The sequence below is a fragment of the Nilaparvata lugens genome, chromosome 6 (assembly GCF_014356525.2).
Source record: "Nilaparvata lugens isolate BPH chromosome 6, ASM1435652v1, whole genome shotgun sequence".
NCBI lineage: Eukaryota > Metazoa > Arthropoda > Insecta > Hemiptera > Delphacidae > Nilaparvata > Nilaparvata lugens.
In genome coordinates, this window is record NC_052509.1 from 28073796 (window position 1) to 28145884 (window position 72089).

At 35.3% G+C, this 72089-nt stretch overlaps 4 protein-coding genes across 4 annotated transcripts; 1 reads left to right on the top strand and 3 right to left on the bottom strand.

Moving 5' to 3' along the window:
• Positions 1-295: 295 nt before the first annotated feature.
• Positions 296-1947, top strand: LOC120351872. Its single transcript, XM_039430593.1, has 2 exons — positions 296-1060; positions 1815-1947. The coding sequence occupies exon 1, from the start codon at positions 531-533 to the stop codon at positions 993-995; it is 465 nt and encodes a 154-aa protein (XP_039286527.1). The 5' UTR covers positions 296-530; the 3' UTR covers positions 996-1060; positions 1815-1947.
• A 1565-nt stretch (positions 1948-3512) lies between these two features.
• Positions 3513-33623, bottom strand: LOC111051673 (putative uncharacterized protein DDB_G0277255). The gene is made up of 4 exons (XM_022338220.2): positions 33230-33623; positions 12416-13950; positions 10239-11129; positions 3513-4350 (listed from the first exon to the last, which is right to left on the bottom strand). Exons 2-4 carry the CDS (start codon positions 13238-13240, stop codon positions 4192-4194), a joined length of 1875 nt encoding a protein of 624 aa, XP_022193912.2. The 5' UTR covers positions 13241-13950; positions 33230-33623; the 3' UTR covers positions 3513-4191.
• On the bottom strand, positions 31235-31921 carry LOC111053736. Its single transcript, XM_039431416.1, has one exon. It carries the CDS (start codon positions 31919-31921, stop codon positions 31235-31237), a length of 687 nt encoding a protein of 228 aa, XP_039287350.1.
• A 15159-nt stretch (positions 33624-48782) lies between the features above and the next one.
• Positions 48783-52851, bottom strand: LOC120352014. The gene is made up of 4 exons (XM_039431417.1): positions 52753-52851; positions 52198-52214; positions 50740-50869; positions 48783-49738 (listed from the first exon to the last, which is right to left on the bottom strand). Exons 1-4 carry the CDS (start codon positions 52849-52851, stop codon positions 49493-49495), a joined length of 492 nt encoding a protein of 163 aa, XP_039287351.1. The 3' UTR covers positions 48783-49492.
• Positions 52852-72089: the final 19238 nt, after the last annotated feature.

The following is a 72089-nucleotide window of genomic DNA, read 5'->3' on the forward strand; positions in this document are numbered from 1 at the left end:
TATGGAATTGGTGGGGCAGTTTTCAGCACTCTGTCCTCTTACCTTGACAACAGACGTCAGGTGGTAAGTATTGATGGAGCCACCTCAAGCAGTGAATTGGTAGAGTATGGAGTACCTCAGGGATCGGTTCTGGGCCCTCTCCTCTTTATCATTTCAATTAATGACATTGGTCTGAAAATGAACGCTTTGGTATAATATATGCTGACGACACTACACTGATCAATAGAGGACGTGATGTGCAGTTGCTGGGGCAAGCTGCTGATAGTTCTTTGAGGTCTGCTGAGAAATGGTTCAACCAAAACAAGTTGCTGCTGAACAAGGACAAGACACATAAGCTTCTCTGCTCCTTGGGACAGGCTGGTCGAGTGGTTGAAACTGATGTGAAGTTGCTGGGTTTTTCCTTGAATACCAGAATAAGCTGGACAAGTCATATTGTCAATGTTTGCTCAAAGCTGTCCAGTGCGCTCTATCTTCTGCGAAAGTTGAAATCGGAAATTGGTGCCGGATACCTGCTTACTGTCTACTATGCCATGTTTCACAGCCATGTATGTTATGGACTTCACCTGTGGGGTCACTCTGGACGACTTGGTGATGTGCTGCTTCTGCAGAAAAAGGCTGTGCGAGTGCTGACGGGCAGTGACTACATGGCTCACTGCAGACCACTCTTCAAGAGGCTAAAAATGCTTACTGTTGTAAATCAGTACATTCTTGAATGTCTGGTTCGCATCAGAGACAGAGCTAGGAGTGCTGATACTCGTGGTGGGATACATGGCTATGGAACCCGTCAGACTCACCTCATCAACATGCCAAGATGCCGTTTAGCAAGGACTCAGAGGAGTTATCCTTTCATTGCCTTCAAGATGTTTAATAAGCTGCCAGAGTGGGTCAAGGATAGTGGAAGTGATAGACAGTTCCGAGCAGTTTTGAGATCACTCTTGGTGGAGCATCCATTCTATAGCCTGAGTGAATTTCTCGATAGTGAGATGACATTTTGAAATTTTTTTTGTGATATGTTTTTAAACCCTGACACAGTCTATCCAGCAGTGCTGGTCAATGACCTAGAATTCAATTCAATCAATTTCAATTTCAATTTCAGTTTATTTCCAAAAACATATTACACGAATAAGAAATACAATATACAACATATTTTGGAATCCCCCTACTAGACTATCCATCTGTGTGTAGGGGGGAGTTCCACTTTATACATAATAAGCTTAATCTGCTCATAGAAGTAAATAATAGAGAATACACTTATATTATGGATGTATTATTAATATTCTGATTATAAAATAGATAATATATGTGCTGATGTATATTTAAGAATGAGTATGTAGGAATATGTATGTAGGAATAAGTATACTTAATACCTTGATTGATAAAAGAATAAATAAAGAAGAAATAACAATATTTTTTTGAAGACCGCAGTGGCAGGGATTCCAGAAATTCTCAGAAGAGAGAATGAAAAAAAGCATAAACCAGAAAGGCAAAACAGTCAAATCGGTTATATCAATGATAAAATAAATACCAATCAATTGTCTGGAAACCTTGAACTCGTGTTGGTCACCAAGCATAACGAGATTGGAGTAGTTCTTCTGAAGCTTCCCAACCAATCTGGTACAGCCACCTGTCCACCCTCTTCCTAAACACTACCAAACTAAATGCCTCTGCTTCCCTAATCACCCCTGGCACATTTCTGTACAAGACATGGCCAGGTATGAAGGATTTGTCATTCAGAGCCGTGAGTCAGCTGAGGTATCTCAAAGCTGTAATTGGATCTGTGGCGAGTTGAGTAGCTATGGTTAACTGTTTCTCCCAGAATAAAACTAAAACTAAAACTAATGATATCTAGATATGTTTCGTACCCAAGAACAATGCCCTAGAATACTGGTAGGGAGTTTGGAAACACCATGTATATTAAGATTGTTGGTTGGAATGAAAGGAAGTACCTATATCTCTTCATTTATGATCACAAATTTCTGTGAAATATAAAGGATTGTGAAAGAAATATTAAGAATTTGTGATTGCCAATACCTCGATGAATTTTAATTATTGAACTTTCATATGGCATGATATTATTATTATTATTATTATAATAAATTGAAGCTAGAATACGTTCAAGTGGATTGTACCTTCATAAAGTGAAGTAATCATGTGAAAACCATGAATACTTTAAAAATACTAAATTTTAAAAATGATTTTTTTTTATCATGTGAAAAATGTGCGTAATATTATTTGAAATGAATGATTACTGCAAAATTGTAAGCTGAACCGGTATTTGAGCCCGTGACAGTAACAGAGTATTACTTATTGGTTGGGAGCTTGGGAGACCATCAAAGCACCACCCTGCGATACTCAACATTCTTTCATTTTACATTAAATAGGTACATTATATAGTTTGAATTATATTTCAGAAAAAATCATTTGTCTATTTATTTATTCTTCAAATATTACAATATAGAGAAATCAAACCATATTATTTTTTGTTGAAGGAAACATACAATAATAATTCTCAATATTTATCAATATTTATCAAAAAATTAATTTCATTTCAACATATTTTCAGAGTTGATTTTATTATAATTTTTTTTCGTAGGTGAACAAAGGGAAAAACGTTTGAGATTTGAAAACCTTCAATAATATACACTTAGTTTTGAGTATAACAAAATAAATGCGGTTAATTTGAAAATACAATGAAAATACAGTGATTTGATAAGGATATGATGAGAAATCATCTCATCAACATCGCTAATTTTTGGAAACCAAAATTAATTATAAATAGAAAGATTTTTATATTGAAGTAAGAATTACTGCAAAAGTTCTCAACTTATTGTATGATTCAGAAAAACATATATGTTATCTCTATGATAACACATACAATTTTGAATTTCAATAGCAACATTACAAATTTATAACGATCCTATTCCTAGCAAATTATTGATTTAATCTGTGCAGCAATATTTCCATCTGTTGACAGATTTTTCTATAAGAAATCATTTTATGACAATTAATGAATATAATAGCTAACATTCCAAATAAATGATACCCAACACCAAAGAAAATGTATTCACTTCTGAGAGAAAGAATGGTAATTTTATAAGGAAGTTGATAATCAAAAAATTTGAAGCTATCACTTCTATCAGAAGAAACAAATTGATGTTAGTTTAGCTTAACTGAATTAATAAACTTATTATAATTTTGTGCAAAAAGAGCACAAAGTCCGAAGCTTCATTGATTTCAAGTCGATAAATAATAATAGATATTTCATACATATAACATTTTTTGACTAAAATTGAAAATAAGCTTCAAATTCGAGAAAATGTGATTATTCAATTGCAAATTATTGTTGATTCTATTAAATCATTCACTATAAAGAGATAGCAGACCTCATGTGTCTCCAGCGTTATTGCCCTGTCACCAGCTGGCTCAAATCTTTGAATAAGTAGACTTGAGATGCGTGGGAACACTAGCGTCAGGTGATCAAATTTCATAACGGCGAGGAAAGTTGTGTGAGTGCGCCACACCAGATTTTTTAAATAAATATTATATAGCCAATAATAATCTAACATAAAGGGATTGTGCGTTTGGTAATTATTCACGTCGGCAGTAAAATGCTATTTTGTAGGTAACCATATGATATACAAACAAAATAAATTAATTATGAAGTAAATGATATTCTATTCAGGTGTATCTACTTCTTTTATTGAACGATTTAGAGTTTTTGATGAGACAACATATAAAATAACATTAATACTGCGAGCGCGAATAAGGAACACTCTTTTTAGAGCTGAGTTAGACTCAAACCGACACCTCTTAATAATTACTCACAAATCTCACATTTACTTACATATCAGCTACGAATTATTTGAAGCTTACGTCATCAGCTCAATTCCAATATTTATTAAATTGGGCTACAAAAATATTTTTGGATGATATTTCCTTTATTTCAAACATCATCATTTGGAAAATTGTTTCTCCTGAAAACTCATTAAACGAGAAAATGACTGGCATTTTCTCGCTACTTTTTCAAAATTGGAGATTTAACCATAAAAATATGGTTATCATATACTAATATTATCTCTACTTATGACACAAATTAAGTAAACAGAGATTATCACAAAAAATCAATGGATAATAATGAAAATAAAGTAACATACCCAAAGAAGATAATATTATACTTGAATGATTTGGAGACTATAACTTGTCACTGCCACTCCTCTTGTTTCCAGTATCTACTTTGAGGTTTTCGATGTAATCGCATAATCTATCCATACCTTGCTTCATCTGTTTCAGATATTCACTCGCCTCACTCAAACAATCCAGGCGGTTGACATTCACTGAATCTTCAGGCTCCTGTAAAAACAAGGAGTTGTATTATAAACCATCTAAATTCAAAATTTATAGTTTTAATGTTTATTTTGGACTAAAATTTCATAAAAATTGTACACGTGAAATTCTAACCTTATCTTGGACTTTGTCACTTACAAATTTGGAAGAAAAATAGCACAAGGACTACCTTATTATTTCATCTTTCAATGTTATTACATTAGTGTCATTTGCATTGTAAATAAATAAAATAAATAATAAATAAATAGAAACAATATTATTTTTATAGATTTTATTGGTAAATCTCTAACGGAAGTTTCTCCTCACCTGATGAATGCATTCCAGCCGATAATTGACCCCTCGACTGTTATATTTCAGCCGAAAGCGCCACGAATTGTATTGTATATGTTTTATTAGAAACTATCCATCTCACAAAATGTATCTATACTTATTACTTTCAATTTGATGAAAATTCAAACACGTGCCATTAATAGGAAGAATACAGTTTTAGTCCATATAGTCCGGGCGCAAATGTCATTCCGTGGTCATTTTTGAGTAACAGCCGTGGAAGATGTCTCAATTTCTTCGTTAGGCCTAGCATAATAAGGATCGTGATGATAAGTCGAAATCACAGGCAAAACACCTCGGATAGCCGCCAAAATTTTCAGGGTTTTGCTATATCGCTTGTATATTTCAATAATCGTTCAAGACAATCAACCGTTTTTTTTAGACGAAAATATTATGAAAATCTTCCTCTACCATTTTTGTTTTATAAAATTTTCCTCTAAAACGCATATTTTCTAGTTATCACCTTCAAAAGCCCAAAAAATATTTTTTCTAAATTTGTTCAAATTTATAAACTTTATTAACTTTTTTGTGGAAGACATAGAGAAATTCTAAATCTATGAAATTTAGAGCTTTTTTCAACTTTGATACGATATATCTTCATGCGCTGTACGTCGAAAAATGAGTTCTCCAGCGCCCTCCGAAGAAAACCCTGCATGATTTCTGGTGCGTTTTTCCATACGCATGAGGTAACAAGCTAAAACTATAAAATCGATTTTTTCATGACTACTTTAAGATAGAGACTTGCAAATGGTCTCAATCTCTTCGTTACAACAAGACGAATAAGAATATTGATTATGGAAACAACGAAAATATTAGACATCATTGAAAAATACAAGATGGCGGTCATTATTGACAGAAATGTTTATATCGCTTGTTATTCAGTTATTGTGACAGATATCGGATTGGTTTTACCACCAAAGTGTTTAGAATTAACCAAACAATGATGTTTGAGAGAATAATCTCATTTCGACCACTCTTTCCATTATTTATTCAACTTCAAAAACTCGAAACATACATTTTTCGGGGACAATATTTCAGTTTCCACCCTTTATATGCATTCGCAGTGAACAAACACTAGTATTATTGGCATATTGTTGTAGAATATTTCAAAAGCTTCAAAATTACATCTGGTTGAAGGCTGTAAGTTCTTTTTTTATGGCTGGAGCATCATCGGAAAAAGAGTAAAACGTACTGTTTGCAGCGGAAAACATGCTTATTCCACCAAATGCCAATCCCAACAATTAGAAAACCGTGTAACTCATGACTCCTTGAAGGTACAAACTTGGGAATGGTATCAATCTCTTAATAATGATGTGTAGAAGGAAATTATCCATGATGACAATCTCAAAAATGTTTGTCGTATGAAAAAAACAAGATGGCGGCAAAAATATGTCGATTTTCAAGAAATCGTCTGTAATTTTAATAATGTCGAGGATATCTGATCAATTCAGCCATCTGGAAGCTCCAAAATAATTTGAAAACGAATGAAGTATTATGATTATGGTTATGTAGGAGAGTAGGGATGTGAAGAAGGGCAGTCAAGGTGGAATATTATTAGTGTTATACTTTATCATCACACGATCCTTCTTTTCTCAAAATTGCAACTTAAGCTGGTCGATGACTGGAACTATATCTATTCATTTATTCAAGCACATGGGAATCTTCTGAAGGTTCATTTGAAATTTTGAAATTCATATTTTTATGATGAGGAGAGAGGCTCACTGTCCAAAAACTACTGCTCTCTCAAATTTCTAAGAGTAATAGATGAAACACTCGTATGAATCTACAAGATGCTATTTTAATTTTTTTGTCTTCCGACTGTCATTTTAATTTCCCTTATCCCCAACCAATTATTCGATGCTTTTTCGTTTATTAACTTCATAGGAATAAATTTCCTATGAAATTATATATTTACAATTCTATAAACAACAGTGGACTCTCCGACAACAGTGGAGACTCTCAGTGACAACAGTGAACTTGGACAACAGTGGAGACTCTCAGTGACAACAGTCAACTCGGACAACAGTGGAGACTCTCAGTGACAACAGTCAACTCCGACAACAGTGGAGACTCTCAGTGACAACAGTCAACTCCGACAACAGTGGAGACTCTCAGTGACAACAGTCAACTCCAACAACAGTGGAGACTCTCAGTGACAACAGTCAACTCCGACAACAGTGGAGACTCTCAGTGACAACAGTCAACTCCGACAACAGTGGAGACTCTCAGTGACAACAGTCAACTCGGACAACAGTGGAGACTCTCAGTGACAACAGTCAACTCCGACAACAGTGGAGACTCTCAGTGACAACAGTCAACTCCGACAACAGTGGAGACTCTCAGTGACAACAGTCAACTCGGACAACAGTGGAGACTCTCAGTGACAACAGTCAACTCCGACAACAGTGGAGATTCTCAGTGACAACAGTCAACTCCGACAACAGTGGAGACTCTCAGTGACAACAGTCAACTCCGACAACAGTGGAGAAAACATGTTGAGAGAATGGAAAACGAAAGAATCCCCCCAAAGCTGTCATTGCTTACTAGCCAGAAGGGAGGAGAAGTATTGGCAGCCCAAGAAAAAGGTGGGAGGATGTTTGAAGGCGGAACAGGTATTAATGCCTACCCCTGTAACAAGATGACGACGACAACAATTATATAGATGATAATTGTAATAATTAAATTATAATTATACAAATAAATGATAAATAATAAATTTTACATTACAAATAAATCATCGAATTCGGGATACTTTCTCGAAATTTTCAAATTTTGAAAAACTTTTGGCTTTTTGGTCATGAAAATGTTGAAATTTATTTCCATGCAAATTTCGTGGTTCAAGCAACCTCATTTTGAATCTTTAAGAAGTTGAGCTCTGTGATATTCATACTTAGAAACTTGAAAAGATTGTAGGAACTCTGAAAGACATGTATTTCTCTTCTAACCTACGGTATTATATTTTGGAGGAACTCGTGTCAAATGATCGATTCATTCCGAATCCAGAAGTGGGCGATACGACTGATTGTTGGAGAATCCATACGTTCAAGCCGACCGTTCTTCAAAGAGATGAAAATTCTCTCTCTTCTTCTAAGCTTGTATATCCTGGAAGCCGTATGTTCCATAGACCAGAACAAGAATAAATTCAGAACTGCCGCACATTTCCACAATTATGGAACGAGGCATTGCGAAGAGTTGCAAGATGATACACACAGGCCCGCTATGTATGTGAGTAGTAGAGTGCTGAAATTCGACTGTACAATAAATTACCGGCTATCGTAACAGAAAATACAGAACGTGAATTTAGAGTATTGATGAAGGAGCAGCTTTTAAGCATTTGTGCATACTCAATTGATGAGTTTGAAGTACATTACGACATGAGCTAGGTTGCTCAGCACTATTATGTATAGATTTCATGTATTTTTGCTATCAAAAATAATTGAAATAGGACTTGATTTGAATAAATTATGGACATATCCAAATACCCCTTCCGTTGGTGGTGAATTGGACAAATAATAATAAAAAGATGAAAATAAAAATTGAGTAATTAAATTACAAAAGAGCCAGGAAAAGCATGTTGGTTTTTCAATAAGAGAGCAATTGGTATTTGATGTGCATGCTCTTACAAAACCAAGCATTCTGAAAGATCAAACCATCCAAAAGTATTGAAACTCTAGAAGAATTGAAGATAGATATTGAATGAATCGTAGGAGATGTCGAAGGGACTCGCCAGCCTAGGAAAATCAAATCAAAAAACTTAAAAAAAAGTCATAACAGCTCATTCATCTAAGGTTTCCGTTTATATGAAGAAAATAAAAATAACCCATAAATAGTGCGGGCGCAAATGTCATTCCTTGGTCATTTTTGGGTAACAGCCGTGTAAGATGTCTTAATTTCTTCATCAGGTCTAGCATAATGAGAAACGCGATGATAAGTCGAAATCACAGGTAAACACCTCAAAAGCAAGATGGCCGCCAAAATGTCAAGAGTTTTGCTAAATCGCTTGTATTTTAATAAACATTCAATATACCAACAGTTTTTTGGAAAAACGCACCAGAAATCATGCTGGGTTTTTTTTGGAATGCGCTGGAGTGACTTTTTCATGACATATGCGCCCGGACTAAAAGGAATATCAGTAGAAATAATAAAAACTTTCATTATAAAATTCAAACATATTTATGGGAATCTTAGGTGGCGACGGGGAGAAAATAGTTTTAATTGCCAAACTGACTTTATATCATACTGTACTAGGACCTAGAGAATGGAGAAAATTATATAACTATTCCGCTTCTTATAGTACCGTAATTCAGTTTCAAGTTTAATAAATGCAAATTATGAACAAGGAGAAAACGATCAAATATTTGATAATCTGGGAAAGGGTTGTTTTATTTACTTATTGAATCATTTGTTGATCATTTCAAGTCTGTTAATTATACACTGTACCGATCCAATTAGCTATTTGAAAAAACAACAATCTCTATTATATCTTCCAATTCCAAGAGGTCAATAGTGAACTCTTATCTCTTTGTAAATTTGCCAACTGATAGTGAGTAAGAATAAACATCTCTTATTATAGATGGATTCTACACTTTCAAGATGAAATAATAATGTGACAATAATGTAAAATATAATGGGAAAACTTTACATTGAGCTTAGTGAACAATCACTCTCTGTTCAAATTAATTTTTCATTGAATCCCAAAAACATATCTATTTATGTTGTAGTATATAGGGGGGAGGAGGAGGAATTGACATCAATATAGAGATTTTTATAACCCACTTCTCCTTCACCAATATTATGTTGATATGATAATTATAAAACTGGAAAATTATTTTTGTTTTGTTTCAATGCTGAGCTTCAATTTAAAGAAAATTAGACTTTTAGAATTGTGCTGCCAAAAATTTCAATTCTTCAAATAAGTAGAAAGTGGATAATTATGATACTGTAAATGGATATTGCAATTTTTTGAAGTAGTAAGAGTCTTGGCCCCGTCTGTCTAAAACCATTTTTCAATAAAACATTATACGAATAATGCTCATAAAAGCGCACAAGATTTTGATTTTTCTGGTGAAACCTTAAATATTATTTTATAAAATATAATTTATGCAGTATAATATATAAAAATAACGTATAAGACTGGTAGTGTTTTAATTTTAACATAAAAAAATCGTTCAAAGTATTCCAAAAGTGTTAGTAAGGTTCTACTACAGCTTGATACAATTAATGATTGTAGAGTGAAAACTGTAGACCATACAAAATTACTTTTGACTTGGAGGAATATGCAGCGCAGAGAAATGGTGGGAGATCAGCCAATTACAGTGATGAATAGAATCATAGGTAGAAGCGCAGTTGCCAATTTGATGATTAGAGTCAGTCGTCTGAGTGCTTTCAGACAGGAAACTTCGTAAGTGTAGCATGAGCACAAGAACAGTCACTAGAAGTTAGAGAACGCTGGCCGGTTCAGGAAGGTAACATCGCGCTTCTGTATCCCTACCGCTGTATGCTTTCTCTGATGCGCATGTCCCTCCCAAGTCAAAAGTAATTTTGTACGGACTATAAAAAGAACTCACCACCAACTGCTTCTGTTCAGACACTTGCACGCCGACATCTCGATTTGGCTTCGACTTCAATATGTCCGTGTAGATCTTCAATTTCTTATGAAATTCAGATTTCTGATTTGACGATGGAGTGGTGCGACATTTGAGACCAACATCCTCTTGACTTGGGGTCTTCTTAACAGGCACACGACGATTCTTCGGAGAGTAACACACACGATCAGGCGTTCCCTTCTTGCGCTTGGGAATAGTTGATGTCTGATAGGATTGTCGTTTCTCCCAAACGATCGATTTCACGCTTTTAGTGTGAGAAACGGTTTTCCAATCGGTTTCTGATCTGCTGGTCTGATTCTTATGTGGCGGATGGTATCCTTCATCTTTGGGCAAGGAAAATATAGACGAAGATATACTAGAGCTGTCATCAGACAGATGCTTTTCAAATTCCATATTATGCCCGAAACCATCAACGTCATCAGAGAAGTTTTCATCAAGGGATGAATGACTATCAAACGTGTCACCGCGAGCAAGAAGGTTGCGACTACATTTTTTGCCAGGTTTCTCAGAGCCTCTCAACTGAAAAGCGTATGTTTCCATACTTCTCTTTCTATTCAAATCAAACAATGTATGAGGTGTTGGACTGCCACCATTACTATACAGCAAAACTCGACCGCTGCTACTTCTCACATTCTGATTTGACAGTTCAGTGAATATTTTGTGATTGCTAAGATTCTGCTCACTTTTGCTCCGATTTGTTGTTGTTCGACTTGCATCACGGTTGGACAGTTTACTTTGGTTTGTAGTGTAGTTTTTGGATCTATTTTTATCGGTGTAGGCTTCATGCGTTGACTCGTCACTGGACGTGTTACCTTTCGAATCTATCTTTGTCGGCAGAGAATCCTCTCTCATCTGCAAAAGCACATTCACATATCAATACACAATTGGAAATATACTATCAATGGAGATAATTGAAACATTCACATTTAGAGAATAAGCCAACATTAATTATTTATTAGATAACAAGCAATCAAATAATTTAAATACTGGAATCTCAAAGATTACTGTAAAAGTGAATTGGATGAGCAAAATATGAAAACAGTACACATTTTGAAATATTGATAATTGATATTGTACCACTCTCGAAAGGGTACAATGAATATTTCACTAATAAGAGATAAGCTAACTTATTATGCATAAATATAGAAGTTGAAAGAGACTATCCCAAAAATGTTTAAAAAATGAATTGCAAATGGTGTTTAGATTGATTAATACTGAGTTTGTAAATTTGAAGCCTAATGAAATCAAACTTCCTTAGAAATAGATTACAACATGTATAAAAAATGAGTAAAAACCCATTGACAGAATTCCAGCAATACACAATAAATTTGCCTTTACAACAAGAAATAAAAAATTCTACATGAAACCAACAGCAACCAATATTAATGTACAGTTTTGTATTAATTCTGAAAACGGGGTTTCGTCCACATAGAAAATAATTTGATGGAAAAATGTATAAGCATGTGTGGCATTGAAAAAACTGCTCCAATCATGAAAAAATTTAGTCTCAACTATCACATGCTGATGAGGTATAATAGCTTATAGCATATTATAGCTAATGAGAAATAATATAACTGTGATATAACCTTAGCATATTCATGTGAAAACTATGGTATTGGACATAACTTGAATGTTACACATTTGATTTAAATTCTATTAACAGTTTCATTAATTATTGTAGCTCAAACAATCAATATTATCTTGCACCTAAACTTTTGAATGAAATTGACCATTATTGGATGATATACGTGCTATGCATCACATTACTTATAATCAACAAATAAAATAACAATCCAATGTGATGAATAATATAATCCTATCCAAATATGGATAAGAAAAAATAAATCAATGTTACCTAGGCCTACCAAATTTTCGAGTGAATAAAGGAAGATCAGCTAAAATTTTGTATCGGTTAAAAGATAGGCAAGAAAAACTCGACCAGTTTGCAGTATCAAAAATATTCATTACAAGTTCAATCCGAATTAATGAAACTTGTATATTGTAACAGTAAAGTAAGACGTTTTTAGCTGTTCCAATGCAAATGTATAATTAAGACGAGGTCTATTGAATTTGTAAATAGATTCGCAGAATTGTAACGTTAATAATCTGTATAATTTAATTTATGAATGTTTGCCTACCTTTTTGAAGTTTTCCAGATATGAATGAACTCGTTCAAATGGACTCACTTTAGAGATGTTACGCATTCTATAGCTCCGTAATGGTGAGTGATCAGTCGTAGAAAGCAAGGCATTTTTGTGGCTTTCACTTGCAGAATGTTGAGGCGACAATTCACTGTTTGCCATCTTCGACGAAGGAAGCGGCACATTTTGTTTCTTACCCAACCTCGACGAACTACTATAGTATTTGCTTATAGGTCCTAAAGTAGTCTTTGTTCTTTGAGGATTACTCACAATAGTTGAAGAGCTGGATGACTGAGGTCGTTCTTCTTTCGTTGGCAACTGAGTAGAATCTTGTTTGGTATTGAATATTTTGTAGTCTAGAGACTCAGATTTTTGCATTCTAGCCACTTCAGGACGATGTTCATGAACTTTATTATTATTACTCAGCGATGAAAATCTATTTGGTAAGCTTGTAGTAGAATCTTCAGTCTGACATCGATTGATATTATTAGAATGACAAGTTGGAAACAAATTCTTGGAGTAGTTTAAATTGTTGTCGGTAAGGTCTTCGTTGCTTACAGATAAATCCGAACGATAGGAGTTATTCAAAGAGTTGCGGAGTCTCATGAAATCAATCTGATTTACAGCTTCAGCATATTTTTTTAGTAACGAGTTATAATTTTCTTGCAGCTGCTTCAAAGTGCTATCTTTCTCTTTGAGTTCATTTTTTAAAACGGAAACTAGATCACTATCATTATCAATGGTTTCAGTGATTGAATTAATAGAACAGGTTGTATCACTTTTCTTCTGATTAATCAAAGGGGGATCCTTACATAGACTCATTACTGATTGTTTTCGTTTCTTTCTAGATTCTTCCGAATTTTTAATATCTCTTATATACTGCTTGACTTTACTTTGAACATGATCGTAGCTCCGATTGCCACTGTTCAAACTCAAGCAGCTAGCTGATCTTGGAAGCCTGAGTCTTTGGATTTTGATGTTGACGACAAGGACTGACTAGGTATTGTTTCTGAAGAAAAACCATTGTTTGTTTTTGGTAGCAGCGGAAATGTCTCTATGGATGACATATCTTGTAATGACAAGGACACTTTTTTACCCCTTAAAGCCAAGGGGGAACTGGTATAGACAAATGGACCAAAATCCTCGGGCTTGTCCATATTATTTAGTGATTTATCCTTTTCTATACTAGAATTCATACAATCCAACGCATTCACCGAACTCTTGTTTTGGACATAAACGTAATCTTGCATGTCTTCTGGTTCTGAGTTGTAGTTTGAACCAGAGCAAAACTCTTGAACAGCATTGTCGATATCATGACCGTTAGATTCGGATGCTCCTCTACAGTGAATTCTGATGGAACTTCTGAAGCTGCAAACCGAATCTGACAAATCTAGACTGGGTGACAAAGGTGATTTTGTGTTAAAAATCGTGTCATCATTTTCCTGCGGCAAGATGCTTGTTGGATTCAACGAGAATCTTCGATAAAATCGACTCTTCTCCATTTTAAGCAGGATGTACTACTTTCAAACCACCTGAAAAGTCACAAAACAATAGTCTTGAGATAAGACAATAAAACACGTATAACTTAATTTATAACTTACAGTACACAAAATAAATATATTGTTTTTGTCAATCAATCAATCAATCAAGTTTTATTGAACAAAATATTTACATTGGAGGTCCCACTAAACCCAAAGGTTTTTCAGTAGGTGCCTATATAAGTATACATAGTAAATTATAGAATCGTACATTACAAAGAAACAAAATTAACAAATTTGATAAAAGGAAGAGAAAAAAAATTTTTTTGCATGCAAAGGAAGTTGGGAAGTAAGAAGAGGATGTAAAGGAAGGATGGTGGTGAGGATAGAAAAATAAGGATAGAACTAGAATAATAAAATTTAAGAAAATAAATTAGATAAACTACTCAAGTAAAAGAAAAATATCAATCAAATCAAATCATAAATCATGAAAAATGAGTATTCACTAAAACAAAAATTATAATAAACATACATGGGGGAAAAAATTGAGAAATGAACGTTGAATTTCAAGATATAATTATAAGTGGTTGCTCTGGCTGGCGGCAGTGACTCAATAAAATTGATGTACCAGCAAAATCTCTGCTAGCTGTTTCTTCATATGAGGTAATTGTTATTTATTAGATAGCTAAGAAAATCACTTTTTGAATAATCTCGAATACTCAGAGGCAATTTATTAAATAATTTAGGAAGTATGTAGAGGAGTGATCTTTTTCCATATATATTTCTTAATCGAGGTAACTGATATATAACTGGTAATCTTGAATTGTAAGTAGATGATGGAGCAAAGGATCTGTATTGAATATTATTTTTGAGAAATATTATAATTTTGTAAATATAGAAGTTCTTTGGAGTTAGGATATGGTGAAAAAACTGTACATTAGAAAGGTTATTTAAGTTGATAAGAGGCAATCGAGATGTTATGCACTTCAGGGTTCTTAATTGAATTCTTTCTACTCTGTGCAACAAATAGTCAGCTGCACAGCCCCATGAATCTATACCATACCTAATGATAGACTCTACGAGAGATTTATAAATTAGGTGAAGACAGTCGACCGGAATAGTTTTATGCATGTAAAATATTTTTGCGCTTAACGCTTGAAGTTTTTTCGAGAAGTAGTTGATGTGTAGATGCCATCTCATTCATCTGTCAACTATCACAATTAGGTATCGGGTATCGTCAACTTGGGTTAGTGATGGGCAACTACAAGTTTTCTGGTATTTCAACTTTATTAGTATTCGTATTATAATAAATCCATCTGTCTTCTAATCTCTCTTCTCTCGGGCGGCATTGACATGTATAAAAGAAGTAACCTACAATTGAGTATCGAGAAATTGAACTTAATTCAACCACATGCACCCGCAGAACAGCTGTTTGAAACGGTAGCGGTGAAAGTACAGTTAAAACAGATGAACCTAATCGTTATTGGCACCTACCGGTCTCCATATCCTAGGACAGAGGATGATTTCCATTACATTGTCATTATTATTATTTTGTATAACCTATGTACGGTATTGTAAATTGAAATTGAACTTATTTAAGGACTGTGTCCAAGAACATAAAATTAAAATAAAATCAGCATATTACTAAATTAAATATGTTCTTATTTTTACTATCAATTCCATTAGGTTATCATTTTCATAATAAAATTTTAAAACTCCCTTAGGCTCTATGTAAGGAACTGTTTTGTTTTGGATTATGCTTCTGACAGTGGTAAAAATTAAAGAATTTTATTTGAATTTTCATATTTAATAAAAATATTAAAAAAGATGGGTGTGGCAACAGGTGTTACTTTCGATATTTTAATTGGATCAGGGAACTGGCCTTGGTCAAAAGATTTGTTTATCGAAGTTGATAGGTGTCCGGCTATTGAGTCTACACATACCTGCATAAAACTACAAGCGATATCATCCACACTAGACTTGGCTCTTATTTGATTGACAATTTACAAATCCTTGATCTCTTTTGTGGTAGTTGGCCAGAGCTGGAAGTCACTATCTGATATTTCATGGGCTGTATCAATGTTGGGTTCAATTGTGGTGCCAGTTAACTTCTGAATTTCGGATATGAAGTAGTTATTGAAAATATTTGCCACCAAACCAGTATCGGTTGAAGCCTTCTCATCTTGTTTCAACATATATTGAGTGGATTCTTATATCATCATTTGTGAAGCTTTTAACAACATTCCATGAAGCCTTACTTACATTTTTTGATTTCTCTATTTTGTTTTTGTAGAATTTCCTTTTGGTTGTTTTACACAGGTAGGAGTATTACTTCTTAGCTTCTTTGTACTCATTTTATAGATTTTGTCCTATATATGTGGGAAATTGTTGTAGAAGAGCTTAAAGCTTTTGCTTGCATCGTAGATATGGCAAGAATTCCAATCCTGGTTTGAGACCAATGATTTAAACTGGTCCTGATACGGTTTGGTAAAACTTCTTTTTCGGTTCTTCTGTTCAAGATACTATGAGACTTTAGTATTATAATACTTGGATTAATTTACAAGAGTCATGGATTGAGTGTCAAATAGTAACTCAAATCAAAATCAAATCAAACTCCACCCCCGGTTTTGTTTTCTCTATGAAAATTAGCAGCAATAGTATAGTTCTCAATTTTTACAGACTTGTATTTCAACTTATTGAGCCAAGTCTCAGCTAAACAAACAATGGTACATCCATTGTCATACGAAACAGATTCCAGCAATTTAATTTTACCCGTCAATGATCTTATATTCATAGACATGATCCTAGTATTTTCACTATTGTTGTTGTATTGTGTTTTGTTTTTAATGTTATTGCTTTTTCCTATTTCATGGTCATTTCTGATTTGCGCAGGAAGTGATGGTTGCTATGAGATGCACTCAGTAGGGGCTCCAAGATTCTTCTCCCTTTCAGCTCGTATCATACTACAAATGCCAGCCTTCAATATGTTAGCTCTCTCTTTATTGAGATGCACACCATCCCATTCAAGGTGTTGCCTTTTCAGTTCATAAGTGGTAGTCCAAGAAGCTATTTTTCAGCTGATGAAGTGCCATGTACATACCACTCGGTGTCCGGAAATTTCCTCTGGTTTGCTTCTCATGGTGAGCCACAATGGTCTCATGACATGGTTAGGTGTTCGCGCAGTTCTCATATTATTTGTACCGATATTCATAATTACCTTGTCTGGCAGGACAGTCTGTTTTTTGAGGTATCTACTCACGTCCTGTATTCTACCGCCAGGGATTATCTCGATTGCAGTCTTACATTCCTCATCCGTGCTCAGTGCCAGATTCACGTCCCTCAACAAAGAGTCTCCAGTCTCCAGAGAATGGTCTGCCAGTCTCATTGAGGAGGCCAAGCTATGGTTTCTTGCAAACAAACTGAAGTTCAATGAGGATAAAACCAGCATCCTAGTCTGCTCTTTGAAGATTCAAGCAGCTGCAGAAGAACCAGTGAAGCTGCTGGGTTTCTAGATGGACAATGAAAGGAGAATGGAAGAAGAATGGAGAATCTGGAAGGAGAATGAGCTGGAATCATCATGTTCAACAGGTGTGCAGGAATATTATACCTCATACAGGAATATTATATGTCAAGAATATTATACCTCCTGAGAAAACTGAGACACCTGGGTTGACCACAACAGCCTTATAATGGCGTACCACTCACTTTTCCAGAGTTACATTAACTATGGGCTGCTGCTGTGGGGTCATTCACCAGCCGTCCATGATGCTCTGCTCCTGTAGAAAAAAGCCATCAGGATAATGACCTCCGATTTCAGGGAACATTGCCACCTCTCTTCAGGAGTCTTGGAATCCTCACTATGTACAGCCAGTATGTACTGCGCTCAGTGATTTACATAAAGGAAAACCGGGATCTGATGTACAGAAGAGGTGATATACATCAATACAATACCAGACATACTGCCTCATTGGAGATACCTCGCAGCAGACTGGCTGGAACTTGCAACAGCTTCCCAACACAAGCTATAAAATTTTTCAACAGTATTCCCAAGGAGATTCAGGGCAAACCAAACTCCAGGTTTTATGCGATTGTGAAGAGCAAACTTATTGATAGACTACTCTACTCGTTGGGGGAATTGAGGGAGGAGTCCCTTTTTGCAGATCCAGCACCTCCACAACATGAATAGCCATGCTCTTTTTATTATTGTATGTGACAGAAGTTTTTTTGACACTGCCTATCTAGAGACCCCAGTCTCTGGCAATGACTCAAGTATTCTCAGTATTACAATTTAATCGGTCTCTAAATTTAGTGAATTGGTAATGCTGTCATGGAAAAGTCAGATGCAAGTGATATGTTTGAATCCTTACTCAATACAGTTTTACATTATTTCAATCTAACTATCCCTAGAAATACCTGTAGTAAAAATTTTCCAAAGTTGAAAGAATAGAAGGAATTTCAAATGTAAGGCTGACTCTTACACAACTGAACTTAGTAAGATTCTACTTACTCTCTTACATGAAAACTTCAAAAAACCTAACATTCGAAAATACTTTTTGATGTAGAGCACTGTACAGAAATTCATTAGATGAGGCCAAGAGGGATTCTATCGCATAAATCATTGAATCTTCTGATAACAAATGTAAGAAAGCATGGCAAATTATCAAAACTACATCCTCCAACAAGAATGTTGTAAACTTATCTACTTGTGATCTAAACAAACTGAATAATTATTTCATCCAATCAGTAGATGATGGGCACGAGAAGATAGACAAGCCATCAATTACAGCCAGTGCATTGCTCAATGATAATGTCAATAAGTGCAAAATAGCTTTATTCTTTTCTCATGAGGTGATTCAAGAGATGATTTTTAAGTGGTTCATAATCTTAAAGTTTCGAAGAGTGAAGATTTCTATGGTTTATCAGGCTCCTCGAAAATATTGCTTACTCTGTAGTGCCAATACTGACCATTTGTATAAACAGGTGTATTAGGCAGGGTGTTTTCCTCAATGTATTGACTCCAAAGTTGTTCCTGTTCATAAGAAGGGCACGAAAGAGGAATCTCCCAGTTATAGACCCATCCAAATAGTACCTGTTTTCTCCAAGGTTCTAGAGATTGTCATGTATACACAGGTGTATGAATAGTTAATAAAATTTGGGGTACTGTCGGAGCATCAATTTGGTTTTGTGAAGGGAAGATCCACTACTGATGCCTTTGATGCACTAATAAAATTTGTTATTGAGTCTTTTGAAAACAGGTGCTTTGCTCAGGCCGCCTTCTGTGATCTGAGCAAGGCATTTGACTGCGTAAAACATGATATTTTGCTCCAAAATTAACTTTTCATGGAGTCAGTGGAAAGAGTATCAGTCTTATTAGATCATACTTTGGCGATCGCTAGCAAGTTGTTTCTGTAGGAAATAATTGATCCGATCTTGCTAAAGTAAAGTACAGCGTCCCCCAAGGATCAATATTGGGACCACTCCTCTTTGTATTGATGATAAATGATCTTCCTCTCACAATCAACGGCAAGACTGTGTTGTATGCTTATGACACCACTTTTCTTAATTCTCATTCAGATGCACGTACTTTACATAATAATATCGGGTGACCGAGCTTTGCTCTGGAGTGTAAAAGCATAGAAAATTTGTAACGAAAGATCAAATTTATAGTTTATATTTATTTATACATTTTCTCAGTCGTTTAATTATTTTTACAGTTATATGAGGAGGCACAACAGGCTTATGCTCAAAACTGTCCCTTTTCAAATTTATACTACAGTCCAAATCAAAATGTAGGTTAAGCCATTATCACTTATCAAAATAACAATTTTTTCCCTCTTCGAAAAACAAGCACATCATCAATTACAAATAGATATACTATGAATTCGATTTAGAATCATATATACTATGTTTGCTACAATATTTATTAGTATACTATGTACTATTCTGTACTAACAGCATCTAGTTTTTTAGACTTTCTGAAGTAAACATGCTCTCTAAAAAAGAGAAATAAACGAAAATAAGTTTTTCTTGCTGAATTTTTCTTCTCGTGAGATCAGCTGAATGATCCCACACATGCACTCGTTCACTCACTTTCATTACGGTATAGACAGACGACAAAATTTCCAGCTGTTTTTCCAAAGACGTATTTATCCTTTTAATGTCCTTCAGCGAGTTATACCAGGGTTGAGACCTAGTGCAATCGAATTTTCATATCATAAACCTACTATGTTCCAAATTTCGTGAGAATCGTTAGAGCCGTTTTCGAGATCCGGTCACATACAAATATATATATATATATATATATATATATATATATATATTATATATATATATATATATATATATATATATTATATATATATATATATATATATTATATATAAACATAATTTAAAACATATAAACATAAATTAGTCGTTTAATAGTATAGGATGATAGCTGATACCTTGGCGGAAGCTTTCAAGTGGTTCAGAGCAAATTGCTTTAAATTAAACAAGGATGAAACTCAGCTTATGACATTTAGTCTCAGGGATTACACACATAACAATAACAATAGATTAAAGTTCTTGTGAAAGAATCTTGGAGCCCCTACTGAGTGCATCTCATAGCAACCATCACTTCCTGCGCAAATCAGAAATGACCATGAAATAGGAAAAAGCAATAACATTAAAAACAAAACACAATACAACAACAATAGTGAAAATACTAGGATCATGTCTATGAATATAAGATCATTGACGGGTAAAAATAAATTGCTGGAATCTGTTTCGTATGACAATGGATGTACCATTGTTTGTTTAGCTGAGACTTGGCTCAATAAGTTGAAATACAAGTCTGTAAAAATTGAGAACTATACTATTGCTGCTAATTTTCATAGAGAAAACAAAACCGGGGGTGGAGTTTGATTTGATTTTGATTTGAGTTACTATTTGACACTCAATCCATGACTCTTGTAAATTAATCCAAGTATTATAATACTAAAGTCTCATAGTATCTTGAACAGAAGAACCGAAAAAGAAGTTTTACCAAACCGTATCAGGACCAGTTTAAATCATTGGTCTCAAACCAGGATTGGAATTCTTGCCATATCTACGATGCAAGCAAAAGCTTTAAGCTCTTCTACAACAATTTCCCACATATATTTGAAGTCTGCTTCCCTAAGATGATTTACAGAGAAAGGAAGGACTCACTCAATGTTGGATTGATGAAGAGTGAAATTGTTGAAGCAAGAGATGAGTTGAAAGAATTATACTGGCGTAAACACAAGTATGGAGGACAAAATCTATAAAATGAGTACAAAGAAGCTAAGAAGTAATACTCCTACCTGTGTAAAACAACCAAAAGGAAATTCTACAAAAACAAAATAGAGAAATCAAAAAATGTAAGTAAGGCTTCATGGAATGTTGTTAAAAGCTTCACAAATGATGATATAAGAATCCACTCAATATATGCTTGAAACAAGATGAGAAGGCTACAACCGATACTGGTTTGGTGGCAAATATTTTCAATAACTACTTCATATCCGAAATTCAGAAGTTAACTGGCACCACAATTGAACCCAACATTGATACAGCCCATGAAATATCAGATAGTGACTTCCAGCTCTGGCCAACTACCACAAAAGAGATCAAGGATCTGTAAATTGTCAATCAAATAAGAGCCAAGTCTAGTGTGGATGATATCGCTTGTAGTTTTATGCAGGTATGTGTAGACTCAATAGCCGGACACCTATCAACTTCGATAAACAAATCTTTTGACCAAGGCCAGTTCCCTGATCCAATTAAAATATCGAAAGTAACACCTGTTGCCACACCCATCTTTTTTAATATTTTTATTAAATATGAAAATTCAAATAAAATTCTTTAATTTTTACCACTGTCAGAAGCATAATCCAAAACAAAACAGTTCCTTACATAGAGCCTAAGGGAGTTTTAAAATTTTATTATGAAAATGATAACCTAATGGAATTGATAGTAAAAATAAGAACATATTTAATTTAGTAATATGCTGATTTTATTTTAATTTTATGTTCTTGGACACAGTCCTTAAATAAGTTCAATTTCAATTTACAATACCGTACATAGGTTATACAAAATAATAATAATGACAATGTAATGACTCACCCTTTTTAGAAAACATACAATTAATAGAAGTTAATAATTCAAATACATTTTATGCCAGTTTTCTGTCAATTCATAATAACTAGTAGTTCTGCGAACAGTAGACCTCGCTCATGAATACAACTTTCAATCTAATGAGAAGGGCCAGTACAGTAAGTACAGTATATTGTGAAGATTTAGCCATGATTGTCATCTATTATTTTCTCAATTGAAAGTGCTAGAGATACTGTTTCCAGGGACACCGGACTCATCAAGGAGGTACCTTTATATCAAATTAAATGACCTATTAAATGAAAAAGACTAAGAAATTGTCAAAAAACCACAGTTTATTGATACTCAGAAAGACCGGTTTTGGTCTTTATCAGAGTTTATCAAAGATTGACAATGGTGTAATAACTAGGGATGGGTATCGATACATCGATGTTTACTGTTTGATGTTTTTCACTTATCGATGGTTTCACCTAGACATCGGTCATCCGATGTTTTTCCCAACTAAAAAGTAGAAGCAATTCTAATTTAATAATTTGATACAAGTTTTTTTTTTTTTTTTTTGTTTGAAGATGATTATCTTGAGAGCAATAAGCAATAGTAACAGAATTACAATCATTATCTCTATCATATTTAGTGTAGTATTCTGTTTAGCGTTTTTTGTGAATATAGATCACTCTTGTGAAAAATCTCGCATAAGTTTTGATTTCCTGCAGATTGCTATTTTTATTTTTCAATCAGGCTCTCTGTATTTTTATGTGAGACTGTTGGATACTCTTGAGGATTTACATTACTTCTGTGGCCCGTGTCAAGGTTAGATAGTTAGTTATTTAGAATTGAATAAGAGGTCTGATTCTTTCGTTTCTTAGAAAGAAAGAATTTTTCTTACTACAATTATTTCCTCAACATGTGTTTAACACTAATGAATCTAGCTCTGGAAAAGAGGTCCTCGTATTGTAAGGAGTGCAGATATCCATATAAAAAAACTTAATCCATTTTCATTTCCTAAAAAAACTATCAGGTATTGAATGAATACGATGAGTATCAATGATTGCTAAAGTTAGCTTAGGGTGAAATTTCAAGACCGAATCCTCAAGGATATCCCGAGAGGTTTCAGACTAAACCATGAAGATGACAAATCTTGTGAACTAGAGTTGATGTATCTTTCTAGTCACAACCTGACTTCAATTATTCGAAAGACTGTTACTTGAATACCACAAGTCCAAAATTGCTGTGATTCCAGTTAGTAACTGTTGAAATATTGGAACAATAGTTCCAGATAAAATTGTAGTCACTTTAGAAGCTCTTTTTGTGCTCTACAATCTGAGATCAGGTATAGCGATCTATCTCATATTCCAAGTACACCTGACAAAAATGCTCCTTGTATTGTGAAAAAACCTCATTTTCAGCTTCAAGCATCATCACCAACTAACTGCATTGTCCTCAGATTGATATTTCGCACAACGACACTGGTTCTTGAGATTATGTTCTATGAGAATCACCCGTGAGATACACTTTATTTCAGTATTTCCTAGTGGAGAGGCGCGCTTAAGGACACCTCAAGGATCAAAATTTCAAACACATAACTTTTGACACAATGCTCAGATTTCATTGTACTACACTTCATCCTTCTCGGTTCGTCACGGCGGTTCAAAATCATGCATAATAAGTCAAATTCGGTCGAAAAATGGAAAATTTATTGTTGAGTGTACTTAAGCCCATATTCCAATACACAGAAAATGACCAATTTTCTATATTCAAAGTTGCATGTTTTGTGAAATACTTCTGATAAAATTTCCAAATCTAGTGAGAATGTGAAAATTGTACCCCTCTACCCTCTCCAATAAATAATACTTTCGATTCCAAAACAATTTGGAAGCTAAGATTTTAAAAATGGCGATTTCAGTTTTTACATTTTTTTCGTAATTTTACTGTTGATCAAGAGTTTCTAAAACGAGTCTGATGACCAATTTTCTATATTCAAAGTTGCATGTTTTGTGAAATACTTCTGATAAAATTTCCAAATCTAGTGAGAATGTGAAAATTGTACCCCTCTACCCTCTCCAATAAATAATACTTTCGATTCCAAAACAATTTGGAAGCTAGGATTTTAAAAATGGCGATTTCAGTTTTTACATTTTTTTCGTAATTTTACTGTTGATCAAGAGTTTCTAAAACGAGTCTGATACATCATAGAAGCTTACGATTGATTACAAATTGTAGATAAATTCATCCTCTACGAACTCAGTTGCCTAAAATCCATCTTGAATCACTTTTCGCTATTATAGAACTGCCAAAACCGTTAATATGAGAAAAATATCTACAATTTCCGGATTTTTTTCAACAATCAAATCTCACTTTACAAACATATTTTTCATGAATTGTTCACAGCAGCTGAAATAGAAAATTCTATTGTACATTTCAAGATCATGTAATAATTTTTATAATAAGGGGTTACCGAGATACATAGCTTTGAATATAGAAATTGGCCATTTCTTATGTATTGAATATGAATAAGTACCTACACTCAACAATAAATTTTCTATTTTTTGACCGAATTTGACTGTTGATGCATGATTTTGAACCGCCTTGTCGAGCCGAGAAGAATGAAGTGTAGTACAATGAAATCTGAGCATTGATGTGTCAAAAGTAAATTAGAAGTGTTTGAAATTTTGATCCTTGAGGTGTCCTTAAGCGTGCCTCTACTAGGAAATACTGAAATTAAGTGCATCTAATGGGTGATTCTTACCCACGAACTCATGTCATTGTGCGAAATATCAATGTGAGTACAAAGTAGATAGTGATGATGGTTGAAGCTGAAAATTAGGTGTTTTCCACAATACAAGGAGCATTGTTGTCAGGTGTACCTGGAAATCTATATGACATAGAGCGCTCTAGCTGATCTCAGATTGTATAGCACAAAAATACGCCTAGAGGGATTTTGAAATATACATCTAAATTGTGACAATCGGAAGATATTGTTGATTAAAAACTAAAATTCATCAAAATTGATTTTTTCTTCAAATTTTACTCATTTTTGAAAAATCATAACAAAGTACTCATTGGAGATAGAGAGTTCCGAGTGATCTCATTTTTTTCAGAATTATATAATCTGGGAGAGATTTGGCAGAAATAGCTGAAAACTGGAAAATTAGCCGAAAATATGAGGTTTTTGGGCTATCTTGTATCTAGCACAAGGAAATCTTGCATGAAGAAATTGGTTCTGGACTTCTCTTATGTACCCAAATAATATATTAAAAAATCAGAACTACAATATAAATTGCAAGCACACCCCCCTTTTTATGTCTATATTGACTGGACTAATAGTATCATCCATAAAAACGTAGGGCGATAAATGATGTTTAAAAACATCAATGTTTACTGTTTGATGTTTTTCACTTATCGATGTTAGGATGAAAAAAACATCGATGTTCAAAACATCGATGTTTTGTCTTTCGATACCCATCCCTAGTAATTACCGAAACCGGCATTTCTAAGTATCAATAAATCTGTTTTTTCTTTTACAATTTCTTTAATTTAATCGTTTAGTCTTTTTAATTTAATGTGAATAATTACCACAATATCAACTTCTCAACTACACAAAAAGGAAAAAAATTACCTTTAAACCTTTACATACAAATTTTTCTCTACAACTGCAGTATTCGACTCCAATACAATGAAGATTTTTTTAAATAATTTATCCAATAATTAATTTGATAAATCAATTTAATAATAATAATAATAATAAGATTCAATTTAATTATTCTATCTAATCATAATAATTTATTTTATAATGATATATTATTAGAATAAGATAAAACAATATTAGTATTATCTGCAAAAAAAAAACGAGGTAGGAACTGGTAGGAACGAGAATTGAACCTGGGTCCCACAGTGTGAGAGACAATGGTCTAACCAACTCGACCACCATATGCTCGTAACAATAGATGCGAAAAAGTATGGGAATGAATTGCTGTATCTTTAAAGACACATCCTTTCTGGATTGAGGTTAGTTTGAGGTTAGTTTAAATATTACAAAAAAACCAGAGGTTTTATCAAAAATCATTACACATACGTTTCTGCACCCTGTTTCAAAGAACTTGCATACCAAATTTCATCCAAATCGGACAATAACTGCGACTGTAACTATGGTATAAACAAACAGACAAAAGCCGATTGAGTCGAAACTAAGACCTCAGCTTTGCTTCGGTCAAAAATAATAATACTGATGTAGGCAAGGCCTGCATGGACACTAATCATATTGACCCGGTTGCCAGGGTGATTGTTTTTGGTAACGAACTGTTTATGAGAAAATAGCTAGTTGAGTTTTAAGTTGGATTTTGATGAGAGATGTTCAAATATGTTTTATTTTATTTTGATCTTGCTTAATATGTAAACTTTCAATAAATAAAGTGACAATTAAAAAGCACATCTACAACATTAGTGTCAGAAGTGAGATTGAATCCTTAAAAAAAAGAATATTGTGCATGAAGTTTTGGAAGATCGAAAATGGAGATAGAAGCATTTAACGAGATGGTAAATTCACTTAAGGAAGGTATGCTAGAATCTATATCTGATATGGGACAAAACTTGAAACAGGGATTTGAAAAAGGCAGATTTAGATTTAGTAAGGAAAGATATGAATGCTGTGAACAGTAAAATAGAAGACTTGAGTAATAATTCAATTACACAAAGGCAGCAAATTGAAAATGAATTAGAAGTTGTAAGGGGAGATATGAATCTTTTAAATAATACAATTGAGGTCTTGTCTAATAATACAAATGAACATATTGCTAAAATGAACAATACAGTCGAGGTCTTGTCTAATAAGACAAATGAACAAATTTTAACAATCAATGCAAAATTAGGTAGGTTGGTGAATGAGATTAATGTTGATGGACATATATTCAATGATGGCATCAACAATGAGGAAACTTACAATATAAATGATGAGAGTAACCTACCAACATTAGCTGCTGACGATATGCTAACAATATAAGCATAATCCAAAACAAAACAGTTCCTTACATAAAGCCTAAGGGATTTTTAAATTTTATTATGAAAATGATAACCTAATGGAATTGATAGTAAAAATAATAACATATTTAATTTTATTTCAATTTTATGTTCTTGGACACAGTCCTTAAAAATAAGTTCAATTTCAATTTACAATACCGTACATAGGTTATACAAAATAATAATAATGACAATGATAATGACTCACCCTTCTTAGAAAACATACAATTAATGATAGAAGTTAATAATTTAAATACACTCTATGTCATTTTTCTTCCAATTCATAATAAAAAGAATAATAGCCTACTATCCCACAAAGTGTGTCAAGTTTGATTTCCACTTTAATAACATTTAACCATTTCAAAACTACATTTCATCTCCACATTAATTACCACATTTTCTCTTTTCAGTTATATCACTTTACATTTCAATTCATGATAAACCTTTAATAATAAAACTGCACTAGCTAAGTCTTTTTACACACAACAAAGACATTGGTTGTATGTCTACCATAACGAAAAGTACAAAACAGAACAAGACTTTGCTTCTTTCCTTCCAGTTTTTAACTACCATAACCTCTTAAGGTGCGTACAGACTTTCACTCTGCTCCGCAACCGAACGTCACTCCAGCAGAGTGATTGATGGTCGACCGGGGAGCAACAGTGGTTCGACCGGGGAACACAAGAAGATCTAACATCTTCCATAACGTTCATGATGGGTGCGTGGGCGGTGCGACTGTGGTTCGATGGTGGTACGAGGGCGGTACGAGGGAGGAGCATGCTCGGTGCTGGTTGGGAGCGCGAATATGTGTACGCAACTTTATACCACTCTCCCCTCCAAATATTAGAGTAATTCTTTTTGTTATTTATTTACTGTTCAAATTTAATAAAAATGCTATTTATTTGATTTAAATTTATATTTGGCTTTTTGTTTATTGTTTTATTGAAATCCTATAAATGATAAAATTATGTGAAATTTGTGTTAATGTAATTGGTACAGTTCTTTTGATTTATTTAGTAAAATTATCAATTATTTTATCTTTTAAAGTGTTTTATTTTAAAATTTTAGTATTGGAAACTTTATATTTAATAACTTTGTTGTGTTGGCATCTAACCTACCAACATTATTTTGAAATTATCAACGATATATCGACAAATGAACTTTTGACTATTAATATTTATATATTTGATTATACTGTATCAATGTTTTGTTCAGCACTAAATTCAAATTATTTATATTTTTAAAAAGTAACATTATACTGTACATAAAAAAATGAGAAAGACCAAGTGGGCAATCATCGACCCATTGCAGTTCAAAGTGTTTTTTCTAAAATATAAGAAATTGCTTTTCTTAGGAGACTTATACCCTACCTAGAAAAAATAAAATTGTTCAATGAATACCAATACGGCTTTAGAAAAAACAGGAGCACAACCGATGCCATCTTCAATATGATAACTGAAATATATGAGAATCTTGATGAAATTGGAGAACAAATTTATATATTTTATATGACGAAATCCTTTGACCTTCTCTCTCATAACATACTCCTGCATAAATTGTCAAACCTAGGAATAAAGAATAAACCATGAAGATGAATTGCCACCTACCTGAAGAACAGAACCCATACTGTAAATGTAAGCATAGAGAAACAATAGCGTAAGTAGATATCCCATGTTATAGGACATTTGTCACAACTTTTACTGTTATCTCAAGCCAATTACTGTCGAATATTGTCGATTTTTACTATTTTGACCGGGTAAGAGTGTATGAACGGCACAATATGAGAGACTACCAGCTTCATAAAGCTTCACAGGAAAGAACTATGTGAACTATAGGCTTGAGATAACAGTAAAAGTTGTGACATGAATGCCATATACCATGGGATATCTACTTATGCTATTGTTCCTCTATGATATAAGACACTCAGTACAAGATGGAATGAATAAATGCTATAAATCATCCGTTTCACCGCCAATACACACTGGAGTCACTCAAGGTTCAAATTTGGGCCTGGTATTGTTCTTACTTTATATAAACGACATGCCTGATGATATATCAATGGGAAAAGTGTGGCTGTTCGCAGATGACATCAGTCACCTAATACAGGAAGACAATATGAAAAGCCTCCATATCAGAGCTCAGGAAGGATTAAAAAATTTGAGTGATTGGTGCCATGCTAATAGTCTAAACAAAGTGAAAACTGGAGTTATGCAGTTCTATAACCGAAATAAGCATGATTCAACACCTCTTCTCAGATTTGAGGGATCTAGTGTAAAGGTCAATAAAAATATAAAATATATAGGAGTTACTATCAGCAACAGATTTAAGTGGCAGACTCACATTGACCTTATTTCAAAGAAACTTACTGCAGTTTGTTACATGATGTGCCGATTACGAACCTTACTCCACACTGAAATACTAATGAAGGTGTAATAATATGGCTGCTTCCAGAGCATAATGAATTATGGCATAACATTCTGGGGGAGCAGTCATAGCGCAATACGTGTGCTTCTTCTGCAGAAAAGGATTGTTAGAATTATATGCAATGAAAACTTCCTGGCACATTGCAAACCTTTGTTTATTGAGACTGGAATACTAACACTCCCAGCCCTCCTTATCTTTGAATCAGCTCTGGTGGTTGAAAGAAGACCAGACTATTTCCAACGGAGCCAACATATACATGGATACAACACAAGACAACATAATGACACCCATATACTGGCAGTGAGAACTGGACTGGCACAAAAGGGGCCCAGATACTTTATGCAGCAGGATTTACAACCAACTCCCAGAAGAAATAAAAAATATTGAATGCATAGGCGCCTTCAAGGACCTAATGAAGAGACACCTACAACAAAGCCATTCTATAGCCTGCAGGAATTCTATGATGACTGTGTGTTCTGCAAGGCCAACCAATGACGACCACGGCGCTGTCACGCTACTAGTGGGATATCTACAAGTACCAAGTACCTTTATACCTTTATACCTAAATCTGCATCCTTTACCTATAATATGGGATCGATGGCATCAAAAACATAAAATACAATACACAAAACAAAAACATACAAAAGGCATGTTTAGCAAGACAGCATTTCCGACAAATCATCACTCATATATTCACTAACACTGTAGTACGCCTTGCTTTTCAAGTGCTTGGATACAACTCTCTCGAACGCTCTTAATTCCAACTGTTTTACTCCTGTAGGCAGCCTATTGAAGTATCACAATGCCGAACTCCTGTAGCACACCTGTGATCTCTGAAGGCGTACTCTGGGAATATCAATTAGCTCTCGATGTCTGGTGTTATGTTCATGCACATCAGTCTGAGTCAACATGTACTGCTGGATCTTCTTGACATACATTAGACAGAGAAGTAGGTAGTGGCAGACCACTGTTAGAATACCAAGTCTAACAAAAAGGGGCTTGCAGTGTGCACGATAATCGCTTGGGGTGATGATTCAGCCCATTTTTCCAGCTTCAGTATGTCCACAACCTTTACTGAATGACCCCACATGAGTAGGCCATAGGAAACGTGACAGTGGAAGAGCGTGTGATACACCATGACTAAATAGGCCTCAGTCACATGACCCCTCAGCTTCAGCAGCAGAAAACAAATTCTGGACAGTCTTGTGGTCACATGCTGAATATGGCTGGCCCAGTTGAGTTCATTGTTTAGAACAAAACCCAGCAGCTTGACAGGGTCTTGATCACCAGAAAGGTTTCTTGACAAGCTGCAGATGACATGCTGGGTCTTGTTTGCATTCAACTGGAATCGGTTTGCCAGGAACCATGAAGTTGAACAACGCAGATGTTCAGCTGACATCTCCAACACCTGCTGAAGGTCATGGCCAGATGACATCAATGGTGTATCATCCACAAACAAGAGCATTGAACCATCACTGTCGAGGTAGTTTATCATTATTATAAATAGGATTAGTCCCAGGATTGATCCCTGAGGTACACCGTGGCTCACAGGGAGTGGACAGGAAGAAGCTCCACCCAGAGACACCACCTGCCAGATAGGACTCCAGAATGGATAGTGCTGAGTCCACTACACCATAGTAGCACAGTTTCTCAATCAGGATGCAATGGTCAACACAATCAAAGACTCTGCTCAGGTCGCACAAGGTCAGCTCCAGAGACTCTCCATTCTCAAACACCTGTCCAATACATTCAGCCACTTTATTTACTGCATCCACAGTAGATCTCCCTCATCAAAAACCGAACTGCATACTTGAAAGAAGGTTTTGTCTTTCAAAGAAGTTCTCAAGCTGGGGCTTGATGACTGCTTCAACCACCTTTCCAAACACTGGAGTCACTGAAATTGGCCTGAAGTTGTTAAGGCTCTGGTGGTCCCCCTTCTTGTAGACAGAAACGGTTTCTGAGGTCTTCAGGAAATCTGGAAAAACACCAGTTGTCAGGCAGTCATTGACAGCTGCTGCCAGGGGATCTGAAATAGAATCAATCACCTCCCGAAGCATATAAACAGACATGCCGAAGATATCAGGACTCCTGGATGGTTTAAAAGTCCGGATTATCCTCCTAAGGGCCATTGGAGTGACTGGACAGAAGACAGAAAGACGAGCGTGCGTGGGTGGTAATTGTGCAGCCAAAAGCTCAACTGGATCCTCAGGGACAACAGGCAATGCACTCACTGACTCTATAAAGAAACTGTTGAAAGAGTCAGGACTTGCAAAGTCAAGTTGTCTCCTCGGCATTGATCTATGTGAGTTTATCACATCCCATGCAGCCTTGCAGCGATTTGGTGCACTCTCAATTTTAGTTGCTGTTGCCAACTTTCTAGCTTGCTCAATACTTTTTTTGTAGATGGATTTGGCCCGACGGTATCTTTCTCTGTCATCGCCGTTGCCACGCTCACATCTATCTTTTAGGACAAGCATGATTCCCTTGAGTCTGGTAAGATCATCAGTGTACCACTCAAGATGACTTTTCACACGGCCTGGGCTTTTTTAGTACCACTCAAGTAATATTGACCTTCCTCAACACCACCTCATAAAGACTGCAAAATCAGTCAATTTCTATAGAAAAGTAAAGTCCCAGTTTAGGCTAGTGATTTAGCAGTCTTTATGAGGTGGTGTTGAGGAAGGTCAATATTACTTGATACTTGTAGATATCCCACTAGTAGCGCGTAGTTTTTTATTTTTTCTGGGAGTTGGTTGTAAATCCTGTGACTTCTTCGGTCCTCCCAACGGTCCTATGTCCGAGGAGTCGTCATAAATAGTATTTTGGATTAGTCCAGGTGTCCTGTTGTATGTTCTTCAACATACTCCGCTATTGTGTAGTATATACTACCAGTATATATTGCGGCAATATATCAAAACCACAGCTACTACAAGGAAATTCCCGAAAAACCTAAAGACATACCTCATGGCAAGACCCTACTACACAATAGCGGAGTATGTTGAAGAAAATACAACAGGACACCTGGACTAATCCAAAATACTATTTATGACGACTCCTCGGACATAGGACCGTTGGGAGGACCAAAGAAGTAAAGTAAATATTTCACAATAGTAGGGAAAACTAATCAATTTTTTATAAAATAACAACCTCTCAAAAAGAGACTACAAATATGGAGAATATTCCAATAGGTTAGACTTCAACAGTCATGTATAGCAATTTGGAGCCGAAATTATATAGCCTAAGAATACGATTTTTTGAAATGTCTAGTAAATAGCTGTAAGCTGTTTATTTACATAAAACACCGCAAGGATAATTAAAAGAAAAACAGGGGTGATCAGTATGTATAGTCAGACATAAATAATTAACTAAAAACTATTTAAAAAATGAAATAAAAATTGAGTCTACATTAAAATACATCATTCTCAAATCTAGCCCAATTTCTATAGAATGCATAGATCTCACTAAGGTAAAAAAACTAGGTATTAAAAAAAAATAAAAGAAAATTGAGTTACGAATCTTTATTACCGTACCATAGTCATAGGCTACATCATTCTCAACTCTAGCCCAAATTCTACAGAATGCATAGATCTCATTACGAAGTATGAAGTAAGTATGGAGTACGGTACTATAGCCATATATTACGGCTAAAGAAGCACAAATAAAGTATATCTAATATGGTAATCTATTAGACTTGGTGAGGAATTAATTTGAAACCCCCCGAAAGACATACAGTAGGCTAGATACTAACATAACCAATTGAAATGCATCAAGTGATCATAGTGTACCTTTTGTGTCTTTGTACCTTGAATCAGTTTGCTCATTGGCTTATTCAAGATAATTTCAAACTCTAAAAATTAATCTGCAATAGTATTTTTTACAGTTTTACACATTTCTATGCAACAAAACTTTCTTGAACAAAACACTCCACACTCTTCTACACTCGATGTCATAACCTTTCTTCGTCATCACTAGTACAAGCCTATTCAATGCTTTCATAACATTGAAAAATTCAAGCTTAAATTGGGCGTGCACTGTCTTGCTTTCAATTAATAGGTGATTCTACAGATAACTTGTCAACCACTCAAAAATCTGTAAAAACCTCTGCAGGTCCTGAATGTTTTGATTAAATCAAATTTTGATCTTTGGTTATACCGACACCGAGACGGAATTGCCGATGCCGAATCAAAGTATACATACAGTATGGAAACTTGGCTAGTACCCTCACGCCAAAATCCGCCATCTTGTTAGAAAGCGCCGCATTGTAATGATGGTAGGTTCGGATCACTTTAATGATCCGGATCAATTGATCTCATTCACGGCCACGAGCCAATCAGAAGATCAGGATTGAAACTTCCCAAGGTCACGTGACGTGTCTAGTATTTGCGTCATGTAAAAAGCATTGGTTAGATTACAAGTTTCCATTCTGTACCTATTCTGATCTTTGATCTTCTAGCAGCTTCTCTTTGTCTCAGAAACAGAGTAACGGCCAGCAACAGTCACAGTTATAACATAGTTATTCAAAAGTATTCTTTGAGTATCTATAGTGAGGTCCACGTTATAATGGTAGTGTACGATTTGCAATGGTGTTGCTATCCTTGTCTATCGTTCAACAAATGTGAAAGAGTTTGGGGTTACGTTTTATTATTTAATAATGTTTTTTTAGGATAGGTTAGTTTTTTGCTTTAAAATTGCAACATGCTAGAAGGGGCTAGGGTCTAGGTAGAGTTATGTTTTTTGATGTTTCAAAGGTAAAAGGATAGGTTAGGGGGTTAGGATTTTGCTTTGAACCACATGTTTGTGAACATTTTCATGAAATGAACCACATGTTTGTGAACATGTTCATGAAATGAACCACATGTTTGTGAACATGTTCATGAAATGAGCCACATGTTTGTGAACATGTTCATGAAATGAACCACATGTTTGTGAACATGTTCATGAAATGAACCACATGTTTATGAACATGTTCATGAAATGAACCAAATGTTAATGTTTTGCTCTGAAGATGATGAATAAATGTGAAAGGGTTAGAGGTTAGGTTAAATTTAGGTTACATTTAATAAAGTGTTATTAGGATAGGTTAGGTTTTTGCTTTGAAATTGCAATATGCTAGAAGGGGCTAGGGTGCAGTTGGAGTTATGTTTTTTGATGTTTCAAATGTGAAAGGATAGGTTAGGGGGTTAGGATTTTGCTTTGAAATCTAAATTATTGAATGTGAAGGGATAAGGGGTTAGTGGTTAGGTTTTTTTTGGATTATATTCAATAATGCTTCATAAGGTTAGGTTAGGTTTTTGCTTTAAAATTGCAATATGCTAGAAAGGGCTAGGGTCCAGGTAGAATTATGCTTTTTGATTTTCAAAGGTGGAAAGATAGGTTAGGATTTTGCTTTGAAATTGCAATATGCTGGAAGGGATTGGAGGTTTTTCAAATAGTTATGTTTATTGATGTTTTAAATGTGAAAGGGGAGGTTGAGGGTTCGGTTTTTGTTTTGAAATGACAATATTTATGCTGACTTAGTTAGGGTATAGTGTTTTTTAACATCAGTTAAATAACAACTGTTATATTTTATTAATTATATTTTTCAAAGATATTCTTTCTTTTATAAAATAAAATGATAATATATTAATTATTATATTGAATTTAATGATAAATGATCATTGGATAATAATATCTTCATCAAATAGAATGACGATTGGCTCCAGTTACAGTGCTCGGTAACCATCATCACAAAGAACGTTACATTCGAAGAACTGACTGAATGGAATTGGAAAAACCCGTTGCTAACGCATGCGCGATACGGTGCTGTCTGAGACAGAGAGTGGTTTGTTGATCTTCTATTTTGATCTTTTGTTATACCGAAACGGAATTTCCGATGCCGAATCACAGTATACATACAGTTTGTGTCCATACTGTATTGTATGTATACTGTGATTCGGCCGCAGGATAGGTACAGAATGGAAACTTGTAGTCAAACGCCTATCTAACCAATGCTTTTTACATGACGCCAATACTAAACACGTCACGTGACCTTGAGAAGTTCCAATCCTGGTCTTCTGATTGGCTTGTGGCAGTGAATGAGATCAATCGATCCGGATCATTTAAGTGATCCGAACCTAACATCAATACTATAGTGAGGTCCACGTTATAATGGCAGTGAAGAAAGATAGGAGAAAAACGTTGCCAATTCTCTCCATTTTGCCACTGACTGTACACAGCTGTTAATAATCAATCAATTCATCCTATTAAATTCAATCCGATAATAATTATCATTTCCTCGATGAAATAATTGATTTAATGTCGAATTGATCAAGAAAATAATTTTATTAAAAATTTGCTTTCATAACTGAGATTAGATTTTTATTTTTATACAAACCTGAAATGGCGGCTAATTTTAAAAGCTGCAATACACCGATCTGAATTTCAAAACAACAGAAATTGAGTTATTTGGTAGGTATCATATTCCAATTTATTTTTAAAATAATGGAAAAATAGAAATCCTATTCAAAAATAAGTAATTTCAATGGATCAATTCTGAAATAACTTTTCAATATTATTTAATATACTGGTAGGAGTAGTTCTAACCTATACAGGTAGGCAAACTGAAGCATGGATGAAGTCTAGGATCTTAGTTATCAACTTATAAAATGTCATTTCAAGTATTTTAATTTGTGTTTCTCATACGGTAATGTTTAAAGATTATTTCATTGTTTCAAAAATACATTTAAAATCAATTATACAACTTGTGTACTTAAGTATTTTGATAGAATGAAGAAAAAGTGGCTGAGAATTTTTTGTTTAGTTTTGTAGTCACTGTCAAAAGTAAATATAAAATATTCTGGCAAATAGACAACATTGCAAAGGGAGAGAGAGATAGTGCTATCTGTTTTGTTGAATGATAGAAAAGGACAGCAACAGTATTGTCAATTGTAGACTGCCATTATAATGTGGACCTCACTATATTACAATACGGCGCTTCCTAACAAGATGGCGGATTTTAGCGTCAGGGTAATAGCAAAGTTTCCATACTGTATGTATACTGTTGTATGGAAACTTGGCTATAGTGAGGTCCACGTTATAATGACAGTATTTGATCAACTTTGGTTTTGATATCCTTGTCTATCATTCGACAAAACCGGTGGTACTATCCATTTCTAGGTCCACAACGATGCCAATTATGTTTTTGACAGTGTAGAAATATAATTAATTAATTCAGAGAATCGGCATCACTTTTTTTCTATCTCTATCCACTGCCATTATAACGAGGACCACACCATATGCCATTAATAAATGTCCTGCTTATGGTAAGTTTTGTTTTTCTTGTAACAAGAAAAATCATTTCTCATCTATGTGCAAGTTGAAAAAATCAACTCACAACTTTACACCCACACCTGACACCATGTTTATCTAATGTGTAGGCCATGAGTAATCAAATTGACGAGATTTATAATTATAACTTCAATTTATTAGAACAATATTTACAAGCTCCAAACTGTGGAAACATTCCAAGACCAACAAGTTACCGTGCTACCAATTTCTTCTAAATAGGTTGGATAGCATTTCTCACCTATAAACCTAAAGGAAGTTATCGGCTCCAAAATGGTAGATTCTTGATAAATTATGAATGGATCTATTGCTTATGAATGAGAAATCCAGTTTTCAGAGCAAATCAACTTATAATCTTCATAAGAATTTTGGCAATATACAACCCAAATCCACAAAACAATACCTTACACACTTAAACATCTAGCATCATTACAAGCTGAAATACTTATCCAGTTATATAGTTGAAAACAATGGCTATAGGCTTGTAGACACACAAATCAAATTATACAAACTTAGAACACCATACAACTGTTCAAATCTCAAATTAAAACATTAAAAATTTCACTTGAACAGAAAAATATTCAGAGAGCACAAAACACCTTCATAGCCAGCCATCATTTTTTAGAGAGAACCTAACAAGTCCAGAGCAAAGCCACACCTCAAACCAGTGACGATGTTATGAACATGTCACCAATATTAAATTCCAAAAAATTAAAAATTACAAGTTTAGAATTTACATTTTACATTTGTTCTCAATAAAACTTTATTTCGAAACTGTTATTTTAAATTTATATATCCTCTATATTTATAATGATCTGTTAATTATGTTAACTCTGTTTCGGTGATACCATGGAATGTGCAACACAATTATTTACGATGAATTCTCAGTTAAAAGTTTCCCGCATATCAATTACTCTGATATTTACTATCAAGTTTTATAGATCTCGAATTGAAGATTTGATTTTAATCAAGAAAAAATGTAATATTACAAAGTACAATGAGCATACGAGCATAGAGGTTATTTAACAATGTTGTAGTAGCACACTAGAGTGCTCTCATCAACAACTCCAGGGTCTATTTGAGTCCTGGACTATGTTAATGCTCTGACTCGGAAAGCCAATTTTCTGACTCCAGAGTTTAAAGCCGATTAAAGTCTAGAACTTAGCTAAATCCCGAGCTCGGGAACCGGCCCTTAGTATTCAAAACATTAAACATTGTGACAGAATCCAAATTTAGGGCAGTGGACTGTGAATGATAGTTGGTATTAATACCTACAAATAAATCTTTGAATTCTGTGCATAAAAATACTGATAGCTTGAAGTGTGGTAAGTACGCCAATAAAAGACCAAATGAGTCAACAAGATAAGATTTAATAATAATAAAATAATAATAGGCAGATGGCCACATACAAAAACAATTGTAAGTAGATTGAGTCAAAAATCTTGGGATAATTACAACATGTGATATAAAATGTTAGAGAAATACAAAATTTAAATGAAATTAGGTCAATGACATTAATGACCATTGAAGCCTGACAATAATCGAAAAGGTAATATTAATGATACCTGAATTGCGAATATAAATTGAGTGCTATAATGAAAAGTTATTGCTGCAAAGTTCAATCTTAATGATTTACAAAAGGAATAATAATAAATGACAATAAGCTGTAGATAGTGCTCAACAAATAGAATACATTAAAATATTGGCGGCATAGGCCTTCAGTAAATTAAATGTCAAGTTAGACATCAATTGACAAAAGGAATAATAATAAATGACAATAAGCTGTAGATAGTGCTCAACAAATAGAATACCTTAAAATATACGCGGCATAGGCCTTCAGTAAATTAAATGTCAAGTTAGACATCAATTGACAAAAGGAATAATAATAAATGACAATAAGCTGTAGATAGTGCTCAACAAATAGAGTACATTAAAATATAGGCGGCATAGGCCTTCAGTAAATTAAATGTCAAGTTGGACATCAATTGAACAATTAATAGGCGTCGGTGGCCTCAGTGAATTGAATGTCAAGATAGACATCAATAGAACAATTAATAGGCGTCAGTGGCCTCAGTGAATTGAATGTCAAGATAGACATCAATAGATCAATTAATAGGCGTCGGTGGCCTCAGTGAATTGAATGTCAAGATAGACAACAATAGATAATTAATAGGCGTCAGTGGCCTTAAAATATCACTTGTAAAGCCAAGGGTAGCTGTCAAATCCAATGAAAATAGTTGTTAATATTGAGTACAATTATATAGGCGGCATAGGCCTTCAGTGATTTGAATGTCAAGATAGACATCAATAGAATGATTAATAGGCGTCGGTGACCTCAGTGAATTGAATGTCAAGATAGACATCAATAGAATAATTAATAGGCATCGGTGGCCTTAGTGAATTGAATCTCAAGATAGACATCAATAAAACAATTAATAGGCGTCGGTGGCCTCAATGAATTGAATGTCAAGATAGACATCAATAAAACAATTATGTAATACATACATAAATGAAAATTGAATAGAACGATTTACGTAACCTGAATAAAATTTTGAAGAGGAGATGCAGCCAGGCAGACAGGCAATGAATCCGCAATACCCAAAGGAACAGGACATCAGCAAGCGACGATGTGATCTGGCCATGCGATGACAAGAATGGAAGCGTCCATCACAGCAGGCAAATCCCCCAGTGGAAATGTAAGCAGGAGCATGTAGAATTCCAAACGAATAATCCGACCTTCAAGTTGTGGAATTTTTAGATTGATTTCCAAACGGTAGAGATGATGAACTTGAAAGTTTGAGTTTCAAGAGGTGAAGCCAATCGCTAGAAGAATGGCAATTGACGCCCACACGAGGTTGTGAACTTGACAAAGTTTATCAGCGTAAATATGCGAAGAAATCGATGAATAATTGAATCACAATTGAAGAATAGAATAAATGAATTAATTTGGAAGAATAATTCACTTTTAAAAACGTTCCGTAGATCAGATGAATAGCGAAAAACGCCCACACGAGGTTGCAATTTTGACAAAGTTTATCAGAGTAAATAAGTGAAGAAATCGATGAATAATTGAATCACAATTGAAGAATAGAGTGAACGAATTAATTTGGAAGAATAATTCACACTTTAAAAAACATTCCGTAGATCAGATAAATAGCGATAAACGCCCACACAAGGTTCCAATTTTGACAAAGTTTATCAGAGTAAATAAGTGAAGAAATCGATGAATAATTGAATCACAATTGAAGAATAGAATAAACGAATTAATTTGGAAGAATAATTCACTTTTAAAAATGTTCCGTAGATCAGATGAATAGCGAAAAACGCCCACATGAGGTTGCAATTTTGACAAAGTTTATCAGACTAAATAAGTGAAGAAATCGATGAATAATTGAATCACAATTGAAGAATAGAATGAACGAATTAATTTGAAGGAATAATTCACACTTTAAAAATGTTGCGTAGATCAGATGAATTTGGATGAAAAGTTTAGACCGGGCGCGAGATGTGCACACACCGACTAGACTCCATTGAAAGACAAGGAAACAGCTAATGCTCGGTTGGAAAAAGGGACATGCCGGATGTGTTAGAAACGTAAGTAACACGTTTACAAACATTTGGTGAAAAAGTAACAAATATCTAGAAAGTAAGATGCCTAAAGACAAAATAAATTCCAAAAAATCGAATAGTACAAATATTAAAATTGAAACGACAAATAACACGACAAATAATACGAATAATATAGGAAACCAACTTGATTAGAGCAGTGCCATAGAACCATGACTGTGACGTCACCGGACAGCGCAGACGGAAAATGATGACATGATGTCTACGTAGTAACGGAATGAGTAACAAGTGGAACCGTTCCAATAAATGTTTTGTCAGATTTTACATAATAGATTACATAATCAGATTACATAATCTTCATAAGAATTTTGGCAATATACAACACAAATCCACAAAACAATACCTTACACACTTAAACATCTAGCATCATTACAAGCTGAAATACTTATCCAGTTATATAGTTGAAAACAATGGCTATAGGCTTGTAGACACACAAATCAAATTATACAAACTTAGAACACCATACAACTGTTCAAATCTCAAATTAAAACATTAAAAATTTCACTTAAACAGAAAAATATTCAGAGAGCACAAAACACCTTCATAGCCAGCCATCATTTTTTAAAGAGAACCTAACAAGTCCAGAGCAAAGCCACACCTCAAACCAGTGACGATGTTATGAACATGTCACCAATATTAAATTCCAAAAAATTAAAAATTACAAGTTTAGAATTTACATTTTACATTTGTTCTCAATAAAACTTTATTTCGAAACTGTTATTTTAAATTTATATATCCTCTATATTTATAATGATCTGTTAATTATGTTAACTCTGTTTCGGTGATACCATTGAATGTGCAACACAATTATTTATGATGAATTCTCAGTTAAAAGTTTCCCGCATATCAATTACTCTGATATTTACTATCAAGTTTTATAGATCTCGAATTGAAGATTTGATTTTAATCAAGAAAAAATGTAATATTACAAAGTACAATGAGCATACGAGCATAGAGGTTATTTAACAATGTTGTAGTAGCACACTAGAGTGCACTCATCAACAACTCCAGGGTCTATTTGAGTCCTGGACTATGTTAACACTCTGACTCGGAAAGCCAATTTTCTGACTCCAGAGTTTAAAGCCGATTAAAGTCTAGAACTTAGCTAAATCCCGAGCTCGGGAACCGGCCCTTAGTATTCAAAACATTAAACATTGAGAACCTTATATTATGTTTTTATAATCAACAAATTGATAGACATTGTTTTAATAATCTTGAATTAGTCAATATTGAATCTAATTCATTTTATTCTGCCATACCATAATACAGATTAATAAAATAAATATTCTAACTTACATAATGGCACTACCGGCAAAGAAAACTTGTGTGCCGGTAGTGAGTTGGAACAACTCAGTACTGCAAGCAAGTCAATAGAAAGAAAATAGAACTTATTCAAAACACTAAAATAAATGAAACAATGGAGACTAGGTCACGTCTCAATCTTTACAAACGTCAAGACAAAGTAACAAAATTACAAGAAAATGATGAATTCAAAAAGACAAGTACAAGGAAGATATGACATCTTATATTACGATGTTTATTTATTTTGAATTTGTACCTGAAGATGGGACAGAAAAAAGTCCCGAAATGTATAGTGCTTTAAATGATCAATTGTTCTATATACAGTAGCCTCTCTCTTATCCGGACTCATCGGGACCGAGGCCAGTCCGGATAATGTTTTTTCCGGTTAAACCGACGTTCCCTAAAAGTCGTTAAATTGGTACACATATTTTGTAGTTTATAAGCCAATAATGACTTTTACGTAAAAATAATAAAACTAGACGCTTTATTATGATATCTGTGAACACAAAACACAAGAAAAGTTGTAACAGCAGTTTCCATTTCCTGCCAATCCAGTCCGGTTGAACCGATGTGCTGATAATTATTTTCCGGTTAAAGAGATGTCACTTCTGTGGAGTGTAGTCCGGTTAAACCGATGTCCGGTTAAAAGGTGTCCGGTTAAGAGAGAGGCTACTGTATTCAAAAAACTATATTGTTTGTTTGAAAAATGGTACAGTACTATTCCAATTCTATATCTATTAATTTATATATATATAGGTCTATATATATATATATATATATATATATATATAATATATATATATATATATATATATATATATATATTATATATATATATATATATATATATATAGATATATATATATATATATATATATATATATATATTATATATATATATATATATATAAATTAAAACAGGAGACACAATATAAATAGATTGATAACACTTAAAAACTTACATTAGAAATAGGGTGAAATTTTCGGAGACTGAGTCTCCTTCCTCAACCAAGCAGACTACAGTTTTGAATCCAATGGTCGACCACAGAGTACACACAGAGACTCAATTGTAGCAGCAGAGACCACAGATTACACGGTGCAGATGGATGGAGAGAAAAAGGGTACAGATTCAGGGGATATTATAGGGTATTTAGGGGACGGTTACAAACAAGATATTTAAGATTTGAGTGAGTTATGAATGAGGAATGGTGTAGCTTATGAATTGATAGAAAAGAGAAGATTTAAAATTAGAAATCAAAAAAGGATTAGACCAAAATTGGAGAAAGGAATTGTAGAATTGAACTTGAATGAAATTCATTTTTCATTTTTATTGAACATTTAAAATATATATATATATATATATTTGATAGCTGTGAAATATATTATGATATGATGAAATTTATTTCAATTCAATTAAACAGTTGGTAGCTATGGTACTATTGCTGTCTGTTGAGACCAGGACTGAAAGCAGCTCCAAGCACCCAAATAAAAGCCAATTCTCTCATCTTGACATCTATGGAAGGTGCTGTGGGAGGGAGAGTGGCAAGGACTTTGACTTTGAAGCATTGGTCAAAGTTCTTGTTGACAACCTTTCAGGATGGTACTACTTAAAGGTTGTCAACAAGAACTTTGACAAATGCTTCAAAGTCAAAGTCCTTGCCACTCTCCCTCCCACAGCCCCCTCCATAGATGTCAAGACAAAAGAATTGGCTTTTATCTGGGTGCTTGGAGCTGCTTCCAGTCCTGGTCTCAACAGACAGCAATAGTACCATAGCTACCAACTGTTTAGTTAAATATTATATAGGCATTAAAATGCTGTATTTAGACAAGGTAAGCTCTGGTAATGAGTGCTGTGAAAAAAAACAACAAAATTTGTTGGCGCATGCACAAACAAAAGTAGTGTACATTTGAGAGTTCTGCAAAAGACCAATTGGAGACAAGGGGCATGGCCTAAAAGAACAAGAGGTGATTTACCTACTCGCTGTATACATTTCAGATAGAGTTTTTGTTTGTTGAAATCATCAAGTGTTTGCACATTCAAAACACTTAGAAATTTCTCAGGTAAGTAAACTTCACAATAATAGTCACCATTGCTGTCAAGATTGTATAACCTCATGATGATACGTTGTCCTTGTTGTGTTCTCACCAATCTAGCGTGTACAACATGGTACCATGAATCATGCACAAGATCTTTGAGTGAGACCATCAGATATTCCATTTTTGAAATATAATTGAAAGATTTCATACTGAAATGTCAATCATTTCCACTGATATTCTGCTGTTGATAATCCATGATTCTCGTTGCGTGCTTGTGACTGAACTAAGCTGTTGTCGGTTAAAGACTGAGTGTTCAACCAACAGCTGCTGCTTCGCCTACCCCCCTCTGCTGCTCCCCCTTCCATGTTCACCGCTCTACCTGCTCCTCATTTACACATTCCTGTAACCTTTTCAAAAACTGTGATTTTTCTCTTCCCTTTGTATAGATTGTGAAATAATTCTGCAAGTATGATGCTAACAGTTCATCAGAATAAGTCAAATCACCTTGATCCCATCTAATTTTATGTTAATTATGTTCCAGCCAACAGACATCATGATACATTTTTCTACTCAGTAATTTTTTTGCAAATGGTGATTTAAAGTGTAGAACAATATGGCGTAGATTGTGATCGATTATGGCTACCTCTTTAATAATGATAAAGTTATCATCACTTTTGAAAAAATGTAACTCGACTACAGCAAAAGAAGAATCAGTTTTCTGTTCAAGCCAATTCTTCTCCATTCCCGCCGCTGCCGCCTCTTCTTCTTCTTTATCCATGTCGCATTGTATTCCAATTTCTCGAAGCTCTGTCGAATTGCTGCTGCTGCTCCCTTCTTCATCCATCTTCTGTTGCCCATCGCCAGCACACATTCTATGTACAAATGCATCAAATTTTGCTCTTGACAATAATGATGATGATGATAACGATGGCAGTTGAGGAATATCTAAGCTACTCATCTCAACTGAACACTGATGTAATTACTGTTCAAACACACACTTATATATATGCCCCTCCTCCTCCTCCTCTTCTGTTCATAAAACACACTCTTGCATTAAATTACTGAACTTTGTGAACTAATGTGCTTAATGGTTTATATTCCACTAATGTGTCACTTATTAAAATACAATATGCAGACGTTAAATTTGGTACATTTTCTGCAAACTCCATTTCCAATCAAATGTCTGTTGACGATGTTAAATGACCAGCTTGATGTGAACAATTGAGTACAACTATTGCACAGTTATAAGTAGAAGTTTTATAATATACATCTGTACCATGCTCGGTATGAATTCCTAAATTATAACAGCTAGGAGCAAAATCTAAAAACATTTTATACAAAAGTTGTTTGTTTCCATTTACACAATCATACAGTAAATATTCACTATTTAAGAAAAGTTTAACATCATGCAATTTGCACAAATCAAAATTGGACATTGTCTTTGACATTACATTTTTCCTGTTGGTCTGAAATGCTAATATTACAAATTGTGGTGTGTCAGCCTTTGATGGCATCTTTATCGTCCAAACAGTGGAAGTTGAACTGGGTAATTGCAGGTATTCATGAATATCCCATTTTCTGAATGCAATTTTCAACGGTCTATCCTGATTGACAGTTTTTAGAAATTTCAATCTTAAATGATCATCTACATGAATATAAGGTACTTTCCAAAGCAGTTTTGCCATTTCTAATCACATTGTTGTAGCATTAGAAGATTTAATACAATTAACATCTGTTGCCGATCTCAATAGTACAAGCTCTTGTCTCATATTCAAAATCACGTGTTGAAAATCCTCAAAAAATGGTAGAAGTAATTTTAATGGCACACAAAATGCAAAGCTATTATTACTAAGTTTTAATCCTTCCTTATTGAAACCTGCTAGCTCATATGTATTTTTATCAATTTGTTTTTTCACTTAATATGCTTTTATGGAATACCCACTAGCCGACTCTTTGCAACAACTGTACCTGCCAATTCAAAACGTATCCCATCATATGTGCCTCTGCATTTGAGTTGAGCATATATTGTGCATCAACAAGTGGGTCTTCTTTTTCTTCACCCAGCTTTTTACATGTAATGTTTCCTTCAACAATAAGAAAAGATTTTGCAACTAAGGAAATAAGATCATGTGATGATTTTGATAAGCATATCTCATCATTGTTATGAAATTTCAAATAACCATATGGAGCATGAGTGTGATAATCAAATTTTGTTATATCTGAATAATAGTATATATCTTGTTCAACATGTATTATGTCGCTAATTGTGGCTGCATGTGTTAATGACATATTTCCAATTTACTTTAAAACCAAGCTTTTCTAAAAACCTTGCTCGATTATGTGTTTTCAGTTTCACGGACTGATAAGTACTAAGTGGCGGACAACTAGCAGACCTACTTGCACCTGGCACCAGGTTATAAATAACGAAACCCATTCTTTCACAGCACTCCTCTCTCTTGCTTGTGTTGTTCACACACAACTAATGCACACACACACATCGTTCTAACACACCTAGCATTCATCTTTCCTCTCTCTCTCACTTCTTCTGTCTAATGTGAACTCTTATTGTTATACTATTGCTGCGGAAATCAACTAGTTTACCATTCTGATCAACTACTTGAATTACAATAGATTGAATTCTATGTGTGTTCGATGGAAAGTAAATAATTGGATTTGGCGATTCATTTATTAGAAAACCAGGTGCAACCTTTGGAAGAAATTCAAAAATTGTATGAACCTCTTCTCCATTTTGATAACTACCACATGCTAGATTACAACTAATCTGGAAAAATGTTATATTTGTGATGCACACTAATCGTTTAGAATAATGCCATTTATTTGCTACTAGAATTTCTCTATCAAAACCAAGTATATCAGCTACTGAAGTGCTCATTGTTAAATCAACATCTTTATCCGCTTTTAATTCACATAGCATTGTTGTATTATTCCCCTGTAGAATGAGATTTGAACTATCAACATTCAATTTTCTCTTTATTTCACTCATTTTACGATCAATTTCATAGAAACCTGTATCCAAATCAATCAATTTATCACCATACTTAAAAGATGAGTTGACATTTTTGATTATATTCGGTACACTATTGTATGTCCATAAATTAATCAAACCAATTCCATATTCATAGCGTGTATCAAGCTCTAATACAGTGGGTAGTACTTCTATTAAACAGCTACTACTGTTTGATAATGTTATTACAACCATTGTGTGTGTGTGTTACCACCACCACCTTCTCTAACACACTTCTACAACTGACCAAACTTATAACACATCTGCAAGAGATAAAAGACAAAAATGACCGCATACATTACTATTTAGTTTTTTTAATTGATCATAATTGAAATAAATTTCCACATTTGGCTGTTGTTTGAAATAGTCTATTAATTGAAAAGGTGGCTGTAAATTACCAATTGGATCAAAATAATTAACTCTATGTGCATGTTTTTTATAAGCCACCCAATGTGTTCCACTTTTCATAATTGAGTCCAAGTTTATAATTGCTTTTTCACTGAAATTAATTCTTTTTGGCAGTGTATCAATCATATAAATTCCACGTAATTTAATATCTAAAATATCAGCCCAATCTTGTAGATCATAATTTGACAGTGGTCCTTGTATCTTCATGTTTTCTTCCTTGTTGTCCTCTTCTTCTTTGTTGCAGTTTTTCTCCTCCTCCTCCTCCTCCTCCTCCTCCTCCTCTCACCTGCAATCTTTTGTCTGCTTGGACTTGGGATGATTCTACCACCAGAACCACCACCATCACCACCACTCAAGGGTGGATATGGTCTTGAATAAAAACCTTGACCAGATATGTGTTTACTTAATTGTTTGATTGCTTTTTGTCATAAATGTGCACTTCTTTGCTCTTGTAGTGATGAATTATTTTTCCAACCTAATGTTTTTCTTTTCTGTTGTCCTTTGACACCATGGCTGCCACCACCAAATGCAGCTTTTGCTTTAATCAAATTTGTAACTAGATATGCAGCTGCCTTTTCAGATAAACCAGTGTTTGGATTTTTGAAAACAGCCCATGCAGTGTCAGCCAAATGGTGATCAGCCTCTGCTTGTGACTTGTTATCACTATGCTGTGCGTACACTACCTATATCATGCACTTTACATGCTTCATCTATTGAATTAATTCCTTTATCCCCCCTCTTTAATCTTTTATCTAACTTTGTGCCCCTGCCACAAAAGCGATAGTTGGGGGGGGGGGGGGTATGCAATTCAATTGGTAAGTTGTCAACTATTTTATTAAGGGCGGTTGAGGTGAATCCACTAAGTTTTGATAAAATACCAGCTCCACATCGACAACGTCGATGCATTGATTTTTTTTTTGCTACCATCCTTTCAATAGCAATGTTGAATCAATACTGAATAGGAAATTTAGTTAACCGCCACCCACCTCAAATATATTACAAAGTTGTAATGTTGTTATTAGCAGAAAATTTGATATACTATCACCTGACAATGGGTTTATGTTTATACAATTGTTCAATGATGTATAATTGTTAAAAAAATCACATATTACCTTTCATTGATCATTCATATAAGCATACCACCTGTCTAGTTCATCATCAAATAATTTTGTTGTTTTATAATTCATTTTAGATTGAACACATAGTCTTATATAAGATGATATATATGTGCTCTATAAACGGTTAAATTGGCAGTACTGCTGCTGCTGCTGCTGCTGCTGCTGCTGCTGCTGTCTTTTACTGTTTGGTTTGAAAACACATTTTCAACTCTGTGCAATGTACAAGTACTACTCAGTGTAAAAAGTAATAGCATACTAATTGCATATATTATGAATGTAACAATAATTATTTTCATTTCGTAACCTGTCTTCATTGTGTCTGCTGCAACTGCTACTGTCAAACCAAGTTTGCATGTGTGCACATTCACTGTGTGTGACTGAGGTCATTAACCTTTGACTGTAAATAGACAAGTAAAACAATGATTGTACATCAGTTGTTGTTGTTGGCAGACATGCATGCAAGGTAAGATAACAACAATGTTCAACATTTATATTTTATTTACAAAATTTTTTAAATTTACAATATTTACAAATATTTTAAAAATTTTCAAAATTTACAAATATTTTTAAAATTTAAAAAATGACACTCTGATGTTAGATTGTTACAGCTCACACTGTAACAAATTAACTACAGAGTGTCGTCCTGCATAATGTTTTACCATCATTATTGAATTGAAACACGAATTATTAAATGAATCAATATTTGCACGCATAATTGCTGCTGCATATTTCCGTGGCAGGAAGGTTTCAATTTCGTCATCCTCATTTCCCCATTGACCGACATTGACAACTCTTATAATTATGCAATCCTGATTATAGGAGCACACAATTCGTGCACCTATAACAGGATATTGTAGGGTTTATGAGAAATCTTTAACCGCAACTGTGCAACGATGGGGTTGGTTACACAACCTATCTAATGTTGCAAAATTGAACTCTTCCTGTCGTGCAAATGCAGCAGCAGCAACTACGCATGCATATGGTTGATAGCGGTGTCTGCTGGTTGATGGTGTGGCAGTGGGGGGAGGCAGCACTGGTCGGCCTGGTTGGTATGCTGGCAATTGTGGATGGGGTGGGGCTGGGCGGACTGCCCCTGGGCGGGCTGGGGCTGGATGGGCTGGGGCTGACGATGGACGGGCTGGGGCTGTCAATGTTCAGGCGATGGCAGGGGGGAATGCGGGCTGGGGGGAGACTGGTGGTATCACTAATCATGGTGAGGGCGGGACGAATGATGTGGCAGGCAGTAAGTCTGTTGATGATGATGATGATGATGATGGGATGGGCTGACCTAGTTGATGATGATGATTGAATGCATCCTCACTGATATACAGTGAAATTGAATCATCATCATCATCAAATAGGTCAGGCGAAGCTGTTGAAGCGATTGACTGGAGCTCTTGCTCCAGCATTGCCATTGCACCATCCTCAGTCCATATTTCTTGTGCCGGATCAGTCTGAAAAACAAACAAAACTGTTATTAATCACATAATAATATTTTCTTTTTTTTCTTTTTCAGTTGCTGACTAAAAATGTTGCTGCAAGCAAGAAAGCATTGTATTCATTTTCATACAATGATGATACAGACAAGAAAAAAGCGGTAAACTACTTTGAAGAAATAGATAGGCTTGATTCATTTTTTTATGGTAATAAAACGATATGGCCACACCAGTATCCGAAACCAAATCATCTAGCAGAAGCAGGTTTCTATTTTTTAAAAGTGCACAATAGAACAAAATGTGTTTTTTGCAATGTAGTTTTGGGAAATTGGGAAGACACTGATTATGCTATTTTTGAACACAAAAAATGGTTGTCCAAATGCGGTTTCATAAATAATTTTCTTGTCGGCAATATTAGAACAACATCAACTTTTCAGAAAAGAAACAGATTATGAAGTGCAATATGAATGTGAAAATTCATTTATGAAAATGGATTGTTTGCCGAAAAATTTCAAACAGCTTGCAACTAACGGTTTTTACTATGGAATTGATTTTTCAAATTCGAATGGATTTGGTCTTATTTGCAGTGCATGTCATATGTGGGCAGACATATCGATCAATCAATACCAATTGTTTGATCTACATATACAATCATCGCCAAATTGTGACGAAGAAGAAGAAGAAGAAGAAGAAGAGGAAGAAGAAGAAGAAGGAGAAGAAGCAGCAGCAACAAAGTGTTTTAGTAAGTAATTTATATATAACAGTGGAGTTTAGTTTGTAGAAGAAGAAGAAGAAGAAGAAGACTGTTGACAGTGCTAGCAAAGAAAACAACCGTCAAAAAATAATTTATTATCAGCTTGTTCTGAACAAAGCTCAGGCTAGATCTACCAGAGGACTGTAATTTACTATTTAAATTATCAAATACAAACAAGGGGCAAAATTTAATCTTCAATTTGAGCCAGGTTATTTGTACAGTTAAACTCTGCATCAATGAACAATAAAAAAGAGCAAAAACTCACCGAATTTATTCCAATCTCGACTACTTGCCCTTTGAAGCCTTTATTGGGTGTTTTGGTCAGGTTCAGGGTGGGACGAAATCTGGGAATAGACAGGTTCTTGCTTACGGGCTGCCTTTTTACTTTCCTTGCCCTACTACCATAGGTAAGGAAAGTATTGCTTTCCAAAAAAAAATTAAGGTACCCCAATTTCAAGTTTTCTGTACGTTTCAAGGTCCCCTGAGTCCAAAAACATGATTTTTGGGTATTGGTCTGTGTGTGTGTATGTGTGTGTGTGTGTGTGTGTGTGTGTGTGTGTATGTGTGTATGTCTGTGAACACGATAACTCCATTCCTAATTAACCGATTGACTTGAAATTTTAAACTTAAGGTCCTTATACCATGAGGACCCGACAATAAGAAATTCAATAAAATTCAATTCAATATGGCGGAAAAAATGGTGGATAATTACTAAAAACCATGTTTTTCACGTTTTTCTCGAAAATGGCTCTAACGATTTTCTTCAAATTTATACCATGGATAGCTATTTATAAGCCCTATCAACTGAAATGAGTCTCATTCCAGGGAAAATTTCAGGAGCTCCGTAATATTATTGAGAAAAATGGCGGATAATGACTAAAAAGCCATGTTTTTCACGGTTTTTTCGAAAACGGCTCTAACGATTTTCTTCAAATTTATACCATGGATAGCTATTTATAAGCCCTATCAACTGACATGAGTCTCATTTTTGTGAAAATTGCAGGAGCTCCGTAATATTCTTGAGAAAAATGACAGTTACTAAAAAACCATGTATTTCACGATTTTCTCAAAAACGGCTCTAACGATTTTTTACAAATCCTTACCCTGTATAGTTATTTATTAGCTCTATCAACTGACATGAGTCTTTTTCCTGGGGTACTAATGGGGGGTCCACCCAATCCTTGAGAAATGGACTTTGTAACCTCCTTCTCGTGCATGAGGTAGGTAGGAACATGGTTTTTACTTTTTCTTCTTCCATATACCGTGGGTAGGTAGAGCAGATTATAAAAAGAACACAGTCATAGTCAAGATATTTCATCTGTAGAACAGCTGTTTTGACGAATTTAAAAAAAAACATCGAATTTCACAATATTTACATAAAGGAAAAAGTACTCTGAAAACAATTGTATATACACATATACAGTAGTCTGATCGTAGTTGCAAATATGTTGCCGTCAATTGTCATTATGTTTTTCTCCTAAATTATTCTCGTTTGATATTGAGGCTTAGGTCTATTTAGCAAACTATATTGGAAATTTTAAGGTAGGGTTATAAAAAGGGCACTTTGTTCCGTGGATGTTTTTTTACAAGAGAAATATTTGATCAAAATAAGGGGAAAGGTTTTTAAGCGAAAATAGATGTAAAATTTTAAATAGTTCAATGAGCAAGGAAAGTTGTGTGAGTGTACCACACCAGATTTTTGTTGATTCTGCATTCAACTTACAGGTTATGCACTGTGATCTGAACAAAGCTCAAACTGGATTCTTTATAAATTCAAATCCGATTTAAATTAATTCTATTCAATACCATTTATGCTGTTATATTTCATAATTCACACACATGACACTCAAACAATTTACAAGAAATTTCTGATCGAAAATTACATGACAGACAAACATAAATTTGTTCTTGCAAAACAATGGGCCGACGAGACAAGACAGAGAAGATTTACAAAAACATCCACAATGCCGAGCAGCAGGACGGTCTGCGCCGGCGCAAACACAAGCCTGCTATTGGCAGAACTACAGTCTGGCATTCTGGCGCTACAATTAGAGTTCTCTGGCCAGACCATACCCCCGCCTCTGAAAAACTATTTTCGAGTTACAAAACTGAAAAAAACCAAGGAAAGGAAAAATCCAGACATGCCAAAAAAACAAAACACCAACACCAAAAAACAACAAAAGAAAAAATGCAACAATCACAACAACTATTGAGTTGGGAGAGGATATAATTTTGTTACTGGTCTTTTATAAATAGCAGTTTTTAGGCGAACACTTGCCACTCGAACCTCGCCGTCACTTCCCGGAATCACTTGTTCGATGACACCCAGTGGCCACTGCAATGGAGGTGTGTTTGGCTGGTCAACTACCACAACCATTCCCACACCGATAGAAGTGGGTGATTTCAACCATTTTTTATGACTTTGAAGTTCGTGCAGGTACTCTCTTCTCCATCGGTTCCAGAACGATTGAACAAGTTGACTGACCAATTCATACCTGGTGAGACAATTCACAGGGACACTGTCCACCACATCCCGCATGGGAAATGATTTAAACGGTGTTAGAGTCAAAAAGTGTGCTGGTGTTAAAGCCAGCGGTTCATGTGGATCCTCACTCAGTACACACAGCGGGCGGGAATTCAGGACACCTTCAATCTGCACCAATACAGTGTTCAGTTCCTCATAGGTGAGAAGTTGATTGCCAATTACTCGGAACAGATGCAACTTTACAGATTTGACATTTGCCTCCCACAGACCTCCAAAATGCGGCGAACCAGGGGGAATGAATTTCCAATCAATTTTGTGTTCGGCAAGTTGACTAGTCAATGTGGTTTGAAACTCTGACGAGTTCAAAAGTTGAGATATTTTTCACAACTGTTACTTGGCACCTACAAAATTAGTACCACAATCAGAATACATCACACAACAGGGTCCACGACGTGACAAAAAATGACAAAATGCAGCTAAAAACATGGGCGTTGATAGATCCAATACCAACTCAATATGTACCGCCTTTGTTGCCATACACACAAACAGACAAATGTAGGCTTTCAAAACACAAGGATTACGACGTCTCATCATAGTAATACACAGAGGACCAGTGTAATCCACACCACAATTTTCAAATGGTTTGCATTTTGACACTCAACAAGCAGGCAGGTCACCCATTTTCGGAATAATTGCATTATTACTAGGTCGAATATGGAAACAACGATTACACTTAAAGAGACAAATATGAATAATAGAGCGAGCAGACAGTATCCAGAATTTCTGTCTGATCAAGGACAACAATAACGAAGGTCCAGCATGACAATTCTTCTTGTGATGATGATCAATTAACATCGATACGAAAGCATCAGATTTTGGTAAGATCATCTGATGACAAGTCTCAAATTCAAGTCCAGCATGAGAAAACGACCGCCGACGCGAATCACACCTTTATCAATGAATGGAGACAGGCGATGTAAGCGCATAGAACAATCTTCTCCCTTCTCTAATTGCACAAATTCAGATGAAAAGTGTATCTTCTGTACCACTTTACATAGATACCCATCAGCAACATCAAAATCTGATTCTTCTGATTGGGGTAAGATTCGTAAGAATTTGAGAACAAGAATTACAATTCTCAAAAGACGACCATAATCCAAACAACGACCAATCAATGAATATATTGCATTGCTGTTACAATCAGGAGATTTTGTGACTGTCAACACTGACAGTTTTTTCGCCTCCGGTGGATCCACTATCTCTTCCATTTGAGTTTGAACGGGCCAATTGCATTCGTCCTCTGCTATCCATGATGGACCTGAGAGCCACAACGGAAAGTTCACAAGCTCAACTGGTGATAAACCTCTAGACAAACAGTCAGCGGGATTTTCAATTCCGGCAACATGCATCCACCCCTGTATACAAGAATCCTGTATTTTTGCGACACAATTACCAACAAAAGTTTGCCATTTCGCAGATGGAGCATTAATCCAACACAAGGTGACTGTAGAATCAGAGAGTGCGACAATACGAGACACATGACAACATTCACTAATAATAGTGACTACTGAATTCATGAGTTCTGCTAACAAGAGTGCCATACACAACTCCAAACAAGGTATTGAAACAACTTTAGATGGTGCTAACTTGGACTTTGAACATAATAATACAACTCTTGGCTCCTCGCTCTCATTCTGCGACTTCACATAGATAACTGCACCAAAACCAGACAATGATGCGTCACAAAAACCAATCAAACTGATGTGAGAATCCTGAAACAAACCAACGTGACGTGGAACAGCAAATTTCAACAATAGAGGCAACTATTTTTGACAATTCTCCCAAAGACTGCATATAGACTCAGGCAGCTTCTCGTCCCAATCCACTCCTAATTTCCACAGTTTCTGGACAAGACACTTTAGAAATAATGTAAACGGTGACAAGAGACCAAGTGGATCATAGATACGAGCCATCACTGACAGAATAGAACGCTTAGTAGTGACAACCTCACCACTCTTCACTGAAAACTGGAACAGATCAGTACTAGGTTGTCAATTCAATCCCAAGATAGCCAAGGAGTTGTCTGCTTTGAAATCCTTGTACGAAAACGATTTCTCTTTCTCCGAGAATTTCTCCAACATTGATGGTGAATATGAAGTCCACTTTGTGAGCGAGAAACCTCCTCCCTCAAACAGCTGCTTGGACTGACGATACAGCTCCGCGGCCTCTGACTCGGTGGCGACAGATGTGACTAAGTTGTCCATGAACATGTCTCTTGGTATTCTCGCCTTGGCTGCTGGAAAACGATTTCCATCCTCCTCTACAAGCTGGTGGACAGTGCAAAGCGCAAAATATGGAGAGCTTGAAACACCAAAAACAACACAATTGAGCTGTTGAATTTCGATTGGATCCTCTGGCGAAAATCTCCACAATACACGCTGATAATGATGGCAGGAATCCTCCACTAATATCTGTTGATACATTTGTTTAATGTTGGCAGTTAGTGCGATTGGGAACAAACAAAAATTAACTAACAAAACAAAAATGTCAGTCTGCAATTTGGTACCAGCATGAAGAACCTGGTTCAATGACAAACCAGATGATGTTCTGAAACCAGCATCAAATACAATTCGGATGGGCGTGGTAGTGCTGCTTGCTTTCACGATGGCATGATGCGGTATGTAGTAACCACCTTGGTCTGTCTGATCTGCTACAAACGACATGTGGCCCTGACTTAGGTAATCGATCAATATTTCATGATATGAAATACGAATATTGCTGTCAAGCTCTAGTCGTCTCTCCAAAGTCATCAGTCTGCGTTTGGCGACAGCATACCAATCTCCCAAGCTGCTGGGCGGCTCCGCAAATGACAAGGCAACAACAAAATGACCAGAATTCACACGATGTACAGACTTCCGAAAATTTACCTCACACTCCAACTCTTCCGGTTTCAGTTGACAGCTTGGTGCAGGGCACAATTCCAACTCCCAAAAACGTTCCACAAAACTATCCAACGATGGACTACTAACGAATGGACTACAGATTGCTGTAAAACAATTTGACACATTTGTTGTTGAAGTGAGAATCGGTGCTCTCCCCATCAGAATGTGACCAAAGACACTATTAACAGTCATCAATTCGTGTGATTCACCTGTACTAGGACTCCCACGTAGCAAGTGAGGAACTAACTCTGCACCAATGATGCCATCTATTCTACTAGGAAGGTAGAATTTGTCTTCAGCCAGTGTGAGATTTTCAAGATGATGAATTTTGGATCTGTCAATTTCACAAGAAGGCAACTTGTCGATGATTTTATCTACCACTGTGGCATCCATCGAAAACTTGACGGTAGGATCCAACTTCGACTGAATCAACACACAAGTACGACCTCAAACTTCACTAGTACCACCACTGAATCCACGAACAATGGTTTTCATGGGCTGGAATGGTAGTCTCAAACGCCGACACAATTTGGATGTAATATCTATTCTGATAATATTATTATTTTAGTAGTATAATCTTTCATTAGGTATATATATATATATAATATATATATATATATATATATATATATATATATATATATATATATATATATATACAGTAAATCATACTCATGGAGGGACTCTGGTCTTGTGAGTATGAAATCAATAAATACATTTAATTTAATTTTTCTCGCTACCCTCTTCTGAAAGAGAAGTGTGGCCATCTATGTACTACACTAGAGCTCTCTTTTCTTCCATTCTTACCTTACCCAACCCGTGCAAGTCGGTATACCAACAACATGGTGTGCTGTTCAGCACGGCATAGCTATACTTGTAATGCTAGCTATACATTATTTGATGATTGAGAAATGACTGCTAAAATTACATGAAATAACAAAATTAACTAAAAAATCCCAAAGCATCAAGAAAAAATAGATTATGGAGGGTATTCTGGTTATATTTTTTCAGTTATCTGGATTGATCTCAAAGCCTGCCAAGGACCGAGTGTCTCGACTGATCAAGAAAAATGTAGCAGATGGAGTCCTCATAGGTGAAGAGATGTATTTGATGAAACTCCCAAACCAAGATTACCACAAACATCACTTACAAGAATCCAATGCTGCTGCAGTGGAACCAGTTGATCAACGAGTGAGAGATCATATTGAAAAATTGGTTTGTCGAGGAGAGAGAAATCCAATTGTAGTTTCAAAGCTACTAGGAATATTCGTAGAGCAGGAACTACAAGAAAGTGATCATCAAAGACGACGATTCTACCCAGACCTTAAGCTGTTATCAAACATTCCAGTAGAAGTTTTGTTGAGACTGGTTAAAAAATTGTCTATTGCTGATTCACGAGTTTCAGTTATTCTAGTAAGGATTTTTAAAGTATGCCTAAACTCATTCATACTTCATTTATCAAATCCGATTCCTTTTTGCCATCCCTCAAAACATCCACATTGAAATTTCCTCCTATTACAACATTCTGATTACTTTTACTAATTATTCCTACCTACTTAAAATTTATTCAATATTTACCTGAAAAAGTATCAAGGTAATTTTACATTATCTGAAGGAGTTCTAAGAAATGGGTTACAATGTATTTTTTGCCTATTTTTATTTCTATATTACACGTCTCATAAATTTCATCTTCATTAATAGCATTTATTGCCTTTACCATAATGTTTTCACATTCAGATGCTTCTCAGTTTCTCAGATGCCAATATTGAAATGCCTTCCCCTTTGAACGACTCTTCATAGCCACCTCTAATACAGGAGTATTAAAGGTGGCTATATTTTACATGCCAACTCACAAGAATATCCTGGTATTTTGATAATTTGAATTTCATTTTCGTCTGATTGCTGTTCAGTTTCAATTGCAATATCCTGCAGTTATCCTGCGGTTTTATTTCCTGCAATGTTATTACTAGCGAGTCTATTCTTGACTCAAAATGCTGGATGTGTGTTGGCAATTTTTCTTTTCAAACTAGTCTATGGAATTTAAAACAGTTTTATCCATAACATCACTAACTTAGGGAGTTTTGCCTTGAAATTCAAGAATCATGCTCTTGTAATGCACTTCAATAAATTTTCTTACTTGTACTGGCCACTTGTCATTCATATTAATGACCAGATAATTTTTAGACTACAGAGACTTCATGAAAATTTTCAAAAATAAAAATGCAAGTTTGTAACCCTATTCAGTGGTATTCATTTTGCTTACCTGTGCTTGTCATTTATTTTATTACCTTAAATTATTAAGATAGGCTACTCTTAACCGCATTGTGAACGCACCTTAAATAAATGTAATTTTATTTCAAGAACAAGAGAATAAGCAGGCCTACCTGTGTTTATTCATACTTTTATAATTCTCCAAATAAGAATGCAAACTGGAAAACGTTTGGTTAAAGTATCTTAATTAAGCTATTAAAGAATTCAATGAGAAAATTCAACTGTTAATTCATCTCATATAGTTAATACTATATATAGCCCAGTCAATGAAGGTCCAAAAAAGCAGTTTCGATCCGAAAATTAAATAAAAGCTGAATTTCCCACCATCGATAGAACCCTCCCAGAGGGTCATTCTCCCAAAATTCCCAAAAAATCCCCTTGGAGCTTTCCGCCCCAACCCCCTAAAACATGAAAAATGCGGGTAAACACGGGAAATCAATTGTCTCTGTAACCATTGATCGGAAACAGTTCTATTATATGCCATTCGATTTGTTACATTATGAACTACAATATTAGTTATATTCATTTTTTCAATAAAATCAACAGTTTTCTTGATAAAATAATATATATGTAAAAATTGAGGGGGTTTGTGATTTGCTTTTTTTGTTTTCTCCGATTAACTTCGAAGCAAGTAGTTTTAAAGAAAAATGAGCCGAATAATTAATGTAGCCACTCTTATTGCAAATACATTGATGTATATTGTTATGTATTTGCTATTCGATTTGACGCCGTGGAAGGGGAAACAGTCGACGCGGAACGGCGCGGCTGACTCTCTTAGCCATAGTAAACAGCAAACTGGAAATCAATTATCTCTGTAACCATTAATCGGAAAAAAATCTATCATATGTCATTCGATTCGTTACATTATGGACTAAAATATTAGTTGTATTCATTTCCTCAATAAATCAAACAGTTTCCTTATAAAATAATATATACGTAAAAATTTAAGGGTTTTTCGATTTGTTTTTTGTTTTCTCCGATTAACTTCAAAGCAAATAATCTAAAGAAAATTAGACAAATAATTAATGTAGCCACATTCATTGCGAATTAATTGATTCATATTGTTATTCATTTGCGATTCGATTTGACGCTGTGGAAGGGGAAACAGTTGACTCAGTATGGCGTGGCTGACTCTCTTCACCATTGATAGTAAACAGTAAAATACAGTAGTAGGCCTACTGCTTTCTAAGTTGCATCTTATTCACACTATGGCGCTCAAAACAATCAATTTTTTCTATTGTTTTGATATGCGATGAAACTAATTTTTCACATTTTAATTCTCTAAATTCTCTAAAATCATTTTGTTGTTATAGATCTGCTAAATCATGAATTCTATGACAGACAAAGATATTGTTTGCAACCGATAAAATATTCATACTATTACATAATATAATACATATTCAAAATATGTTTGTATGATCATAATTCTATGCTAAAATTTATCATAAGTGACAGAATCCAAGGGCAGGGCAGTGGACTGTGGATTATAGTTGGTATAAATACCTACAAATAAATCTTTGAATTCTGTACATAAAAATACTGATAGCTTGAAGTGTGGTAAGTACGCCAATAAAAGACTAAATGAATCAACAATATAAGATTTAATAATAATAAGATGATAATAGTAGGCAGATGGCCACATACAAAAACAATTGTGTCAAGTATCTTGAGATCAATAAAATAATAATAGGCAGGTGGCCACATACAAACATTGAATCAAATATTTTGAGATCAATAAAATAATAATAGGCAGATGGCCACATACAAAAACAATTGTCAAATCTTGGGAAAATTACAACATGTGAAATAATGTAGAGAACTACAAAATTTAAAAGAAATTAGGTCAATGACATTAATGACCATTGAAGTATGACAATAAATACAAAGGTAGTAATAATGATACCTGAAATGAATATAAATTGAGGGCAATAATGGAAGTTATTACTAAGGTACAATAATAATGATTAAAAAATGACAATAAGCTGTAAAAAATGCTCAGCAAATAACATACATAAAAAATATATGTGGCATAGGCCTTCAGTGCTTTGAATGTCAAGATAGACTTCGACCAAACAATTAATAGGCGTTACTGGCCTTAAAATATCACTTAAGAGCTAAGGGTAGCTAATAAATACAATGAGGACAGTCCGGGTTGAATATAGACGACATGGGCCTTCAATGAATTGAATGTCAAGACAGACATCAATTAGAACGAGTAATAGGCGACAGTGGCCTCAGGAAATCACTTGTAAAGCCAAGGGTAGCTGTCAAATCCAGAGAATTAATAGTTGCTACTATTGAATACAATTATATAGGCGTCAGTGGCCTCAGAAAATCACTTGTGAAGCCAAGGGTAGCTGTTAAATACAAAGAATAATTGCTACAATTGAATACAATTATATAGGCGTCAGTGGCCTCAGAAAATCACTTGTGAAGTCAAGGGTAACTGTTAAATACAATGAATTAATAGGCGTCGGTGGCCTTAGTGAATTGCATGTCAAGATAGACATTAATCAAATAATAAGTAGGCGTCAGTGGCCTCAATGAGTTGAATGTCAAGATAGACATTAATAAAATAATAAGTAGGTGTCAGTGGCCTCAATGAGTTGAATGTCAAGATAGACATTAATAAAATAATAAGTAGGCGTCAGTGGCCTCAATGAGTTGAATGTCAAGATAGACATTAATAAAATAATAAGTAGGCGTCAGTGGCCTCAGTGAATCACTTGTAAAGCCAAGGGTAGCTGTCAAATCCAATGAATTAATGGGCGTCGGTAGCCTTAGTGAATTGAATGTCAAGATAGACATTAATAAAACAATAATGATGCATACGTAAATGAAAATTGAAAAGAACGATTTACATAACCTGAATAAAATTTTGAAGAGGAGATGCGGCCAGGCAGACAGGCAACGACTCCGCAATACCAACAGGAACAGGACATCAGCAAGCGATAAAGTGATCAGGCCATGCGATGACAAGCATGGAAACGTCCACTACAGCAGGCGAATCCCCCAATGGAAAAGTAGGCTGGAGCGAGTAGAATTCCAAACGAATAATCCGATCTTCAAATTGTGGAATTTTTGGATTGATTTCCAAACAGTAGAGATGATGCACTTGAAAGTTTGAGGTTCACGAGGTGAAGCCAATTGTAGAAAAATGGCAACTGAAGCTTACACGAGGTTGTAAATTTAGACAAAGTTTATCCAATTTTAACAGAGTAACTGAGTGAAGAACTCGATGAATAATTGAATCACACTGAAGAATAGAACAAACGAATTAATCTGAAGAATAATTCACACTTTAAAAAGGTTCTGTAAATCAAATGAATAGCGATGAAACGCTCACACGAGGTTGCAATTTTAGACAAAGTTTATCCAATTTTAACAGAGTAACTGAGTGAAAAACTCGATGAATAATTGAATCACACTGAAGAATAGAACAAACGAATTAATTTGAAGAATAATTCACACTTTAAAAACGTTTTGTAAGTCCGATGAATTCAGATGAAAGGTTTAGACCGAGTGCAGGAAGCACACTCGACTATCCACCATTGAAAAAGACACGGAGACGCTGCAAGCAACAAGCTACAATGAAAAAGGCAAGCTGCCGGATGTGTTAGAAACGTAGGCAAAGCGCTCGCAAACGAATGGTGAAAAAGTAACAAATATCTAAAAGGTAAGATGCCTAAAGACAAGATTAAATTCTAAAAAATCGAATAGCACAAATATTAAAATTGCAACAGCAAAAAATCCGACGAAAAAGGTACGAATAGAAGTATAGAAAACCAGCTGATTAGAGCAGTGGCAAAGAACCGCGACTGAGACGTCACTGGTCAGCGCAGACGCACGAAAGACACAGCGCGCAGACAGACAGACATGATGACGACATGATGTCTACGTAGTAGCGGAACGAATAACAAGTGAAACCGTTCCAATAGATGTTTTGTCAGATTTTACATAAACTGGGCCCCTTGTGTCATACGGGGGTATGGCACAATAAGAAAAAGTAAGAAATATGTAAAATCTGGCAAGGCAATTGGAAATTGAAAACTGGGCCCCATGTGAGAACCAGGGGAAAAAAACAATGAAACCTGAAAATACAACATGAACCATAAGGGCAAGGGGATTAACTAGAATCCTCATCAATGGGAAGAGGTGCTAAACTTGAAATAGCCCTCTTAAAAGTGCCGGAGGGAGTGAGAACAGTGACAACTCGAACCTTGTCGTCCTTACCGGGATGAACTTCAGTAATGCGCGCCAGCTTCCAAGTGGACTGCGTGGAACCAGGATCCTTCAAGATGACAACCATACCGACCTTCAAATTTTCATAATTGCTTAACCATTTGCCTTTTTTCTGAAGAGTGGTTACATAAAAAGTACGAGATTTGGGGCCGCCTACACGAATGGGAATAGGACCAGCATAATCCAAACCACAATTGTAAAAGGGAACATTGGCCTGAACGCGGGCCGCTGGTAAACTACCCATGATTTGCTCAGAGCGAAGAGCCGAAAAGCGAAAACACAATATGCAATGCCACAATACACTTTTGATGGTGCGATGGGTGGAGGGAAACCAAAATCGTTGTCTTACACTGGCCATGGTGGCCTGCACCCCAGCATGACTTATACGACGATGGTGAGCAACAATCAATGCACGAGTGAATTTGTGATTGCTGGGCAACAATATTTGATGTTTGTAATCAAATGAAGCATTTGCATTTTGCAAACGTCCACCAACTCTGAGCAGAGAATCTGAATGAACGAATGGTGACAAGGCTTTAATAGAACTATTAGGGAATAGCTCCTGATTTTGACGCAATGCTTTAAGTTCGGCAGAGAAAGCTTCTTCTTGAATAGATGTGAAGATACAATTTTCAGCTTCTGAAATTTCAGAGATAGTTAATTGACCAAAGCGCGGAGTGACTGAATTTTGTTTTTTACAATTATGAATGAACCGTAGAACATATGATGTTGTACGAACGATTTTGTGATAGGTGGAGCAACCATTGATTATACCTGAAATAACATCATTATGAGAAGAAGTGGTAGCTAATACCTGAACTGATTGAGAACTGTTTTCCTGAACTGATTTCTGAACTGATTTCTCTAACTGATGAGAGACATCATTTGAAGTTAGAAAATTCGACGTGACCCTACGGGGAGCGGCCACAGGTGAAGCAGGGAGGCACGAACGAGGTGCTGCAATAGGACGAATAGCTTTACAAGGACCAAATATGACCCAACCTAGACTGGTTTTCTGAAGAATGGGAGCATTTTGAGCTAGATACAATTTACCAGGCTGAAGTATCGATGCGAATATGCCAGCACCAAGTAACAAATCTACAGGTTTAGATTGATCAAACAATGGATCCGCTAATTTGAGTTCAACGGGAATTGAAATTTTGGAAAGATTGATGTTCACACTAGGAACATTAGATGATATACTATCAACTACAATACAATTTTCTTCAACCGACCACGAACAATCAGCAGAAGACAAGCAAACCGAATGAGAAATAGATGATTTGGTCTTATTCTCACCTACACTATGAATCAAAGTGTCAGAATACAAGGTAACAAGTGACAATTTTTCAGCCAACCTAGTTGACATCAAATTACAATCAGAGCAAGAGTCTAAAAGCGCGGTTGCTTTAATAAATTCCCCACTAGAAGTTTGAACCAAAACTTCAGCAGTAGGTAACAAGGCGACAGTTGATTGCTGTTGCAAACACAGTGACGAAGTAGAGCTCATCGTGACATGAGAGCTCTTCTGAGGCTGTTCTGCATGAGAAACCGCTTGCTTAGTTGTTTCCGCATTCTGAACCATGACGGAATTCAAAACAGCATTATTACCCTTGGAGGGAGCAAAAGATTGAGAATGAATAAGATTTGAAGTTACCTTATCCTTAGAAGTAGGCTGAGTGTCCCGTGATTGAGGATACGACCTGTGAAGAACAGTGTGGTGACTCTTGCCACAAAGTGTACACGATTTGTCGGAACAAACATGATTGGGTGCGAAAGGCTTGAGGCAATTATAACATAACCTTTTGTCACGGACAGCATTCCAACGATCAGTAACCTGCAACTTCAATAATTCATTACAACGATTTGGAAAATGACCAACAGAATTACAAAAACTACAAGGTGACATAGAAGAGGTAGTAACCTGCATCCTAGCTTGAACATTTGATTGACTTTGATTGAACTTCGGCTTGCTATGAGCACCAACCGAGTTGGATGTACTTTGCTGTACATTTCCTTGATGATGGTTAGCTGAGCTTGAAGCAACAGCTTCCATGATTTTGCATTGTGATTCCAAAAAATTCCAGAATTTATCAATGGTGGGAATGTCGTGTATACCAACACTCTTTTCCCATTCTCGAACAGTAGCAGTATCCAACTGCAACAACATTTTATGCATATACAACAAGTCCTTGATTTGGACTCCAAGTTGAAGCGCTTCGAGCGCGGTAATGTGGGACTTGCAAAAGTCAATGAATGCCCGTAATGATTGCGGACAGTTACGCTTTATGGTAGGCGGAGATTCAATTGCCGTGACGTGCCTGGCAGCAATTAATCTCTTGTTGTCATACCTCTCCCTTAAGAGGTTCCATGCAAGCTGAAAACCATTTTCGTCAGCTTCAATGTGTTCCACTCTAGCAAGAGCTTCACCACTGAGTGATTGACGAAGATAGAAAAATTTCAATGAATCATTAATGTTATCTTGATTACCAATAATATTAGTAAAAGCACTTGAGAATGCTTGCCATTTTGAAAGCTCCCCATTGAAGCGTGGAAGCGGAATCTGAGGCAACTGAAAATTTGCCAAATGTGCGTTTTGAGATGTTGGCCGCTGGGAAGCACCAGCAGTGGCCTCATTGTTGCGTTGTCTGCTTTCAAAGGCAGTTAATGCAGCGTTTGCCTTAGAGGTAATGGAGATAAACTTATTGAGTATCTCAAAATGAGTTGAAGTGTCCTGTGCTTGCAACTCTGAATTCGATAATTGTTGATGTATCCTATCATACTTAATTCTAAGTGAACCTAGTTCTTTTTTTACAGTCAATAGTTGATAATAAGTGGCTTCAGTGTCCACAACATAATCGTTATAGCTGGTTATGAACCAATCTATTTCCTGGTGTAAATTGTCTCTTGTATTGAAAAGAGCAGAAGGCTCAGGAAGTGAATCTTCCTCATGATCAGACATGCTTAAAAATTAACAGAAAAACCTGAGTGTATGACACGATAGTGCACTGTAGCAATGCGATTGCTGCACCAATAAGCAACCTTGGGCGCTGGTCCAGTATGCAGAGAGGCACGCCTGTGCGTTTGAGGCAAGTTGTATCAAGCTTGCTGTGCGGCGAGTCAAGTAGCGAGCTCGCAAGGCGGTGTAGTTTGCCGTGTGTTGTTTTCTCAATGCGCAATAGCCGTCTGTGACCAGTTCAGTGCGGTTCAGTCTCTCAGGGTACAAGATAGTTGATAGCTGGTGCATACACGTCGCAGTGTGCTTTGAGTTGCAGCCAGTACTGAAAATTTGAAACAAGTGTGTGAATGCTTAATATTAAACAATATAAACATACAAAAGTACAATGAAATAAAATATACTCTAGAGTGGGACCTAATCATTGGCGTCAAGCTAGACTATTAGGCACACGGTCACTGAAACCCCAAGGTTCAATGGACCAAGAAATGGGTAATAAAAATTAACAATTATCCTAGGCAAACTGGGTCAAAAATGAACGGGCTGGAGGACCAATTTTTATCCAATTGGCCCCCAATTAACAATATCCTAGGTAGACACTGGGTCAAAAATGAACGGGCTGGAGGACCAATTTTTATAATTGGTCCAATTAACAATTATCCTAAGTGAACACTGGATCAAGAAATCTGGCCCGGATGAACCAATTTTTATGACAGAATCCAAGGGCAGGGCAGTGGACTGTGGATTATAGTTGGTATAAATACCTACAAATAAATCTTTGAATTCTGTACATAAAAATACTGATAGCTTGAAGTGTGGTAAGTACGCCAATAAAAGACTAAATGAATCAACAATATAAGATTTAATAATAATAAGATGATAATAGTAGGCAGATGGCCACATACAAAAACAATTGTGTCAAGTATCTTGGGATCAATAAAATAATAATAGGCAGGTGGCCACATACAAACATTGAATCAAATATTTTGAGATCAATAAAATAATAATAGGCAGATGGCCACATACAAAAACAATTGTCAAATCTTGGGAAAATTACAACATGTGAAATAATGTAGAGAACTACAAAATTTAAAAGAAATTAGGTCAATGACATTAATGACCATTGAAGTATGACAATAAATACAAAGGTAGTAATAATGATACCTGAAATGAATATAAATTGAGGGCAATAATGAAAGTTATTACTAAGGTACAATAATAATGATTAAAAAATGACAATAAGCTGTAAAAAATGCTCAGCAAATAACATACATAAAAAATATATGTGGCATAGGCCTTCAGTGCTTTGAATGTCAAGATAGACTTCGACCAAACAATTAACACTTTGCGTGCCGAAGATTGCTTCTGAAGATTGCTTAGCCCGTCACAGGACGGGCTGTCAAGTCATTTGAAGATTGCTCATCCCGTCATGTGACGTGGTGCTCTTTCCATTGCTTTTTAAATGTACTACACCGTCACTAGACGAGATTTAGTGTCTCAGATCAAAGCTTTGTTCTCCTAGTTACCTTAGAATCCGCTAGATAGCGTGAAAATGCAGGAATACAACGTTTACTAGCCATCTGATTCAACTGCTGTTTCCATCATTCAGATCAGGAAGATGGCTTCTGACAATCTGAATGACTCTGATATTGATGCGTTATTAGAAGGTGATTTTAGTGAGAATAGTGATGAAGATTTTCTTCTTGACAATTCTGATGATGATCCCGACTATATTCAGCAGGAACTTCAAAATAATCAAGGTTAGTAGAACTTTATTATTCATATAATTCAACTTCATCCCTACAGCTAACCTAAAAAATTTTGTTGATGTCTCCAATCTTCCAATAATTTCCAGTATGTATTCATTTTGGATAATACAGACAATGCTTTCACAGTTTCTAATGACAATTTTGTCATTTTATTTGTTTAGATTCACAATCGGAAATGGATGAGACAGACGAGAACCAAGCCAGTGACGAACCAGCAACTATTCGTCCTGCTCCACAACCAGCAACTATTCGTCCTGCTCCACCTAGACGAGTTGGAAACCAGCGACTGAATACTTTTGTATGGGATGACGAGGATGCTGTTCCAACTGTGGAAGTATTCAATGATAATAGTGGTGTGACTGAAAATTTCAACTTAGATAATAGTAGTTCAGTGCTAGACTTTTTCTCTTACTTTGTTGATAATCAAGTTATTGGTGTTTTCAAGGAACAAACTAATCTATATGCAAGACAAAAGTTGAGAAAAATGAGAAGTACTAATACTCTAAAAGCTAATTCTAGAATGAATGAGTGGAAAAGTGTGACAAAAGCAGACATAAAAAAGTTCATAGGCATAATTTTTCATCAAAGTATTAGCAATAGACCTCAGATAATTGATCACTGGAGTAAAGACCCCACTATTTCTTGTAACTACTGTCCCAATGTTATGAGCAAGAACAGATTTCTTCTTATTCTTTCAAACCTTCACTTGAACGATAATTCGAAATTTATAAAGAAAGGTGAGCCAGGTCATGATCCACTTTATAAAAATCGACCTTTGATTGACAGCATTCAAAAAACTTTCCAGCAGGCATATGTCCCTGGAGAAAAAATCACAATAGATGAGGGTATGTGTCCATTCAGAGGTAGATTACATTTCAAGCAGTATATGCCTCAAAAACCAAATAAGTATGGTATAAAACTGTACATGCTTTCTGAAGCCACCACTGGCTATGTTTGTAATTTTAATGTATTTTGTGGCCAGAGTAATGTTGTTGTAAATATTGTTACAACTTTATTAGGGAGCTTATCTGGAGTTGGTCGTACTCTGTACACAGACAGATTTTACACAAGTCCTGAACTTGCAAGGGAACTTGAGAAAATTGAAACTGGTCTTGTTGGAACAGTGATGAAAAATCGTAGGGGTTTGCCTAGAGATTTGAAAAATCCAAACCTACAAAAAGGGGAGCAAATATTTCGTAGGAGTGGGAATCTGTTAGCTATATGCTGGAAAGACAAACGTCCAGTGTATATGTTGAGTACTAGGCACACTGCTCAAATGACAACTTTTCAAACAAAAAGAGGCATTGAAAAAACCAAGCCTGCTTGTGTCTTGGATTATAATCAGAATAAGGCTGGTGTTGATCTCACAGATCAAATGATGTCTTATGGGGCATTTGAGCATAGAACAGTAAAATGGTGGAAAAAGCTAACTTTTCACTGTCTTCTTATGTGTGTAGTAAATTCTTGTATCTTACATAACCAGGTCAAAAGAAATAGGTTGTCAATAACCCAGTTCATGAGATTTCTAAGTGCTGAACTTGCAATATGTGAAAGAGATACTGCACAAGAGGGTCCACAGCCAGGTCCAAGTGGTGGCCAGTTAGGTAGGCTTGCAAATGACAAACACTATTTGGAAAAAATTCCTGTACCTCCCGGGAAAAAAAGAGTACAGAGGGCATGTAAAGTTTGCTCTGCTAGGGGTAAAAATGAAACAGGGAAAGCAAAAAGGAAAGACACTTCCCACTGGTGCTCTGAATGTAAAATAGCTCTTTGCATGGAGCCATGCTTCAAAATATTTCATACAAAAAGAAATTTTTCTGCACCATTATAAGTGTAATTATATGACTTTATTCATTTAACAATATATTCTGTGTTTCTAAATGATTGTGTTCGTTTTTTATCAAATCCTGACCCAAATCTCTAAACACTAACGTTTGGTTCAATTTTTAAAAATGTCAAAAAATTATATTTTTCAAACCATTCTGATGAATATTATATGAAATTTTTATAGATATGAAATGGTATGAATAGAAAGAGGAAGAGAAGATCTTTCAAGAGAGGTAAGTGTGATTGAAGTGAGTTGAGTAGTTATTGAGCTATGAATGTTCAAAATGTAGCAAAAACAGCCGGCTGGCTTGGAAAGGCCAGCCGTAAATTGACCGGCAGGCTTGGAATGACCTGCCAAAAACCGGCCGGCACGCAAAGTGTTAACAGTTACCCTTGACTTCACAAGTGATTTTCTGAGGCCACTGACGCCTATATAATTGTATTCAATTGTAGCAATTATTCTTTGTATTTAACAGCTACCCTTGGCTTCACAAGTGATTTTCTGAGGCCACTGACGCCTATATAATTGTATTCAATAGTATCAACTATTAATTCTCTGGATTTGACAGCTACCCTTGGCTTTACAAGTGATTTCCTGAGGCCACTGTCGCCTATTACTCGTTCTAATTGATGTCTGTCTTGACATTCAATTCATTGAAGGCCCATGTCGTCTATATTCAACCCAGACTGTCCTCATTGTATTTATTAGCTACCCTTAGCTCTTAAGTGATATTTTAAGGCCAGTAACGCCTATTAAATACAATGAATTAATAGGCGTCGGTGGCCTTAGTGAATTGCATGTCAAGATAGACATTAATCAAATAATAAGTAGGCGTCAGTGGCCTCAATGAGTTGAATGTCAAGATAGACATTAATCAAATAATAAGTAGGCGTCAGTGGCCTCAATGAGTTGAATGTCAAGATAGACATTAATAAAATAATAAGTAGGCGTCAGTGGCCTCAATGAGTTGAATGTCAAGATAGACATTAATAAAATAATAAGTAGGCGTCAGTGGCCTCAATGAGTTGAATGTCAAGATAGACATTAATAAAATAATAAGTAGGCGTCAGTGGCCTCAGTGAATCACTTGTAAAGCCAAGGGTAGCTGTCAAATCCAATGAATTAATAGGCGTCGGTAGCCTTAGTGAATTGAATGTCAAGATAGACATTAATAAAACAATAATGATGCATACGTAAATGAAAATTGAAAAGAACGATTTACATAACCTGAATAAAATTTTGAAGAGGAGATGCGGCCAGGCAGACAGGCAACGACTCCGCAATACCAACAGGAACAGGACATCAGCAAGCGATGAAGTGATCAGGCCATGCGATGACAAGCATGGAAACGTCCACTACAGCAGGCGAATCCCCCAATGGAAAAGTAGGCTGGAGCGAGTAGAATTCCAAACGAATAATCCGATCTTCAAATTGTGGAATTTTTGGATTGATTTCCAAACAGTAGAGATGATGCACTTGAAAGTTTGAGGTTCACGAGGTGAAGCCAATTGTAGAAAAATGGCAACTGAAGCTTACACGAGGTTGTAAATTTAGACAAAGTTTATCCAATTTTAACAGAGTAACTGAGTGAAGAACTCGATGAATAATTGAATCACACTGAAGAATAGAACAAACGAATTAATCTGAAGAATAATTCACACTTTAAAAAGGTTCTGTAAATCAAATGAATAGCGATGAAACGCTCACACGAGGTTGCAATTTTAGACAAAGTTTATCCAATTTTAACAGAGTAACTGAGTGAAAAACTCGATGAATAATTGAATCACACTGAAGAATAGAACAAACGAATTAATTTGAAGAATAATTCACACTTTAAAAACGTTTTGTAAGTCCGATGAATTCAGATGAAAGGTTTAGACCGACGGCAGGAAGCACACTCGACTATCCACCATTGAAAAAGACACGGAGACGCTGCAAGCAACAAGCTACAATGAAAAAGGCAAGCTGCCGGATGTGTTAGAAACGTAGGCAAAGCGCTCGCAAACGAATGGTGAAAAAGTAACAAATATCTAAAAGGTAAGATGCCTAAAGACAAGATTAAATTCTAAAAAATCGAATAGCACAAATATTAAAATTGCAACGGCAAAAAATCCGACGAAAAAGGTACGAATAGAAGTATAGAAAACCAGCTGATTAGAGCAGTGGCAAAGAACCGCGACTGAGACGTCACTGGTCAGCGCAGACGCACGAAAGACACAGCGCGCAGACAGACAGACATGATGACGACATGATGTCTACGTAGTAGCAGAATGAATAACAAGTGAAACCGTTCCAATAGATGCTTTGTCAGATTTTACATAAATTATGTCAAAAACTGAGATAAATAATAGATTACAATAGTGTTAACAGTGGCAATTTCCTGAAAAATCATATCGTGCAGTGTTTGCTGTTTTCTACAGTTAATATTCTTCAGGCCAGGTTGATAATAATACCTTCAGTTGAGCCAAATATATATGACGGCTGTGGCATAAAAAATTATACATTGGGCTTGTTGAGTCGAAACTTTCTATGATTCTCTCTGTAAAGTAGCTTATCTTCCGTTCTTACTAGTTGAATTTAGATTATTTAGACAGTCCAATATGAAAATTCAGTAGATTCTAAAGATGAAAGCCATGCAAACATACAAATTAAGGAAGAGTAAGCATGCATAAAAGGTAGGAAAATCATGAAAGTGTTTCACATTTAACCACAAAGTACCCTACCGTATAAGATTAATTGAAAGACGATTCATCATCTTCTATTATTTTTGTTAACATATCCATGTTTCACCTCCACTCGCATCTTGTCATTCACTATACAAAGTTGGCAGAAGCTTTTCTTTATGTCGATTAATGTTGATTGAAATTGATTTTGATTAGGGCACCAAAAGAATAGATCATTTTCTATTTGGAGCATTCAAATTGAATCTATCGAACATGATTTCTTATGACTTAGCATTCACAGATTTAGTTGGGTGAAGCTATTTGAAAAATGTACCTGATTATCAATTCCATGGTTTTTATACCATTCTAGTTCATTGTGATCATTGAAGGGTTGAAGTGATGAGTTAGTTCAAGTGAATTCTAGTACACAAGTATATTGTGCTTATGATTGGCTCTTCT

What these genes read in the sequence shown, in the direction of transcription:
- LOC120351872 (XM_039430593.1), top strand. Translation starts at nt 531, where the DNA reads ATGTTTCACAGCCATGTATGTTATGGACTTCACCTGTGGGGTCACTCT.
- LOC111051673 (XM_022338220.2), bottom strand. Translation starts at nt 13,240, where the DNA reads ATGAGTCTATGTAAGGATCCCCCTTTGATTAATCAGAAGAAAAGTGAT. An exon ending in ATCTGGAAAACTTCAAAAAG is followed by an intron (nt 11,130 to 12,415) that starts GTAGGCAAACAT and finishes GTGCTTTTGCAG; the next exon opens with ATGAGAGAGGATTCTCTGCC. An exon ending in CTGAACAGAAGCAGTTGGTG is followed by an intron (nt 4,351 to 10,238) that starts GTGAGTTCTTTT and finishes TTGTTTTTACAG; the next exon opens with GAGCCTGAAGATTCAGTGAA.
- LOC111053736 (XM_039431416.1), bottom strand. Translation starts at nt 31,921, where the DNA reads ATGCTTGTCCTAAAAGATAGATGTGAGCGTGGCAACGGCGATGACAGA.
- LOC120352014 (XM_039431417.1), bottom strand. Translation starts at nt 52,851, where the DNA reads ATGGTTGTGGTAGTTGACCAGCCAAACACACCTCCATTGCAGTGGCCA. An exon ending in TCGAGATTGGAATAAATTCG is followed by an intron (nt 49,739 to 50,739) that starts GTGAGTTTTTGC and finishes TTTGTTTTTCAG; the next exon opens with ACTGATCCGGCACAAGAAAT.